The sequence below is a fragment of the Vulpes lagopus genome, chromosome 15, assembly GCF_018345385.1.
Source record: "Vulpes lagopus strain Blue_001 chromosome 15, ASM1834538v1, whole genome shotgun sequence".
Taxonomy (NCBI): domain Eukaryota; kingdom Metazoa; phylum Chordata; class Mammalia; order Carnivora; family Canidae; genus Vulpes; species Vulpes lagopus.
Window position 1 is genome coordinate 19,044,210 of NC_054838.1, and position 59,850 is coordinate 19,104,059.

General features: G+C 38.5%; 1 long non-coding RNA gene across 1 annotated transcript; it reads right to left on the reverse strand.

Moving 5' to 3' along the window:
- Positions 1 to 207: 207 nt before the first annotated feature.
- Positions 208 to 30,743, reverse strand: LOC121476598. Its single transcript, XR_005983968.1, has 3 exons — positions 30,631 to 30,743; positions 22,575 to 22,871; positions 208 to 829 (listed from the first exon to the last, which is right to left on the reverse strand). It is a non-coding gene; the product is annotated as an uncharacterized LOC121476598 (long non-coding RNA).
- Positions 30,744 to 59,850: the final 29,107 nt, after the last annotated feature.

Genomic DNA, 59,850 nt, shown 5'->3' on the forward strand with positions numbered 1-59,850 from the left:
AGATCCCACTTGGGGCTGGCAGGAATTCTGGAGGGCAGAGAGGTTGCTCTCTCCCACAAATGTAGAGGTCACAGAGGATAACCTCATGCATATAGCTCTAGAGATTGAATGCAACATTCTCCAAGATTGTGAGTAAGGACAAGGGGATATTTGAAAAGACAGAATTTGGACTACTTGGGGGTTTAATTTTTTTTTTATTCTTAAATATTAGATCCATCTAGAATTTCTTCTGAGTCTCTACTTAAAAGTCATGTAATGGGACATTCTCTGAGCACCTTACTGAAACCCCTGTGACTGCCACCATCTGCAATGCACAGGGCTTCTGCTTCCCTTTCCTGCTTTAGGCCATGTGCCTCCTCCCTTCCCCACTAAAACGTACGATCCAGGAGGAACTATATCTATTTTGTTCACTGTTATTTCTCTGGTGGTGCCTAGGACAAAGTGGTACTGGGGACATATGACAGGTGCCTGATAAATATTTGTTAAGTGGATGAATACAAGTTTGAGATCCCCTGGGACATCCAGTGGAGTGGTCCAGGAATGAGAAGTCAGGAACTCAGGGGAAAATCTAGGTAGGGACTGGGAGTTATCAGCTCTTGATGGGAACTGAAGCTGGGAGGCTGGATGATATTACCTGGTGACAGTTCTGCATTTAAGGGAAAAAGGCTTTGCTTGTTTGATTGAGGTGATGTAGGATTCCAGAAGAGAAGGTGGTGTCATCCCCAGCCAGACCTGGCCACAGAGCATAAGTGGATCATCAAGAACGCCATCAAATGCAGCTACCTCTTCCGGTTTTCCTTGGACAAAGCTAGCAACTTCTTGGAAAGTTCTGTGATGTCACAAGAGACAAAACAGCCAACAACACCATTTATCATTTATGGAAAAGCACTTTAATAATTCACTGCTTCAATTAACATTTGCTGTTAATCAAGATTTCATGTCTGAAAACATCATCCCCAAGCTCAGCAGGTCAGTTTGGAATCAAGCTCCATCTGTCTGTCATGAAGCCCAGGGGGATGGACACAAGGAGACAAATGCCAGGCCTGCTTAAAGCAGGAAGTGGGGGCCACTGGCCAAAGCAGGCTGCTCCTAGGAGTCAGGGACCCCATGGAGTTAGGGAGCAAACCTGCATCTCTAAAAGAAGCCTGAACTTTCCAAAGGAAACAGCAGAGTGTTTTTCTCTACACGAGAGGAAGAGATTACTACTTAAAGTCTCTGTCACATCCCCTCTAATACAAGATTATTTCACTCCATTTCTTCCTTTCCTGCAAACTGAAAAGACAATCTGTAACAAATTGTCCCCCTATTTGATCATTTATAATCTGATCATTTGCTAATAGCTGTTTCTGCCATAAGGTAGCACTGCCTCCAGGAACAGGGAACCAGCAAGAAAGGATACTTTTTACCATTTATTGTTACCAATGCTGCCATTATGTCTACTATTCTAAGATGTATAAAAAAATTTTTTTTCTGGAGAGAATGGAAGAGAGAGCGAGAGCGTGAGCAGGAAGGGGCAAAGGGAGAAGGAGGGAGAGAATCTCAAGCAGGCTCCACACTGAGCGTGGAGCCCAACACAGGGCTCGATATCACAACCCTGAGATCACAACCTGAGCAGAAATCAAGAGTCGGATCCTTAACTGAGTGAGCCTCTAGGAGCCTCTAGGAACCCCAGATAAAATCTTATTTAAAAATTGTGGCTGCCAAGCATGTTTTAGTGAAATGAAACCATATTTACAGATTACTAAATAGCATCAAATGACCAGATACTATTATTTGACTTACATATCAGTTACTTAATCTCTCTGAGCCTCAGTTTCTCCACCTATAGAATAGAAGTAATATACTCAGAAAGTTGTTGTAACTATTGAATGAAGCATGGAAAAAAACACTTTGCACATTACCTGTCTCCTAGGAAGCACTAAAATGCTTTAGTCATGTGTTACAGGTGAGCTGCATTTCATACCCCCCTGGAGATAAAAAGTGAGCACATGCCTTTATTTTTTCAATTATACACTTTGGCCTTTTCATTCATTCAATAAACATTTATTGAATGACTACTATGTACTGGACAATGTTCTAGGAGCTAAGAATCCATTCAAAATTCTAGCTCCTGTGAAATTTGCAGTCAAAGCCTGGAAGAGATAAGTAAAGGAATAAATTCATAGCTGGCCACTCATTCAATTATTCATTCATCTTTCACCACTCCTTTCCCACCCCCTCAAACTAGACCATAAACTAGTAGTTAGCTTGGAATTAGATGTTGATAGATGATAGATAGATAGATAGATAGATAGATAGATAGATAAAAATAACTAAGAAAATGTTAAGTGTCTATAAATATCCAAGTGATGAGTGTGGGGGCTACCCTAACTTGGGTGTCCAAGAAAGGCCCTTCTGAAGCTATGACATGGAAGCTAAGGAGTCAGGGGAAGTGCAACGCAGGCAAAGGTAACAGCTGGTGTCCAGGCCCTGAGGTGGGAATAAATATCCCATTCCAGAAACAGAAAATCATGTGGCTGGGATGCAGTGGGCAGAGGAAGAACTAGAGAGGAGGTCAGGCCTTGGAGGATCTGTGAGCCAGTACAAGGAGATGTGCATTTCTTATGAGCAGGAAGGTCAGCCCCTGGAGTGTTTTGGCAGGAAAATAGCAAGACTGATTTATATTTTCAAAAGTTTACTCTGTACAGAGAGTGAATTCTACAGGGGCAGGGGGCTGAAACAGGAGAAACCAGGAGAGCATACCAGTGGCCCAAACCAGCAGCATAGCAGCAGATGGGATTCTTTTTGATTTTGGAGGTAGAATCATCAAGGATTACCAAAAGATTAGAAATAAGGAAAGGAAAAACAGAATCTAAGATTTCTGGCAACTTTGAGAAATCCAGTCTCTCCTGGTTAAAGCTGCCACCATGTCCAGATATGCAAGAGCATTAGAAGCTTGCTTGTTTGAAGGAATCCATCTTGCTTCCAAAAATATATGAAGAAGGAAACCCGGAAAGCACATTCATCCCCTAGCCTACACAGTTCCCACGGCTGTCTTGCAGTACTTGAACACTGGTTTCAGCAGGTCAGAGGATGGTGGTGTACAGCTGCAGCAACAATCCTACAAAAATCCTTCATGGCCACAGCACTGCTTCAGCCTTGGATTTCAAACTCATAACTTGGTCAGCACAAAAATACAAATACATGTGGAGACTTTCCCCCACAGTTCCACTGGGGTGGCTGAGTCTCTGCCATTGCCAACCTCAATCACATATTGAAGCAAAGCTCCTAACCCCACTCCAGACCCTTGGCCACAGCCCAGATACACCCATGGATAGTTCCTGTTTGGAGTCCTCTGTATCATTTTCAGCACTGGGTCTCATGTTTGCCATGTAGACGGGCTCTTAAAGGTTTCCTATCATCAAATCTCCTTATGCAAATTATCTCATGTTTTCCCCTGAGCTCAGCATTTGCTTGGTTACATAAAGAGGAAAAATGCCCTTTTAAACCTAGTCCCACAGCAAAGTGGGCCTACTGGTCACACATTTAAATAACTAACCACTCAAATGTCTTGCTCACAGTGAGGGAAATCTTCCCAATTGCTATCTCCATCCAAAGAAGCAGAAGACCACCATAAAGCCACATTTTCTACCTCAAAAGTCATCTACTAATATAAACACTAATGAACATATATTTCTCCCATAAAAAAATGTGACTGTGTAAAAATATATTCTGAAAGATACAAGTGGTAGATGAGCCAAAGCAAGAACAGAGACTGACAATCCAACAGGAACATAATTTATCTTGGTGGCAGGTGGGGAGCATGCCCTTTTGAGCTGAGATGAACTGACTCTTAAATTAATTGGAGCAAGCAGCATCCATTCTGCATAGCAAGGACAGGCCTTTTAGAGCTACTGTAGTTCCTTCTGCAAAAGCAGGCCAGGCTCAGAGATTGCCAAATGCTCTTTAACACAATCATGATGAGGTTTATTGTTCCAAGATGGGCAAAGCTCAGAATCATACCGATAACAAATTACTTCTCTCTTGGCATATATTAAACCATGGTGTTTTTTTTTAACAAAGACAATGTTCACTTGAAATGTGTTTATATATGTTAGGTGAAATAATAACAAACAAATAAACAAACAAAAACCCAACTGGTATTCAGTTTTCTCTTAGGAAATGAAAGTTAAGCCTTGCCTCACCCTTCTCAACCTAGCAATGACCTGAGAAGCAAACTGCGAGGAGCCTGGTAGAGAAACTTGAGACACTGCTGGAGTCTGCGAAATGCAAAGGATGAAACTCTTAATCCTAAAGGATGAAGGGAGTCCCATGAGGGCAGAGGAAGGGTGCAAGAAGGGTCTGGAAGAATGGAGAGATGTAGAAGGGAAAGCGGGAGCTGACATAGGCAGAGAGAAGGAGGAGCCAGTGGAAGCTAGTACCCCCTGGGGCACATCTGTGCAAAGGGTCAAGTACATCTTCCGTGGCACAAACTAGACCGAGCTCTGAGCTTGTTCTCCCCACACCACGCTCCTACGCTGAGATGACCTCATCCCTCCCTTCTGTTATTATAGTTCTGCCTATTTTTCTGATGGAGAACAGCCAGGCTCTGGCAGAGTAGCCAGAGGAAGACTTTGTTGTCCCTCGTCCCATCACAGGGTCCAGGGTGAGACATTTTTGAAGGGTTATTAGCCCATGTGGATTATTCAACCACAACTGGTTTTCAGCAGTTATTATTTCAACAAAGATCACCCCTCTAAATATGGGAGACTCAATTGCCTTGCACAGAGCAGAGCCGGGAAGAAAGGACCATACCACACACAGATTACAGTGTGAGGCCAGAGACTCCACTCATGTGTGACTACAGGGAGGACTGGCAAATCTCTTCGCTCTTATATCTTGGTTTACAGAACATATGTGCTCTAGTAAAATCAGTTGTGTAGTTAATTTAAATAAACTAGATATTCCCTTTTATTTCTGTTATCAATTTAGACCTTATAAATCCAATGGGAGAAGTTCTGAAAGAAGATATTAGCAGGTGAGTATAGAAGGTTTCTATGTATCAAAAACTAACCCAATACAGAAAGACAAATGATAAACCAGAGGAAATATTTGCAAACAGACCAAGTGTTAATTATTTCAAAACATGCAAATAACAACAATGATGTGAATTTTTCACCTTTCACACTGAAGATTTTTAAATGACAATGCTCAATACTGGCAAGGGTGTAGTATAATGGTTTCTGGATAGCAATTTGGTAATAGGTTTCAAGACCTTTAAAAATGTTCATATACTCTGATCTATGAATTTTACTTCTGGAATAGATGTCAAGGAAACAATATAAAATAGGATCAAAGATTGAAGCACACAGCTGTCCTTGGAAGCATTATTTATAAGAACCAATATTTGGAAAATGATTAGGGAAGTTATGATAAATCCATACACTAGGACACGGTACTGCTATTGAAATGCTTGTGAAAGTTTTCAATGATATAGAAAAATTGTAATGCACTGTTGGTGGGAATGTGAACTGGTACAGCCACCCTGGAAAACTGTGTGGAGGTTCCTCAAAGAGTTAAAAATAGACCTGCCCTACAACCCAGCAATTGCACTACTGGGTGTTTACCCCAAAGACACAGATGCAGTGAAACGCCAGGATACCTGCACTCCAATGTTTATGGCAGCAATGTCCACAATAGCCAAACTGTGGAGGGAGCCTCGGTGTCCATCGAAAGATGAATGAATACAGAAGATGTGGTTTATGTATACAATGGAATATTACTCAGCCATTAGAAATGATGAATACCCACCATTTGCTTCGATGTAGATGGAACTGGAGGGTATTATGCTGAGTGAAGTCAGTCGGAGAAGGACAATCATTATATGGTTTCACTCATATGGGGAATATAAAAAAATAGTGAAAGGGATTATAGGGGAAAGGAGAGAAAATGAGCGGAAAAAATTAGAGAGGGTGACAAACCATGAGAGATACCTAACTCTGGGAAAAGAACAAGGGGTAGTGGAAGGGGAGGTGGGCGGGGGATGGGGTGACTGGGTGACGGACACTGAGGGGGCACTTGACAGGATGAGCACTGGGTGTTATACAATATGTTGGCAAATGGAACTTCAATAAAAAAGAAAATATATATTAAAAATAAATAAATAAAAGCTGGAGAGGCAGGGAGATTCCAACCAGGAAAAAAAAAAAGAAAAATTATGATGACAATTTTTTAATTAAAAAATTAAAAAATTCTTTTTTAAATTAAAAATGCAAGATATTAATTTACATCCACGATGTGATTTCAACTATATCAAATTTCACTGCCGAAGATCTGGGAAGGAATAGATTAAAATGCTATCACCTCCTTTAAACAGGTAGGATTGATTTTTCTGCTTCTTTACATTATTATGCTATTTCTACACTTTCTGCACAGAGAAAATGCTTTTATAATTTAAAAAATTATTAAATATAAAACACAGATACACCTTAAAAGGAACCAAGACTCTGGAGAAATGGCTGAATTCAAAGTTGTGGTATGAGATTTATAAGACGAGTCTGCTGCATTTTGTTGGTATCCAAAAACAAGGGAGCTCTTGAAGACTGTTGAAATGAGTCCTATCAAAAGAACATGGAGCCAATGTGAAGAGGCTCTCATAAGCCTAACATGAGACAACTTGAGCTCCAAGAAGAAAAATATTTGCAAGTAACTAAGACACATTAAATATGTCAAAAACAACGCCTGAATTCATAATGTTATGGAAATAAAAATCACTGGTCCTTTGGAAGCTCAAGGGACTTGAATTATCATTTAGAAAGCTAGAAGATGAAGAGAAATAATGAAGAACTTATTCTGTTGTTGTCGTTTTCTGTACAAACTACACCTTAAGGCACTGTTTCCTAAGTGTGGTCCCTGGGACAGCAGTGATCACCTGAGAACTGGTTCCCAGTGCCACACCCCAGACCTCTCTTGAGACTGAATCAAAATTCTGGGGTTGAGCATAAAAGGATTAAGAGTAGGCTCTCTGAGCATCACATTAAAGTCTGGTTCCTCTGGTTTTGTTCTGTCATTTTCTCACCAACTACAAGGCTCTGCTATGGCCTTTCCTTCTCAAAAAGACATAAAACCTGAGGTTCTTGAGTGGGCTCAAAGGGAAGAGACTAGGTGGGTCTTTCAGCCTGCTCTCCATGACATACAGATCAACCTGGCCAAGGTGAGAATTCTGGATGCAAGTGCTCACACACCTCAACTATGGATCACACTGGAGGGTGGGGCCAAAGTCCTGACTATATTGATGCTTCTGTCAGCCTTTGTCTCAGGTCATGTAATGTCCCCCAAATAGCACTAAACTACACAAGTCACAGGTCAGTTCTTTCAAACCAATAAGCAAGTAATTCCAATCTTTTGTAAACTGTTCCACAGCTTAGAGAAAGGTTATAAAGCTGTCATAACACTGGAATCAAAACTAGACATTGTTGCACTGAATAGGGGTGATAGGATGCTACCAACTAGTGCTGTGTATGAATGATGATTCAAAAACCCTACACTGATGATTCAAAAACAGCCTACCTGGCTGGCTTAGTCAGTAGAGCCTGTGGCTCTTGATCTCAAGGTTTCAAGTTCAGACCCCATGTTGGATATAGAAATTACTTAAAAATAAAATCTTAGAAAATGAATTAAAAGGGATACCTGGGTGGCTCAGTCGGTTAAGTGCCTGCCTTCAGCTTAGGTCACGATCTCTGGATTCTGGGATTGAGCTCCCATCAGGGTCCCTGCTCAGTGGGGAGTCTGCTTCTCCCTCTGCTTCTGCCCCTCTCCCTGCTGGTGCTCACTCTCTCTCTCTGTCTCTCTCACTCTCTTTCTCAAATAAATAAATAAAAATCTTTAAAAAAAAGAAACAAAAACAAACTCCTACATAAGGAAATTCAGGTAACATCCAAACAAAGAGTGGGGTTTACTTAATACCAATTTACCAATGTTAGCTCCTCCACTGTGACAAATGTAGCATGGCAATGTAAAATATTAATTACGGGGGGAAATGGGTGAGGAGTATATGGAAACTCTCTGTGGTATCTTTGTAACATTTCTGTACATCAAATATTCTTATAAAATTTAAAGTTTGTATAAAAATTTTTAAAACCTACTTAAAAGTTAATCATGCCACTCTTGCCTAGGAAGGGCTCAAGTCATGCTCAGATGCATGGGCAAATGAAACATACTCAAAGGATCCTATGACAGTGGCTCTCACTGTATCCATGAGACCTCTTTGGCTTCCTGTTTAACCACGGCTGAAACTGAAGGATGTATACCCCTCCCTGCCTGACATTTCTTTCCTGGATTTCTAACTACCACTTCCTCATATTTTAAAATAAGTACCAAAACCCAGTGTGGGTAATAACTAGTGACAGTATGCTGCTTTGGAGGCACAGAGACACTTCCTCAAAAGACCACGTATCTCTTGACAGCAAGTTCTGACTACCTATTCTTAGAGCAAAAGAGACATACCAGAAAGTTTCCCCAAAGAGGTTCAAACTCTATCTTCAAGAAAGTCAGATCCACCAAATAGATGCCAAGTCCCACAAGCCTGAAAACTGGAACAACAGTAGTTGGTTTTCACACCCAGGAAAATTTTCCCTGGCCTCATTCTTACTGACCAAAATGGTCAGGCAGGAACAAGAAGCATGAGCCTGTGCTGCGCAGCGGGGAAGGCCACTGCTTCCACTTAGACACAGTACTCTGCTACAACATCACCCCGTGGACCACTTTTGATAATATAGAATACCGGGATGCTTTGTGGCTATAAATCTGGCCTGGTGGCCCATGATTGATTTCTCACCTATGATTAATATGCTTGAGTCAAAAACAGATCTGAAAGACACCAAAAAAATTTCTGGGACAAACACCATGGATTACATAATGGACCCCACTATCAACCATAGGATTGGGGAGGAGGGGTACTGTTTCAACAGTTTCCTCTTCATTGATTATAGACAGCAAAACCAATGCCTTGATTCTCTTTCACCGCTGAATCTTCAATGCTAGGCAAGGTTCTTGACACACAATATGTGTTTAATAAATATTATTAAATATGTTTGTTTAATTTCTGGACAGAAAATGCATTGAGACCAATATGACGATAAACTTTGTATCCTTTGGACCATATAACTTATCTTGGTAAATGAATACTTTAACATATGGGTATTAACACAGTTGAATGAGTTAGTCTTCCCAAAGCCTTGATCTCCTTAAATCTGATCACAGGGCTTAAAGGCCTTTCCATCCATGGGCTCCGCTTACAGACAGGTCTAGGGGATCTTGGCCTGAAATTAATAGAATTCCAATCTGTATCATCTTTTGTTTAAAATAAATTAGAACAAGTGTGAATTTCCCCCACTCACTCACTTCTTCAGATGATTAGTGACCCTGGGAAAATACTGAACACTCAGAAAAAGATCAAACAAATTTTGGAGGGAGAAGTCTACCAATTGTGACCTAAGATCCCCAAGCTATCAAAGGAGTATGAAGTGGTTTAATTGGTTCCTCGAGAAGACAGCAGTTGGATCAGACATTGGCCCCCTAAACCACTTGCCATTGTGTTGGCTCACAGAGGCTCCAATGATCTGAACAGGGAACTTCCTTCAAACAGCCCCTGCAGTCAGTGAGAGAACGAGTCACCCTCATTGTTCTATCAGGTGCAGGCCGCATTTATTCTGGGTTTGCTCTTTTAATCCTCTGTGAGCCATCCACATGGGTAAGGCCTCTGGTCTATTATCGGAGTGTAATCTTTTCACTTTCAAAATAGCTTCTCTCTGGAGCCAGAAAGCTTAAATAGGGCACCGGAGTGCTAATCAGCTCCTGTTCGTGTGTGGGAATGGCAAGCCATCTGTGTAACAGCCAAAACAGAGAAGCTGGATTCCCTTGGTCTGACCCAGGAATGCAGGAATGCCACCATCAGCTCCTATGCCAAAGACACTTGCCTGAGTTCCAATTAGTGTAAAAGGGGAGAAAGTAGCAGTCGGGCAGAGGAGATCGATGTACTTCAGCTGTGGATAAACACAATTTCTCTGGTGCCCTTAGACTATTGCTAGAATCAGAAGTTTCTGGGCTAAATTCACTACCACAACATGAAGGAAAAGATTTCTTCTGAATCATCTATCTTTTGACTTGATACAGAAACATGAGTTTATTTTCCTAGGACATTCTCCTCCTTGGTCAGGATTTACGCACCCATTTTCATTTTATGATCATTCAAACATTGATCTTTAATCAGAAAAAAAAGAAAATAAAATGCTAAATTTTTATACATAGTTATTAATCCTATTTGTTCTTAGATTTATAACCATGTCAGGTTACACCAGAAGCCATTTTAATTAGTTTTTTTTGCTTTTGTTTTTCAATCTGAGGGAGGAAAACACCTGTCTAATCCTCCTTTGGGGGTTAGAGCAAGCCCAGTAGGAGCAATTGGCAGGAGAGCCCAATGCCAGAGCTGGGTGCTGACAGTCTCAGTGAGGGTAGAAAGAGTTGGAGACCAAAGGGCCTAGAAGTAGATAATGCCAGAAGATGAGAATATGTCATGTCTTAGAGAATAATAATGACCAAAGCCAGGAACATTGATTGCATCTCCAATATTCCACATACCCAATATCCAACCCAACAGCAAACTCTTTCAGTTATACCTTCAAAGTATGTTGAGAATTCCATTACTTCTTTCTGCCTCTACCATTGCAACCTCATCCAGGCCACTTTCACTCTTTCCTACATAGTCTGATAGACTCCCAACTGCTCTCCTTTCTTCTGATTTTACCTCCCCTACCCTAAGCCAATTCTCCATATGACAGTCCAAGTTATCTTTTCAAAACATATCAGATGATTGCACTTCCCTACTCAAAACATTTCAAAAGTAATAGTTTCAGGTTAAAGCCAAAGTCTTGACCACGGCTTGAAAGGCCCTTGTCCTCACTATTGCTATGACCCCATCTCTTATCAGTCTTCTTCCACCCACTCTGTTGCAGCCTTTACATTAGCATTTCCCTCTACTGGGATGTTCTTCCCATCAGACAAAGCACGATTCTCACTCTCAGTTCCTTCCAATCTCTGTTCAAGCATCACCTTATTTGAGAAGCCCTCCATGATCACACTACATAAAATACTAACTCCTAGTACTCCTTGTCTCTCTCTTGCTGATATATTTTTCTTCATATCTATATATCTGTGTAGATGACCATATATATATATTTATATATAGATATGTATATGTTTATATTTTGCCTCCACCCCACAACCAGTATCAGGCGGTAAGTTCCATTAGGTCAGGGACTTTGTTTTAGTCACTGATGTATCCCTACCACCTAGAACAGAGTCTAGTATATGACAGACATTCAATCAATATTTGTTGAATAAATAAATGTATGAATCCCACATTTGGCATTTTGTTCAGCAAGAAAGGACAGAATTATAACCAAGAGACAAAGGTAAGGACCAGAAGCCAGGAGGACATAACAACAGAAGCACTAGGAGCTGGAGCAGAATCAAAGACAGAAGGGTCCATGGTTCAAAAGCCTGAAAGTCACTTTTATTGCCCACCAGATGCTTGATATGGAATATGTCAACCTGATTGGAAGCCTGAGTTTCCCAGAACCAGGAAACTAGTAGTTTGAGGACTCCACTTCATATTATCCTTGGGGAAATTGGAACATTTCCTAATCTCCAGAACCTGTTCCATTTTCTGGAGTTCTCCAGGCTCTAAGGAGACTATTTTGTGTTGTCTTCATCTTTGTATTTTGACTGTCTGATCTATTGCCAAGCACACGACATGTGCTTGATAAATGAATGTTGAACTGAACTGTGAGTATATCAAGAATTCCCTTTGCAAACTTGTGGAAGATGGGATGAATCCTGGATCTGGAGATGGGCTGAACTGTCTGATATCCATCCCATTCTGTACTGTCCCTTCTCTCCAGAGTCCTTGTAACTCTTCTCATCCTAATCTTTCATCCTTGAAAGATAATATAGGACCAAATCAGGACTGAGACATCTACTTTAGAGTATGGTCTTCAAGCGGGGTCTGTTCTTTCTTAGAACAGCATCTATTCTTTCATAGCCTGTGTCTAAACATAGAGCCACCCTCTCCTTCTTTGCCCCACAGCATTTTTTGAATTCTAGCAAACTTGAATATAAATTTTTCTGGACACAAATTCTCGTATGTCTTCTCTTTGTCCTTCATTTCAGTCTTATTCATACAAATGTTTATTAAGTTATTGTCCCATGAATAGTGCACGCAAGGCAGTCTCTGGTTGAGTACTCTTCATTCCTCTTGGCATGTTTTTAGGTATCTGAGCTGATGAGACAGCTCCCTCTACAGTCTCCTCGGTATCTTCATATGGCTCTTCCTTTGTCTTTGCTAATGTATTTTATTTTTAAGTCAGAATTATCCAATTCTCTTAAAGCCAACATTCCATTTAAAGTCTTCCACTGCAGAACTACAATCTTATTTTCTTCTTGTCTTTAGAATATCTACCACTTTCAAATCTAATACCAACCTTTCTCTTTTTCTCAATTTTTCCATCACCAACAAATTCCTCCTTATTGGTTAGAATTAGGCCCTGTACTAGTCAAGATTCTCCAGAGAAACAGAATATAAATATCCTATTTATTTATCATATATATATTATATATGTATATATATAATATATATACACACATACAAGTAAATATATTTATTATTTTTAAAAGAATATTGCACCTCTAAGTTACATATATTATACAAATGATAAATATTTTTATTTTTTGAAACAAATATACATATTTGATAAAGAGAGAGGAAGAGATTGATTTACTATAAAAGAAACTGACTCACATGATTATGCATACTAAGACGTTTCAAGATCGGCCATCAGCAAGCTAGAGAGCCAGGACAGCTGATGGTATAGTTCCAGTCCAAGAGCCATAAACAGCTGAGAGTTCAGTTTGAGTCTGAAGAAAATAACAATATTCTAGTTCCAGCAGTCAGGCAGGAGGAATTCCTTTTTACTAATGGGGGCGGAAGGGTCAGGCTTTTTGGTTTATTCAGGCCATCAACTGACTGGATGAGGCCCACCCACATTATGAAAGGCCATCTGCTTTACTCAGGCTGGTGATTTGTGATTCAAATGTTAATTTCATCCAAAACAGCCTCACAGACACATCCAGAATAATGTTTGATCAAATATCTGAGCCCCCTGTGGCCCAGAGAAACTGACACATAAAATTAACCATCACAGGCCCTTAGTTGCCAGGTCTTCTACTTCTTTCTCTGCTTTCAGAAAATAATCTGAGAGGAATCAAGGCCTTTTCAGACTCTGCTTTTAGCCAGAGGTTCCCTCCAGACAACTAGTTGATTCTTACTCCCTGTCATGACAATGTCCTGCCTCTGCCAGGTTTACACTTTGTGGGAAGTGTGTATTGTTCAGTCACTTATTCCCAAGCAAACATTTTGTACTGATCACTCATTATGCATCAAGCATTGTGTCAGGAATCCTGTGCTCATTTCATCTCGCTCAATTGCCTAAAGGTGTCCATAATTATTGTACTTTTTTTTAGGTCTTCTTTCTTGCCCACATGGTCTGCAGAGAAGGTCCATGTTCAGTCTCTGTGTCTTCTGCAGGCACATAGCTTCTTCATATATAAACAGTATTTCAGTGCTCGCTTCAGCAGCACATATACATATATAAGCAGTAATTTTCTTCACTTCATGTCAGATTATTTATTTATTTATTTATTTATTTACTTATTTATTATTTTGCACATCTGAAAGGGCTTATTATTCATAGGCAAAGCTAGTGGCTAACTTACAGCAAGATAAATGTAGGTAGGAAAAGAAGTCACAACCTGGCAATAGACTGACCCACCTGGACAGAGCTGAGAGATACTAAGTGACCCTCCTGGCTGACGGTGGTTGTCAAGCCACATCCACATTTACGGGTATCTGAGCAATACTGAGTTTAGGGGCAAAAGACAGAACTGAAATAGCTGCCGGATCAGCAGGAGGTAGAGTGTAGTGATGGAGAGCCTATAGTGGACAGAACCTCAAAGACTACAGAGAGGCTGCCTACACCCAAGGTAGTCATTCATGTTGAGTTGGCTGCCCTCAAGTTCAGAGACAAGACCAAAGTTTCTGGAAACAATTGGCAAGAACAAGGCCTGGCTCTGGTGGTTCAGAGCACAGACTTCGAAGCCAGACTCATTTCACATGCACTTTGCACTTGAAAAATTTGGGGTAAATTAGTTAATCTCTCCTTACCTTGGTCCTTTCAACTGTGAAAACTGTGAAGTGGAAAAACTAACGAGACTGTTCTGAAGTTTACATGAAGATATATTTAAATTAGAATACATAAAGCTGAGCACAAAGTAAGCATTAAGCTGCTATTTTATACATTGTCTAAACAGGGACTAATGCAGAAGACTAATTATAGCAAGTAAATGGGAGTGAGAATTGAAAGCATTCTCAGATTTGAAAATTTAGTAAAAATGTTCAAGTCCAAATAGGAGATTGCCATGGTTATAAATATGAGAGTGAAGAGGTCACCCTATTATGCTTGGCCCAGGCCTGGAAGGCCTTGCTGACCTATCAGCATGGCTTTATAAATAAACCCAACTTTGTGAGCAGATGTCTCAACATCCCCGGGCAGGAAGCTGCCCCATCTTAGGGATCCACATAAGATAATCTTGAAAAATTCCTAGTAATGCCCCTTCCAGAGATAAACCATACTAAGTCCGGATCTTGTTCTATTTAATGAGGTTAAGTTTTTAAAACGTAGTTCAAACAGGAAGAAAAGCACAGCACCCATGTTTCACATGACCTGATTTGGGCATCTTCCCCAGGTGTCTAGTGAAACTGAAGTCCTTCAGTTCTCCAGTTCCTGACCTGTGACCTGCGCCACCCTCCATTCCCTTTCTGGAACTGAGGCTCTGTCACATTCTGGATAAGCTCAATACTGGAATTACTTTCCTAAATGAATCCCCATCTTGGGACCCTACCTCTGTGACTGGGCCTTCCAAATGTTGAGAACATGTCAAGATACCATTTGCATTGTATTCTTCCGCACTATACTTTGTCCACATGTGAAGATGCACCAATTTCTTGGGTTTCTCCCTGGCTGCTCACATGAAATACACAGTTTTTGGGTCAATATTGTAATAATTAAAGACACAGACTCAAACTTTTAAATTATAACACTGTTGTTTATCAATATTCTGCACGTGGAAAGAAGAATTACATATGGTTCACACGTGGACAGCATCACTATCAGAAATTCAAAATATTGGGACGCCTGGCTGGCTCAGTTGGTAGAGCATATGGCTCTTGATCCTGGGGTCCTGAATTCAAGCCTCACATTGGGTGTAGAGATTGCTTAAATAAATAGACTTTAAAAGAAGAAATTCAAAATATCAAAGTGACAGTTGTCATTTCCTAAACCTTGGTGTGAAACAAATATACAGAGCTAGTTGTGGAACTTGGACAGCTATCAGGAGTTTCAGAAATGCCTTTCTCTGTGATTTAGGGAGGCAGAAGCAGGGGGTTCTTTAATTCCAGAACTGTGTTTTCTTTTTCTATACTCCAGGGTTTATAATCATCTATGGGAAGGAGTATCCTGTGGCCCAGGAAGATTGTGGATACTTTCAGCAGAAATGTGAAGGAGTCTTTCTTCCTCATCATACTCACTTTCTCTGCTAACTTTAGCAGATAATATGCTCTCCAGCCCCATTTGGTAGCTTACTAGAGGTCTGTGTCACAAAATCATTCCTAACTAGGACTTCCCTAGTCATCTATATGACACCAGACAAGAGAGGATCATTTGTTCACAAGACTGGGATTCATAAAATACCTGTAACTGTTTGGGGTGGGGGGAGGGTGAGAGGAAATGTTGGAGAAAATGGAGATAATCTGGAGAGGAATAGTGACCCCAATGGCAGGACTAGACAAAGAGTAAATGAAGGAGGTACAATGGTCCCAGAGACCTTTGGGGGGAAAAACCCATACTAACAGTAACCTGCTTCAGATCTTTAAAAGTGAAGTGGTGTGTAATAAATGACTGGAATACAGGATTCTACACAGAGGGCTTCTGGTTCAAGAGGACAGACTGAACATACTTTGCCTTTCCCAACCCCTAAATCCCACTAAAATGATAAAACCAGAAACCAAGAGGGGCTAAATTTTTGTGAGCTCTTACATCCAGCAGTACTTAAAACCTAGAATTTTAAAAATCAGCAGGCTTGGCTCTGGGAGAGCTGGGAAGATGACAGGAAACAGTGCTCACCCTTACAGACAGCCTGAGAAACAATCCCACAGAGATACCACCTAGAAGCAGCAGTTTGAACAATGCCTGAGGCTTATGGAGAGATTTACTTACTAATATCAGAGCGTTTACTGGAGGAGTAGGAATCTTTAGGGAACTTCTTCAGGGACAGCAGAGATGGCAGGCACCAATTCCCTCACTCATACCCCAATCTAGACACATAGATACCCATAGGAACCAGGGTACCAGCTAACCCTCTCCACTTAACCTGCTAACCACATGCTCCACCTCATTGTCCTCCTATGGACACACTCCCTCCAGCCTGGCTTTGGCTCCATGTCCCCTCCCATAGAAGACCCAGGTGAATCTTGCTAATACCACATGCCTCAGCCTCCTCACCCCTTACTGCCCTCTTCTACACACCTGCCCCCTCTAATAAGCCCTTGGCTGGAGTCCGTCCAAAGTGGTACCACAGTCCGACAGGGTGCAGGCAGCCCTGACAGGGTCCAGTACCACTCCAAAGTGACTCCTGGGAAAAGATAACACGCACACACACCAATCCAACTATGGTCCCAGCAGTGGGCTGGAGTCAGACATCTGGTCTGCCTACAGGTCCTGTCCATCAACTAAAGGAGTCTGCAGTTTGGTGCTGAATCTCTGGCAAGTGCCTGCTCTGACTGATATCAAACCCAAGGTGGCCTCAGACTAGCACTAACAACGCGAGGACCAAACCCTGCCCACAAACAGGCAAAGAGAGCCATTGCAGACAACTGGATTGAAGGCAAAAGCAGCTCATCAACAAAACCAGGGTGCACACAACACACATAGGGGACACTCCAGAAATGCCAGATTCTGGTGAACAGGGGACACAGCACTGCAAGGCACTACAGAAACTCTTCTGGTTTGTTGTTGTTTTTAAGGGTTTATTTATTTATTTGATAGAGAAAGAGAGAGCAAAGCAGGGGGAGCTAGAGAGGGAGAAGAAGGCTTCCTGCTGAGCAAGGTGCCCAATGCAGGGTTCAATCCCAGGACCCTGAGATCATGACCTGAGCCAAAGGCAGATGTTTAACTGACTGAGCCACACAGGTGCCCCATGCTGTTGCTGTTGTTGTTTTTAGAGAGAGGGAGAATGTGCATGCATGTGTGTGAGAGTGAGGGGAAGAGGCCAGAGGGAGAGAGAATCTTAAGCAGGTTCCCCACCCAGCATGGAGCCCAAAGCAGGGCTCAATCCCACAACCAGGAAATCATATCTGACCTGAAGTTAGGAGTCAGACACTCAACTGACTGAGCTACCCAGGTGCCACAGAACCTCTTCTTCATAAGGCCATTACTTTGAAGAGCAGGAGATGTAGCTGACCTTCCTAAAACATAGAAACAGACACAGAGACTTAGACAAAATGAAGAGAGAGGAATATGTCTCAAATTAAAGTATAGAACAAAATAACAGTAAGAGACATGAATGAAATGGAAATAAGTAATATGCCTAATGGAGAATTTAAAGCAATGGTCATAAAGGTATTCACTGGCTTGAGAAAAGAGTGGAAGACTTCAATGAGACCCTCAATAAAGAGACAGTAAACATTAAAAAGAACCAATAAGAGATGAAGAACTCAATCACTGAAATTAAAGGTATACTGGATGGCATAAATAGTGGACTAGAAGAAGCAGAAGAGTGGATCAATAACTTGTTAAGCAATGGAGAGCAATCAAGGTGAACAGAAGAGAAAGAAAAATAATAACAAATGAAAATAGACTTAGGGAACTCAGTGATACCATCAAGTATAGTAACATTCACACTCTAGGAATCCCAGAGAAAATACAGTAAAAGGGTCAGAAAATTATTTGAAGAAACAATAGCTGCAAACATCCCAAATCTGGAGAAGAAAAATGAAATCTAAATCCAGAAGGCATAGAAAGCCCCAATAACACAACCCAAGAAGGTCCACACCGAGGCACATAGTAATTAAAATGGCAAAAAAAAAAAAAAAAATACAGGGATAGAGAGAGCATTTTAAAAGCAGCAAGAGAAAAGAAAAACGGTTACAAAAGAAACTCCATAAAGTTATGAGCTGATTTTTCAGCAAAATCTTTGTAGACCAGAAGGCAATGGCATGATTTATTTAAAGTACTGAAAGGTAAAAACCTGTAGCCAAGAACACTCTATTCAGTAAGGCTATCATTCAGAACAGAAGTGGAGATAAAAGAGTTTCCCAAACAAGTTAAAGGCATTCATTATGACCACTAAACCACCACTACAAGAAATGTTAAATGGGACTTTTTGAGTGGAAAGCAAAGACCATAAGTAGGAGTAAGAAACTTAGGAAGTACTAAAGCAGTAAAATTAAGTATGTCTACAAAAATCAGCTAAGGGATGCACAAAATAAAAGGATATAAAGTATGACACTTTATATCTAAAATGTGGAGCAGAAAAGAATAAAGAATGGGTTCGAGCTTAAGTGACCATCAACTTAATATAGACTGCTATATGCATAAGATGCTATTATATACAAACCAAATGGTGACCACAAATCAAAAACCAGTAATAGATATGCAAAGAGTAAAGAGAGTATACCACCAAAGAAAGCCAACAAACCATGAAAGAAAGCAAAAGAAAGGATCAGAGAAAAACAACAAAACAAGTAATAAAATAAAACAATAATTACTTTAAGTGGATTAAATGTTTCAATCAAAAGACATAGGGTAACAGAATGCATGGAAGAGCAGGACCTATCTATGTGCTGTCTAAAGAAACTCATTCCAAACCTAAAGACACCTATAGATTTAAATTGAGGGATGGAAAATAATTTATCATGCAAATGGAAATGAAAGGAATGCCAGAGTAGCAATATTTATATCAGAAAAAGTAGCTTTAAGACAAAGGCTATAAAAACAGACCAAAACACTATATCATCATAAAGGGAACAATACAACAAGAACATATAACAATTGAAAACATTTCTGCAAGCACATTGGGAGCACCCAAATATACAAAGCAGCTAATAACAAACATAAAAGAAGTAATCAATAATAATACAATAGTAGTGAGCAATTTTAACACACAGCTTACATCAATGGATGGATTTTCCAAACAGAAAATCAATAAGAAAACAGTGACTTTGAATGGCACATGGGACCAGATGGATCTAAGAGATAGATTCACAATATTCCATCCTAAAAGAGAATAACACACATTCTTTTCAAGTGCACAGGGAACATTCTCCAGAAGAGATCACATATTAGGCCACAAAACAAATCTCAACAAATTCAAAAACACTAAAGACATATCATGCATCTTTTCTGACCACAACACTATCAAACTAAAAATCTACCACAATAAAAGCTCTGGAAAGAACAAAAATACATGGAGGTAAAATAACATGCTACTAAATAATGAATGGGTCAACTAGGAAATCAAATAAGAAAAAAAAAATACATGGATACAAATGAAAATGAAAACACAAAGTCAAAAAGGGCTGAAGCAAAAGCTTTTTTTTTTTTTTTTAAGATTTTATTTACTTATTCATGACAGACAGAGAGAGAGGCAGAGACACAGGCAGAGGGAAAAGCAGGCTCCATGCAGGGAGCCTGACATGGGACATCCCAAGACTCCAGGATCACGCCCTAGGCTGAAGGCGGTGCTAAACCCCTGAGCCACCAGAGCTGCCCCAAAAGCTGTTTTAAGAGGGAAATTTATAGCAATGCAGGCATACCTAAAGAAGCAAGGAAAATCCCAAATAAACAACTTAACCTGACATCTAAAGGAGCTAGAAAAAAAGGACAAACAAAATCACAAACCAGTACAAGGAAAGAAATAATAAAGATTAGATCAGAAATAAATGAAATAGAAACTAAAAAAACAGAATAGATAAATGAAACCAGGAGTTGGAAAAAAAAAAAAAAAAGAAACCAGGAGTCGGTTCTTAGAAAAGATCAATAAAATTGATAAATTATTAGCCAGAATCATCAAAAAAGGGGGGGGGGAGAGGGAACTCAAACAAAATCAAAAATAAAAGAGGAGAAATAACAACCAGCAGCACAGAAATGGAAACAATTGTAAGAGAATATTATGAAAAATTATATGCAAACATACTGGACAACCTAAAAGAAATGGACAAATTCTTAGAAACATATAACCTCCCAAAACTGAATCAGGAAGAAATAGAAAATTTGAACAGACTGATTACCAGCAATGAAATTAAAACAGTAAGCAAAACAACTCCCAATAAACAAAAGTCCAGGACAGATGGCTTCATAGATCTATTCTACCAAACATTTAAAGAAGAGTTAATACCTATTCTTCTCAAACTACTACAAAAAATAAAAAAGGAAGGAATTCTTCCAAATTCAAGCTTCAGAGGCCAGAATTACCCAGATATTGAAATCAGATAAAGACATTACAGAAAAAGAGAACTACAGGCCAGTATCTCTGATGAATACAGATGCAAAAATCCTTAACAAAATATTAGCAAACTGAATCCAATGATACATTTAAAAAGCATTCACCACAATCAAGTAGGATTTATTCCTGGGGTACAAGGGTGGTTCAATATTTGCAAATTAATCAACATGCTGCATCACATCAACAAGATAAAGGATAAGCACTGTATGATCATTTCAATAGATGCAGAAAAAGCATTTCACAAAGTACAACATCCATTCAGAATAAAACCCTCAACAAAGTAGGTTTAGAGGGAGCACATCTCAACATAACTTGTTCTTGTTCTGCTAAACGAGTGAAAATATTCACAAATGACATATCTGATAAAGGGTTAGTATCCAAAATATATTTTAAAAACTTATACAATTCAACACCAAAAAAAACCCCAAACCATTTAATTAAAATATTGTCAGAAGACATGAACAGACATTTCTCTAAAGAAGACATACAGATGGCCAATAGACACATGAAAAGATGCTCAATATCACTAATCATCAGGGAAATACAAATCAAACCCACAATGAGATATCACCTCACACATGTCAGAATGGCTAAACCCCAAAACACAAGAAATAACAAGTATTGGTGAGGATGCAAAGAGGAACTCTTGTGCATTGTTGATGGGAATGCAAGCTGATATATCCACTGTGAAAGCAGTATGGATGTTCCTCAAATAATTAAAAATAGAATTACTATATGATCCAGTAAGGCCACTACTAAAACTACAAAACCACTAAAAACACTAATTCAAAAAGATATATTAATCCCTATGTTTATTGCAGCATTACTTACAATGGACAAACTATAGAAGTAGCCCCAGCGTCCATCAATAGATGAATGGATAAAGAAAAGGTAGTATATATACACAATGAAATATTAGTCAGTCATAAAAAAAAAACACAATGAAATCTTGCCAGGGCACCTAAGTGGCTCAGTTGGTTAAGCATCCAGCTTTTGATTTTGGCTCAGGTCATGATCTCAGGGTCATGAGAAGGAGCCCCATGTTAGGCTCCATGCTCAGTGGGGAGTCTGCTTGAGACTCACTCTTTCCTTGTCCCTCTGCCCCTCCCCCCAACACATTCTTTCTCTCTCTTTCTCTCTTACTCTCTCTAAAATAAACAAATGAATCTTTAAAAAATAATGAAATCTTGCCATTTGCAATGACTTGAATGGATCTAGAGGGTATAATGGAAGTAAAATAAGTCAGTCAGAGAAAGACAAATACCATATGATTTCACTCATGTGTGGAATTTATGAATCAAAACAATGAAAAAGAAAAAACAAACCAAAAAACAGACTCTTAAGAGAATGAACAAATGGTTACCAAAGGGGCAGTGGGTAGGGGAATGGGTGAAATAGATAAAGAGAAATAAGAAAAGACTTAGCATGTGAGCACTGAGTAGTGTATGGAACTGCTGAATTGCTATATCATACACCTGAAACTAATATAACACTGTATGTTGACTGTAATGGAATTATAATAAAAATAAAAAGTAATTAATTAGTTTAAAAAACAAGGTGAAGGTTAGAAGTAAGATAGAAAACAAAAAGATCAATTGAAGATCTATGTACAGAACAGACTATACCAGCCTCACTACTACAGGAAGAGCTGAAGTAGCCCAGCATTTGTCACTGGAAAAAAGTTCACTGAACTATAGGGGAGAAATAGGGTGCCTAATGAGAGTGCTGTAACACAGAAGTGAGGCCCTATTTTTCACAAAGTTTTCTAATAATTCATTTTAAGGGAAATAAGCCCACTCACATGCATAGAACTCCTACTTGACACTTTCTATTCCCTCCATTCTAAATATCAATAGTTTTTATCTACTGTTGTATTACAAGTTATTCTAGTACTTAGTAGCTTAAAATAACTAACACTTTACCTCACATAGTCTCTGAGGATCAGGAATGCAGTTGTGGCTTAGCTGAGTCATTCTGGCTCAGGGTCTCTCATGAGTTTGCAGTCCAGATTTTGGCTGGGGTTTTATTTATCTGAAGGCTTAATGGAGACTGAAGGATCCTCTCCCAAGCTCACTGGAATGGCTGTTATCAGGAAGCCTCGGTTTCTTCCTACATGGACTTCTCCTCATGTTATTGTAGTTAGCTTCCTCCAGAGAGAGTAATCCAAGAGGAAGGGCAAAGCAGGAAGCAGGAAGTCACAATGCTTTCTAAGCCCCAACCTGTAAAATTATACACCATCATGTCAACCATATTCTAATGGTCACACAGACCAATCTTGATACAGTGGGAGAGGAAACAGAAGGACAAGACTATCAGAAGGTGGTACCATTGGACACCGTCTTGGAGGCTGGCTGCCCATAGTAGGCAAAAAATGATTATCGGACATATGGATAAAACCTGCAGCATGAAAGAAAAGGACCAAAGTAATCCAAGGTAAAATGTGACTCCAGATAAGCTCATTAGGTTGTAGGAGAGAACATTTGAAAACAAAATAAAAGAAACAAGTTGTTAAAAACATGGATTGGTATCCGTAGATATATTTTACAAGCAGCAAGAAGAAATGATGGGCCAAAAGAAGGTGGAGGATGGTACAAAGGAAGAGGATTTCAAAAATAGCATTGGATTAGATGAAGACATGTACAGGTGCTCTTGTCTATTTCAAGGTAGCCTGGAGATGGGGGCACCGTTGACCCAGCTCTCAGAATTGACTAGAGCTCTGAGCATAACTGCTGGGAGGCAGTGTAAGAGATGCTGGTTTCTTGTGTCTTAGAATTAGTGTCTGTGTCTGACTTCTCTATTCTAAGCCCCTTCCTGGAGGTCCTGCAAAACTGCAATTGAAATTGCTATTTGTTTTGTTTCATTGGATGTATCACTGGAGAACAAAAGTATGCAGCTCCATTTCTGAACTTGTAAATACATATTGCATAACCAAGAGGTAAGCACTGAGGATATCTTACTGCTTTTCATATTAAAACTCCTTTTTCTGAAAAATCTGTTAACATTTGAACTCCACTTCAAAGTCCTATTTCTACTCTTTCTTTGTATAAATTCTTAAAACTAATGTGTACTAGGTGTGGTACTAGGTGCTACAGATATAATAATGAGCAAAGACATGGAGCTTACAATATACAGAGTAGGTAGGCAATTTTCACTACTTTATTAAAAACCCTTTGAAAGTGGCAAGTACAAGGAGTAATACTCCTTGGAGGAGATCCTAGCCCAATCCCGGGGAATACACAGTCAAGAAGGACTTCCTACTTCTCATCTGCCTCTCTTTTTGTTTTTTTGTGTGTGTTTTGTTTTGTTTTGTTTTGTTTTATTGACTTATTCATGAGAGACAGAGAGAGAGAGATGCACAGAGACACAGGCAGAGGGAGAGGGAGAAGCAGGCTCCACGCAGGGAGCCCCACACGGGACTCGATCCGGGGATCAGGCCCTGGGCTGAAAGCGGCGCTCAACTGCTGAGCCACCCGGGCTGCCCCTCTGCCTCTCTTTTTGATTTTGCTTTCTAAATATCTCTATGATCTATCCCAACTTCATTCCTACCACACTGTGTGGCTGGGCCATGCTACCATCACTGCAGGGGCCCAGGGAAGGCTCCCCAAAATGTATCACATGGTATACTGATTGCTTTGAATTCAAGTTACTTGGGAAACAGCCAGAGCAAGGACACTCAGACCCTCCTCTGTCCTCCTGAAAGTGGGAAATAAATGTCTCATAGGAAAGGTACCCTCCCTGCAGAAGAAGTATAAAGACATCCTTATCACCAGAGATAAAGGCTGTAAAGTGGAAAAAGTTGCAGAAACAAACCTTGTTATTTTTTTTTCTAACTTACTACCTCAGCCTAAATTCTGTTCAGAATTCCTTACTAACTAAAGCTACCAAATACTTGTTTTCTTTATCCTGTCAATTCCCCACTAATTTATTTTCCCTTTGTCTAAAATGTATAAAAATTGCCTGCCTGGGTCATTTCCTTGGGTTTCAATTTCATTATTGGCTCTTCTTGCACACATAATAAAACTTTGGTTTGTTTCTCCTATTAATCTGTTTCATAACAATTTAATTCCTAAGCCAGCTAGAAGACTTTGAGAAAAAAAGAAGGAAATCTCTCCCTCCCCTACATCATCTATTGTTTAAACTATTCCAGTAGTCTGATAAATAAATGATCTTTCTGAATCTACCTTTGTTCCGTGGCAATCCACACAGAAGCCAGGGTGTTATTGTGAAAACACATTTTATCACGTCACTTTTCTGTTTAAAATATGTCAGTGTCTTCCCATTGCTCTTTTCTTTAAATTTTAATTCCAATATAGTTAGCATACACTGTTATATTAGTTTCAAGTGTACAATATAGTGGTTCAACAATTCTGTACATTTCTCAGTGATCATCATGGTAAGTGTCCTCTTGATCCCCTTCACCTACTTCTTCCATCCCTCCACCCACTTTCCATCTGCTAACCATTTGTTTGTTATCTATAATTAAGAGCCTGTTTTTAGTTTGTCCTTTTTTTCCTTTTGTTTTGTTTTTTAAATTCCACACATCGATAAAATCCTGGGATTGATTTATTTCACTTAGCATAATATCTAGCTCTATCCACGTTGTTGCAAATGGCAAGATTTCATTCTTTTTATGAAATAAATGAGTTTATTTCATAAATATATATATATACATATATATGTAAAGATAAATTCCTTAACATGATTCATCCCATGCGTGTCTTTCTAGCAACATCTGAACTGAACATGCTCCTCCATCACTTGCTCAACTCAAGCTACAAACTTTTACAAACTACAGTTGGCATTCTGGCTGCAGGTTTTTGAATATATCATTTCCTCATGACATCAATATTTTCCCTTCCTCCTCTTGCTTTTTTAACTTCATGTCTTTCTTCAAATCTCAAGTCAAGCATCATTTCCTCAGAGAAGTCCTTCCTGACCTGCTTATGTCCTTCATAACATAAAAAATATTGTTTTATTTTCTTATAATATCACACTCTTCTCCTTCTATAACACTTGTTCCAGTTGTGTTATTTCTATTTGCATGATTGTTTGACTAATGTCTATCATTTGCACTAAACACATGCTCCATAAGGTCAGGAACTCTATGAGGATCAGGGGGGAACTGGGGGCAATGAACTTGGAAGTTAAGCGGGGACTGTATCATACTTATATGTTTTTTTTTAAATGTTTTATTTATTTATTTATTTATTTATTTATTTATTTATTTATTTATAGAGACACACAGAGAGAGAGAGAGGCAGAGACACAGGCAGAGGGAGAAGCTGGCTCCATGCAGGGAGCCTGATGTGGGACTCAATCCCAGGTCTCCGGGATCACGCCCTGGGCTGGAGGCAGCGCTAAACCCGCTGAGCCACCTGGGCTGCCCATACTAATATGTTTGAATTTGATTCTAAAATCAGCAGTTTCCTATGAGCAATGGAGTATCGTACTTGAGGTGATTGTAACATTTTACTCAAAGTCTTGCTTGCTACAACAGAAACTGACTTATCAGATTAATCATCAGCTCGACAAATGGTCATTCAATTTGTATTGAACAACTGAACAGTAGAGAATTTGAATTTCATCCCCAAACATGAGAAAAGTTTCTTTCCTTAAATGATTCCTAAATTGGAGCTAAATTATTAGATCATAAGTAATCATAATTGTTAAATTGAATCCTGAGTGTTTCATATTTTTATTGCTATTATAAATAATGATTTTCTTTACTAAAAAAAAAGGAATTAATTTCTTATATTCTAACTAAACATGATAACTATCTGACCAAAGAAACCAGTTCATCCAGCACTAAACGAAACCTTCCAGGTCTGGTAAAGGCAGCCAGCATTCTCCAAAGACAGTAACTGTGGGAGAAATTTTGTGTGGGGAACGAGGTTATACCTCACAGTCCAACGTCTGCCTTCTCCACGGTTTTCCTCCAAAGTCCTTAAAATCAGGTATACGGCACAGAACCAAATTTGCTCTGTCCCACCTTCTAAGATCTCTTATCTCTCTATTTCCTAAAGATGAAGTTATAGAGGAAACATACTCTTGCCAGCTTTTAACTCCCAGAGGATGATGAAGCTTTTTTGGGGAAAATAAAAGGAATAACTTGCACGTAGTCTTTGTTGTCAAATAATATTTTCAATTTTAGTAGAGTTCACAGGGACAGCAATTAGATTCCCTTCAAGAATGTGGAAAGAAGCTTCATCTGGAGTTTTAAACAATTTTTTTAAAAGATTTTATTTTATTTATTTATTCATGAGAGACGGGGGGGGGGGGGAGGCAGAGACACAGGCAGAGGGAGAAGTAGGCTCCATTCAGGGAGCCCGCCGTGGGACTCGATCCTGGGACTCCTCACGACCTGAGCTGAAGGCGGCGCTAAACCGCTGAGCCACTCAGGGTGCCCAATTAAATGATGGTTTTAATCAGAGATAATGTAAAGTTGCAAAACAGAGACAGAATGAGGTCTAAGACTTGAACATAACTATAACTATATATATATTTTTTTTAAGATTTTATTTATTTATTCATGAGAGACACACAGAGAGAGGCAGAGACACCGGCAGAGGAAGAAGCAGGCTCTCTGCAGGATGCAGGACTCGATCCCAAGACCCTGGGATCATGACCTGAGCTGAAGGCAGATGGTCAACTGCTGAGCCACCAGGTGTCCCTTGAACAAAACTATATTAAATGTACTAATGCAAATAACATGGCAGTCTTTAAGTGATTTAGTCAGCAACGGAAGTTTAGAAAAGGGAAAGTCAAACATTGATAGTGTCTTATTTCACGGAAGAGAATGTCCAGCCCAATATAACGACCAACCAGGCGGTGTAACAGGTATGACCTTATGGGAGAGGTACACTCAGCAACTTTGGGGGGGCTTCACGACACAGACATTAAAATCTCTAGCTACCTGCTCTTTTTCTAGTTGCAAGCTTCTTTCTAATATTTAAACTTTGTTTTCATTTTTTCCCCAGAGAAAGCATTTATTCTTAAGCCTATATAACGGTTAAGCTTCTTATTTTAAGTTAATTGGCATTGTAGGTTTCTTCAGTCATTGGCTTCCATGAGCTTATTTAATATGAGCCCACTCTGAGAAACAGATCTAGTTTGCATCACATTGATAATTAGGTTTTCAAGTTGATGGCCTGAGAGCCATACTCAGGCCTGTCATGAATTTGCCAAGGTAATGCCAACCTGAAGGATCTGTCTGGATGACCAACCTACTTACAGAGAGGATGTCAGACTTCTCTCTAAGTGACTTTGCATTAAAACCACAATAATTGACGTGGGGATCCCGGAATTCTACCCCACCTGACACTAACAGGATGCTTTTACCCCTCCCTGCTGGAGAAGACAGAGGAAAGAATTAGTAAACTTGAAGAAAGAGCAATAGTAATTACCTACTTGGAACTACCTACTAAAAATAGATTAAAACAAAAAACAAACAAACAAAATCTAGAGGGCCCGGAAGAGAAGAGGGACTGAAAAAAATACTAAAAAAATAAATAAAAAGAAAATAGTGGATGAGATCTTCCCAAATTTAGCAAAAGATATTAATCTAAAGGTTTAAGATAGACACTGAGCAAATCCAAACAGGATAAACTCAAAGAAATCCACCCAAATTTAAATTAACTACATTTCTAAATCTAAAGATAAAGGAAAATTCTTAAAAGCAGCCAATAAGGGGAATAATATTACTTTAAATGACAGATTCCTCATCAGAAACCACTGAGGCCAAAAGTAGCACATTATTGTTCAAGCGTTAAGAGAACCGCCAACCCAGAATACCTTTCAGGAATGAAAAAGAAATCAAGATATTTTCAAATGAAGGAAAATGAAGACTTTGTTGCCAACAAATATACCCTAAAACAATATCTAAAAGAAGTTCTCTAAAAAGAGAGGAAATTATTTTTTAAAAAAAGGAACATTAGGAAAGAAGAAAGCAGATGATAAGCAAAAATGTAGATAAATACAATATTTATAAATATATTCTTGGTGGTTTATATACTAGAAAAGAGGGAAAGTCTCAATTCATAATCTAAGCTGGCCTCTCAAAAACTTAAAAAAAGAAAAGCAAAATAAAACCAAAGCAAGAAGAAATAACAGAAATCAGTTAAAATAGAAACAGAAAAAAATTAAAATAATGAAAGAAAAATGAAAAAAATCAATAAAATTAACAAAAATTTAGCAATACTAAAAGAGAAAAGAGAAAAGACACAAATTACCAATATCAGGAATGAGCAAGGGATATCAATCAGATCCTGCAAACATCAAAAGGTTAATAGAAGGGATGCCCGGGTGGCTCAGCAGTTGAGTGGCTGAGCGGCTGACTGGCTCAGGGCGTGAGCCGGGAGTCCTGGAATTGAGTCTCACATCAGGCTTCCTGCATGGAACCTACTTCTCCCTTTGCTTGTGTCTATGCTTCTCTCTCCCTGTGTCTCATGAATAAATAAACTCTTTAAAAATAAATAAATAAGCCTTTTTTTAAAAAAAAAAAAAAGGTTAAGAGAATAACCTTTTGAAAATTATGAATAATTCTGCACTCATAAATTTATCAACTTTGATTCCTCAAAGAATATACACTACTACAGCTCACCTAATATGAAAGATAATTTTAATAACTCTGTGACTATTAAGGAAATTGAATTCATAATTTTCAAAACTCCCCAAAAAAGAAATCTCCAGGCTCAGATGGTTTAACCAGAGAATTCTACCAAATATTTAAAGAATAATTAGCATCAATTACACATAACCTCTTCTAGAAAACAGAAGATGAGGGATGCCTGGGTGGCCTAAGTGGTTGAGCATCTGCCTTCGGCTCAGGGTGTGATCCTGGGGTCCTTGGACCAAGTCCCGCATCACGCTCCCTGCAGGCTGCTTCTCCCTCTGCCTATGTCTCTGCCTCTTTGTGTCTCTCATGAATAAATAAATAAAATCCTTAAAAAATAAAAAAAGAATTAAAAAAGAAAATAGAAGATGAATCACTTCCCAATTAATACCATCCCTGACCAAAACAAAACAGAAAGTGTATTTAAATATAAAGCCAAAGACCAACATTCCTGTACCAAAACAAAACAGAAAGCATATTTAAATATAAAGCCAAAGACCAACATTCCTCATGAATACCCATAAAAAATCCTTAATGAAATATTTACAAATACAATTAACAATCTATAGAAAGAATTATATATACCATAACCATGTTAGGATTATTCCAGAGATGCAAGGCTGATTCAGTATTCAAAAATCAATCAAGGTGGAACACCTGGGTGGCTCAGTTGGTTAAGCCTTTGACTCTTGATTTCAGCTTAGAACGATGAAAAACAATAGGGAATGCAGAAATGCCTGGGCTCCAAGGCACTGAAACCCAAACAGATATGCCTGATAGACTGTGGACAAAGGTTCAAAGGTAATATAAATAATTCAATACAGGAAAGACAACCTTTTCAACAAATGATGCTGAAGCAATTGGATATCTATAGGCAAAAACCTTAACCTAAGTTTCATACATTAAACAAAATTAACTTAAATGGATCACAGACTTAAATGTAAAATGTAAGATTACAGTATTTTATTAAAAACCTAAAAATCTTAGGGAACTATATCTAGGTGAGGATTATTACAACCCCATCACCATGATCCATAAAAGGAAAAACTGATAAGCTGGACCTTCAACAAAACTAAATCTTTTTCTCTATAAAAGCTAAGAGGATAAAAGGCAAGTTACAAAGTAGTAGAAAATATTTGCAAACCATCTATTTGACAAAGTACTCACATTTAGAATGTATAAAGAGTTCTCAAAACCCATCAGTAATAAAACCAACAATCCAAATTTTTAAAGAAAGGGAAAAGGTCATATAAAGGATAAGTCAACGAGGATAAGCAGATGGCAAATAAGCAGACGAAAAGATGTTCAACATCATTAGTCATTTTGGAAACACAAATTAAAACAACAAAAGAGATGTCATTACTCACCTATCAGAATGGCTAAAATTAAAAATAGACATCAGAGTCGCAGAGAAACCAAATCACTCATACATTGCTGGTGTAAATGTAAAACCGTATAGCCCCTATGGAAAACAATTGGGCAGTATTTTTAAAAACTGACGTGTAACTACCATATGACCTAGCAACTGCACTCCTGGGCATTTATCCCAGATTCACACCTATAAACAATTCTCAAATCCTTCAATGGGTGAACACTTAAACTAACTGTGGCACATTCATATCTTGAACTACTAATCAGCAATAAAAAGGAATGAACTATTGACACACGCAAAAATTTAAATGTCCATAAAATTATGATGTGCAAATTAAAAAAGCTAATAACAAAAGGTTACATGCTATATGAGCCCATTTAAATATCATTCCTAAAATTACCAAACCATAGAAGTGGTAAAATGTCTAGTAGTTACCAGACATCAAGGAACGTGTACTCAAAACTGAGTAAAATGAGTTATGGTACTGTAGACTGGGATCTCTCTGTATTAATTCTTACAAATCCAAATGAATCTATGCTTATCTCAAAATAAAAAGTTAAAAAAATGAAAAAAATGAACTTTATTTTCAAAGATGAGTCAAAATGTTTCTTCCAAATTTTGCTTTATGCTTCCTATCAGAATAGGAGAAATATTTATTGAACACATTATGTGACAGACATTCTAATAGCACTTCATTTAATGCTTACATAACACTGTGAAGTAAGCAATATTATCTCTGTTTTATATTTGCAGTATCTAAGGCTGAGAGAAGTTCAATAACTTATAAAGATCGCACTGTTGAGTTATTAAATAACAGAGTCAAGATTCACCTGCAGACTTGCCTGGCTCTAAAACTGGTGCTCTTAACCACCATCATGTCCTTCAAAGACAATCTATGTTGAGTATCACTTGGGCAGGACTTTATTTTGGACTGAGAGTGAGGAGCATGGGATTTTAATTGTTTTTCCCTCATCCAGTTGTTTTTTCTTATCATCTCCTTTCCTGCACTGCTCCTCTAAGCTCTGGTACAGATGCATTTCTTGTATTCCAGAAGCATCACAAGCAAGCTGAGCTTTTTCTGCCTCACTGACTGACCTGATAAAATCCAATATTTCTTAAAATAAGCTTCTAAATAGCTCATGGAATCATTCTCAGGCATTGCCTGCAGCACCGATTTTGTTCTGTTCTTCTGAATCTCTCACTGAAAGTAGCTGCCTCATCCTTCTCTCCATCCTCCCTATCCTCTGATGATTCTGGACAGTGGTAGCAAGTGGTTTTTAAGTTACACTAACAACAACAACAACAACAACAACAACAACAACAAAAAACAAAACCCCACCCAAACCCCACTCACTATAATTAATAAAAAATCTCACATGGGGAGGGGGAGAATTCCTCAGCCTGTGATACCAAACACCTTGCATTTTCATGGAGCTTGGAGAAATTGAATTAATTCAATATTGTGTGGGTAGGACTGTCACCCACACAAGGGTTCTATATAGATCCGATAAACAAAATGCCACAGAAACCAGCTATTCTTCAGCAATAATCTCTCTCAATAAGTCCTTTGGAAAAAAAAAAAAACCTGAAGACACATTAATTCAGTTTTTTACCATATGGTGGGCACTGTGCTAAGTATTTTAAATGATTTAATCCTCTCCAAACCATCACGAGGTAAGCATTCTTATCATTCTCATTCTATACATGAGAAAAGAGACATAGGGATCCCTGGGTGGTGCAGCGGTTTGGCGCCTGCCTTTGGCCCAGGGCGCGATCCTGGAGACCCGGGATCGAATCCCACATCAGGCTCCCGGTGCATGGAGCCTGCTTCTCCCTCTGCCTGTGTCTCTGCCTCTCTCTCTCTCTCTGTGACTATCATAAATAAATAAAAAAAAGAAAAGAAAAGAGACATGGAGGGATTAAGTGGCTTGTCTGAAAAGTCAGTGAAGGTATGGGATTTGAACTCAGGCTGTCTGATGAAGAGCCCAGAAAGCTTAACCATCATGTTTTACTACTACTGCATCTAATGAATTTATTTCTATGGTTTACTAATTTGCTTCCATCGGCTCTGGGGAATCATTAGAAGGAACCTATAGTTAGGAAATAAAATGAAGTAAAGAAAGTGTCAGAGAAGTAGTGATTTTTTTTCACAACTTTTTGTTTTGTTTTTCAGTAATTACGAAAGCTACAAAAGGCTTCAAGAATAACATAAAGAATTCCTGCATGCCTTCAACCAGGTTTCCCAATTGTTAATATTTGATACATTTTTCTTAATCATTCTTTCCCTCTCTCTCTTATTTCCCCTCCCCCCCACCATCCCACCACCCTGCAACCACACACATTCTTTTCCAAATTAGTGGAGAATAGGTTGCAGGCATGATGACCCATTACTGCTGTTCCCTAGAGGAAAGGACACTCTCTTACACAACCACGAAACAGAAAATTAACACTGAGCCCATATAACCCACAAATGCGATTCAAATGTCACAAATCTCCCCAGTAATGTATTTCATAGCAAAGAAAAGTATAAGGATCTTCTGGTTCAACATCCATCTGGGGTTCAAGTATTACATTTCATTGTCATGCCTTTTAACTTTTTTTTCAGCCTGGAACAGTTCCTCAGTCTTTCCTGGTTCCTGATCTTGACATTTTTGAACAGTACAATGTAGTTATTTTGTAGAGTTCCTCTCAATTTGGTTTCACTCATGTCTCCCCAATATTAGATTCAGGTTATACAGTTTTGGCAGGAATGTCACAGAAGTGATGCTATATTCTTCTCAGGGTATCTTATCAAGAACATAATATTGATTTGTACCATTCCTAGTGAGGCTAACTTTCATCACTGGGTTAGGTAGTGCCTATCAAAATTCTGTATAAAGTTACAGTTCTCCCTTTGTAATTAAGAAGTACTTGTAGGGTGATCCTTTGAAATTACATTGTTATCCTATTCATCATCAAACTTTTCCTCAACAGTTTTTTGATACTCTATTGATGATTCTTGACTAAATAATTACTGTGATGTTTATTAATAATGACTTTGTAGCTCTACCATTTCTTCTATGTTTGTTAATATTTTACTGTAAGAAAGAGTTTTCCCTTTTCCTATATTCATTTATTTATTCATTCATTTGTAGACTCATTAATTCTTATTTCAACCCATAGGTTATAATATGTTACAGTCATTATTTATTTTGATGCTCAAATTGTCCCAGCTGTTCTTCATGCTGGCTACTGTGTCTTTTTGACAAGTCCTCATCAATTTTTATCAAATTCTTGCTTCAAATCAAAGTATTTTGGGCTCATCTTATACTTTTCCTGCCCCAACATCAGGCTCACATGAGTTCATGTTGGTGACATTCCCCGAGAATAAAGAAAGCATTTTAAAGAAAAGATGAACTCAGTTTGTGATCTGTTGAATCTGAGTTGCCTACAGAATATTCAGTAAGATACTGAGCAGTAGTTCTAGAGCTCTGAAGACTGAATAAGACTGAAGATAAATTTCAAGTGGCAATTTGCTGGGGAGAGTAGAATTCACAATAATAAGTGATACAATCTATAGAAGTTTATTCTGTGAAGAAAGAGAAGAGATGACCAATGACACAGCCCAGAAACAAAAACATCCAGGAGATGCTCAAAAGTAAGACTTGTAAAAGGCCCTTTGAAGGAATGGTTTGAGAATGAGGCTGTGTCTGGAAACAAGAATGGAAGCCAAGTGATGGGAATGACTTCCTGCCTAAAATTACCTCTGCATCACTCCCCAAAATACAGCCTCCCCAACTAAATAACTCAACCAAAAAGAACAAAAATGTATGTTTAACGCCAAATGCTGAAAATTAAAACCAATACCCAATGATATCAGAATATTTTAGGAATCTCCAGTAACTTTAATCCTTAAAAACTCTCTTTGTCTCATACCACTGAAGCTCTGATAGCCAGAGTGGAGACTAAAATATAATTCACTGTCAGCTTAACTACTCACAAACTACTCTATAACCACTTTTCTCTGGAAGATTTTGGGTCCATCTATGCATCTCCATCTTATCCATTAGGCTGTTCCCTTCCACTATACACCTGCATGTTTCTCTCATCACCACGAGACTGTGGGGACTTGTATCTTTTATGCTCCCTTCTCAAAGTTGAATGTACCTTCAAGTCACTTGAGGATAAAGTGCAGATTTTATTTGTGGGTGGAGTCTGAGATGCTGTGTTTCTAATAAGCTCCCAGGTGACATGCTGCGACTGATTGATTGGAGAACCACACTTTTGAGTAGCAAGGTTTAGAGTACTCCATGCTTTCTCTCCTATCTCCATCTGTAATATTACACACCTCCCTATACACCCTTCTCAATCTCTATACCTTTTATTTCCCTATTGCTGCCTCTTTCAACCCATATTCTCTCCTCCTCTCCTCTTACCCACTATGCATCATTACTTTTGTGCTGGCATTCAGCAATGCCATTGTCTTCCTCACTTTATTCTTATCACAACAAAACATCTATTTGTTTCTTCAACTAGGCTCAGTTTAGTATTAGGAAAGTAAGCTGATTAAATCAAACCATAAAAGGGTGTTAGTTTCTGAGAGCCAATTTATGTCTCTCTGGGGTGTCTGTTCATCCAATCTCTAAAGAAAGAAGTTTAGTGCAAGGAGATTTTCCCTAAATCACACCAACTGACATCACTATGCAAGACCAGGCCTGTGGGCTGAAAGAAAGATACAAGCAGAATATGGTCTTCCAAAACCCCAGAACTTTCTCCAAAATAGGAAGGCATTGGGGCACCTGGGTGGCTCAGATGAGTAATTGTCTAGCCCTTGACCTCAGCTCAAGTCTTGTTCTCAGGGTCATGAGTTCAAGCCCCACATTGGGCTCCACTCTGGATGTAGAGTCTTTAAAAAAAAAATAGGGGCATCTGGGGGGCTCAGTTGCTTATACATCTGCCTTCAGCTCAGATCATGATCACAGGGTCCTAGGATGGAGTCCCTCATCAAGCTCCCTGCTCCATGGGGAGCTGGCCTCTCCCTCTCCCTCTGCCTGCCACTCCCCCTGCTTGTGCTTTCTCTGTCAAATAAATAAATAAAATATTTTTAAAAAATAGGAAGGTATTGCTCTTTTTTTTCAAACTTCCCCTTTTCTAAACACTTTTTGGAGCTTGAGACTTAAAAATCCCAGTCATTCATAAAGAGGCAGTGAGGATTATAGAGATTATAGTTCAGAGACTATTATTCCAGGACACAGCTCCCTAAAACTTTATGAATAGTATTGCATTAAATCTTCATACAATCTATGTGGTACCATTTTTTACTATAACTTTACAATTGAGAAAAACAAAGATACAGAAAGGTTTAGTAATTTATCCAAGGTCGCATAGCTATTAAATTGTGGAGTTGATTTGAATTCAGGCAGTCTGACTCCAGAGCCTGCAGTTTTAAACCACTACATTATTCTATTTCTGGCAAAGTATAATATGGCATTCTTTTTGGACCCAATGCAAATGACCAACTATTTTCAGCATGGTGAGCCTGACTATCTTGAGGGCAGAGCTTATATCTGATTTATCTTTGTATCCCTCCCCCACCACACCCCAGCATTATGCTTTGGTAGTTGCTCAGTATATTTTAGTTAAAAAGAGAATAAGAACTCTATAGTAAGTGGCAAGTACCTTTGAATGGAGAAATGTAGACTGCAGTCACTAACAGAATCACTAAAAGGCACCAAATTTTATTTAAGAGATAAATGGCAAAGATATTCAAATAAATTATTCTATTCAACTCTTCCATTAAAAGCTCAGAATTCACCAATCTTAAAGCACAAATCCCTGGTAAGACTGGAATTCAAACTAAGGAAGTCTGTAATTTGCTCTAATTATTCCTTAAAAGCATACAGCCTAATATACTAAAATATTTGCTCTTGGCCTTATTCTGTCTTATTACTCTAGAAAAAAAATGGAAGAAGATATAAAGGAATTGACACTTTCTTTTTACATAGTTCTAAAAATATCCTAGAATAACATAATGCAAAAGCCACAAAGAAAGTCCTGTCATCAAATCCCGTCCTAGGCCTGTGGAGCCTGATGCGTCTCAAGAACGATGCATGGCACTGCCATGGTAGTGTTTCTCACACGAATTAAATTTGTCATTATTCTGTCAGCAACCTGAGCACTCTGTGGTAGTGTAATGACATTTCTCTTATTCTGCAAATAGTGTGGAGAAAGAGCCAGAGGTGACCAATCTCACAACACAGTAGGATTTTGCAATACGGATTACATTCTACAATAGGTATCGAATTCCCCATAAGTACCACAAGCCAATAAGGACACTAATTTCTGACCCTCTAGAACTTACAGTTCAAAAATATTTATTGGATTTATGAGGGAGATTACCATGTGTGATGCAGTTTAACTTGTCTTCTGTTTCCAGAATTATCTCTGTTTCCCAAGGGATCAGTTTTCAGTACGTCTACCTTGGTTATGCTGCAGGCATTCTTTAAATATCTGATGACTCATAGTGGTCTGTTCATATTTAATAATAAGGGAATAAGACTGACTGGAAGCTCTACATTGGGTAGAAATGAGCTACTGGTAGGCTTTACATCTGTTCAGATGTATTAAGTCATTGGTCTATGAGCCAAATAAGGACTCACATAATAATTTTAACTTTACAAATTAAATTGTAAATAATTTAAATTCGGTAGATTCACATAACAGTTGTATTTTTGCCTTCTTTTTGAAAAATAGAGACTATCTAGAAACACTAGGCTGATATTCACAAATGCCAGTTGGCCAAGAGTCAGTGGCTATTCTTTTAGAGATACTGATCCCTTGCCAATTAGGTCTACAACTTTACCATTTACATGTTAGCCTTAAGTCTATCCATGTTTAGGATATAAGGCAGTGATTTCATTCTATTTTTCTCAATAGAATGAATCCATTTCCAGCAACATCTACTAAGCAATCCTTCTTTTCCTCACTGCTACCTCCACTATATATGGAGTCATATATACACAAACCTATAACTAGTTCTGGCCTTTCTATCTTGTTGTTTCATTGTTCTTTTGCCATTCCCACTTTAGTTGACTACATAGTAAGTCTTAAATTCTGGTAGGGTATGTCTCTTCTTTTGTTCATTTTCAAAAATTTCTTAGCTGGTTGTGAATTTTCATTATCTCATTTATTTTATGATCCAATATTTTATTTTCTAATAGAAAAAGATGTAGAAGAGATGTGTTTATAGGGCAGAACAAATGCCTCTTTCTCTAGGAAAAAAGAAACAATGAAAAAGATATAGGATAATATCTTGTAACTTTGAGGTAGAAAAATACTTTTTTAAGATATATTTTTAAAGATTTTATTTATTATTTGACAAAGAAAGAGCGCACCAGCAGGCGGAGCAGCAGGCAAAGGAAGAAGCAGGCCAGGAGAAGCTCTCTCTCCCCAGTGAGCAGAGAGCCTGACATGGGGCTGGATCCCAGAACCCCAGGATCATGACCTGAGCCAAAGGCAGATGCTTAATTGATTGAGCCACCCAGGCACCTCTGGAAAAATACTTTTTTTAGACAAAAAGAGACAAAAAAAGACAAAGCATGGCTTTGTCTACATCAAAAATAAGGATTCTCTTCTGGGGAAGACTGCCAAAAGCAGAGATACAGATGAATTATCATCTGGAAGAAGATATTTACACCTAAAATTGAGAAAAGGGGTGCTTGGGTGGCTCAGTCAATTGGGTATCTGGCTTCGGCTAAGGTCATGATTCTGGGACCATGGGATTGGGCCCTGATTCCAGCTTCCTGCTTGGTGGGAAGCCCGTTTCTCCCTCTGCTTCTGCCCCTCCTCTCCCCTCCACTCCTGGTCTCTCTCAAATAAATAAATAAGATACTTTATTTAAAAAATAAAATTGAAAAAAATAAAATTGAGAAAAGATTTATATAATATATGCATACTATATATGCCGAGTTTCTCAAAAAATCTATTAAAATATTTGTTCAAATCTTGTTTTATTTATATGTTAACATGTAAAGAATTTTAACCTCCACAATGTTAAGTCAATCTGCCTTAAAACATGGCACATGAAGTTTTCTTTATGTTCTCATACAGCTTTTAATATTTTTCTACTTAAAGATCTTGTGAAGACTTTGTTAAGTTAGTTTCCATGTAATTTATATTTTTTGCTATTACTGTACTGTTATCTCATTTTCTGTTTTCTAGAAATAATAACTGTCCATGTAGAGGAATGGTACCTATTTTTGTAAGTTGACACCTAGCAATCGTGTTTACTCACTTCAATGTTCTAATAATTTATCTATTGATTCTTTCCATTCTCTGTATGGAAACCATCATGTTGTCTGCAAGTAATACACAGACTTACAGTAGAATTGTAAAATTCTCTGAGGTCAACCTAACCCTAATACCTAAACTAAAAAGGAAAAACAAACAAACACAAACTACAGGCTAGACTCACTTATGAATATAGATGAGAAAATTATAAATCAATATTAGAAAACTGAATCCATCGGTGCATTAAAAAATGAGACAACATGCTACATAGGGTTTATCTGAAGTACTACCAGTTTAAAGGAAAACATGTGACCTGATTGATGGATATTGCATAAATAATTATTAATGTTAAACAACTATTCTTAGTTTAAAACAAATAAACCAAAACCTTGCTACTTGGAGTAAACTAGGAAAAAAATAAAGGTCTTCTAACAAACTCCACAGCAAATAACATGCCTCATGGTAAATACCAGAAGGAATCCCACAAAACACAGTTAATGAGGATTCTCATTATCCCTGCTACTAATAAGTTTATTGAGAATTGTACCCATTTCACTAAGACAAAAAAACACAGAGATATAAAGATTAGGAAAAAAAAGAAAGTGCTACCTTGCAAATTACCTCCTCTGAATATACAATAAAATCAATTACATAACTCTCTGAACTTAGGAGTATTGAGTAAGTTGGCTCTATATGAGAGACGTCTACAAAGATCAACAGCCTCTTATATCAACCAGCAGTAATAATTACAACTGACTGAGAAGGAAAAGCACTCCCTGTACGAAAAAAAAATTGCTAAATATGTTGCAATGAACCTAATGAAATCTATATAAAAAATATGGCTCCATTTTATCCAAGGGTATGAAAGAAATTTTATTAAATAGAAAAGCAAACTATTCTTCACTGAGAAAACTCAGTATTTTAAAAATACTAATTCACACTATATTTATCTATAACTTTGGTGTAGTCCCAATTAAAATATAAAATGAAATTTTAAGGAACTTAACATGTTGATTTCCAATTTTCTCAGTCAGGGAAGAATCCCACAGGACTGAGGATAAGGAAACAGGGACAAATGTGGAGCTGCAAAGGAAAGGAGAGTCAAAGGGTAACAGCTAGAGAGGGTTTGGTGATTAAGAAAGTTTTTTCAGAGGCTTTAAATGCTGATGGAGAAAAGTCAGTAGAGGGGGAGGAGCTGAAATTGAAAAAAATAGTAGCATAAGTTTCCTAAATAGCTGAGGAGTATGATACATTCCCCAAATTCATAACAGAATGAACGTTCAGACCCTTAGTAGCACTGTTTCAGAATATACAAAACAGAATTCTTGCTTAGGGTGGCAACATGAACATATTAACTAAAATCCTACCTCCAATCCCTTCCAAATTTTCACTGAAAGGACTAAGAGGATATAATGAAGGGGGGGGGGTAATCAATCAGTGAAGGGACCCTAGAAGGTTTGTGTTTTACCTGTCAATTACATCAAAATGATATTTAAAGATATAATGGATATAAGATAGGAAAAAGGAATACCAAACTATAATTTCCTGCAAGAGGCTGAAAAGCCTATCTGGGAGTAAGTGGAGAGTAATGCCAAGTCAATCCCTAATTAATCAGAGCTAGTTTCTCAGTCACCTTCACTGCACCTTCATTTGGTGCTTAAAGGAGGGCAAACTTATTTCCTACTGGCACCTAAGGGAAAATGACATTGTCCAAAGAAAGAATCCAGCCCCACAGCACAGATTACCAGCTAATGAAGGTGAGGGGCCTGCTGTGGTGATATCTAAAATAGGCGATCATGCCAGTTATAAAAGAGTATAGACTTAAGGCTATTTGAGCCACTTGATCTGGAGAGATGAAAAAAAAGAAACTTAAAAACTAAACTTTTGAATGAAATATATAAAACAAAAATAAATCCTGCCCATCAAAGATCTGCCCAAATAGTATAAGAAATTATCAGACCAGAATGTAAGTGAAAAAACTTCTGCTAGGAGAACATTTGCCAAAGCCTCTGAACGTTCATGGTAGTTTCTAAGGCTGGCTTCGGCCTGGGAGATAAACCAAATCCAGGATGCATTGAGGTGACGATTCTGGAAGGAGAGCCTCCCTCCAAAGAGCTGTACCCTCAGAGACAGGGCAAGACAGACATCAATCAGCCTCCCCTACTGCACATACCCGGAGATTGCTTCCCTACTACTTCCCTATCAATTTACATTGACTGGTAAATGAATGTGTTCTGACATTACAAACATGACTAAGTATACTATACGTTGAGGCCACGACACTTGAAAAAGCAGATTATTTGCTAAATATTCTAGACCCAGAGATACAACAAAGATGTTGAGATGGGCAATGTTCCAAATGATCCCAAGCTGGAAAAGATGCAGATAATTACAATCACAAAATGGGCAAATAAATTACGGTAGACTCACACAATGTAATGAAAATTAACACAGCTATGAAAATTAACAGACTATACTACTTCGTTCAAGAACATGGATAAAACTCACAAATAAAATATTGAGTGAAAGAAGAAAGTCAAAAGAAAACATACAGTGTAATACACTTTATAATCTTTCTCTAAACTGTAAGTGGAAATTTCCGTTCTCTTCTGCACATATGGTATATTTTGCAATTAACATTAAAAAGAAGGGCACCTTTTGGCTCAGTGGTTGAGGGTCTGCCTTCAGGTCAGGGCATGATCCTGGGGTCCCAGGATCAAGTCCCACATCAGGCTCTCCTGTAAGGAGCCTGCTTCTCTCCCTGCCTGTGTCTCTGCCCCCACTCTGTGTGTCTCTCATGAATAAACAAATAAAATCTTTAAAAAAATTAAAAAGGAAACTAGGACAAAAATAAACAAAACTGAGAAGAGGAGGATGAGAGCAGAGGAGGAGGAAGAAAAGGAGGAAAACTGAAGGCAAGGCACACAACTCTCTAACTTTGATTGTCACGACAAACACACAGAAACCTATCTTCTAGGCACCAAGACAATGCTTCTTGCTTTGGCCACTCCTAGCTCTACAGTTTTAATTTTCCTGACAGGTTTCTGGATCTTTTCAATGGCAAAGTAAAACCTGAGAAAATTGAGACTGTCTCCTTGTATGTGTTGGTCCTTCAAGTATCTGAAAATTGAGACTGTCTCCTTGTATGTGTTGGTGCTTCAAGTACCCACATGGTCTCTGACTAAGGCCACCTTGCTTCCCCTCCATTAAAAAAGAGACACCCCTCCGCAGATAAAATGAAAAACAACAACAACAACAACAACAACAAAAAACAAAGATAATTAGACTATGGAAATAGTCAGCAGTGAAAAAGAGGAACCAAGCTGACAAGTCTGAGCATGTCTCACACCTTGGCCACCCCAAGTAAACGGACTTCTTGCCCTAAAGAGAAAAATCATTACAAAACCTCCAATTTACCTACTTAACAAGATTTAGGAGTACATTATGATTTATTAAAATAGAACATAAAATTACAAGAAAAGCATAATATGAGATTAGGAGATATTTTTCAGGGCTTGAAAAAGCATGATTGCTAATTTTTTTAAATGGGGGAGATTTGCCATGAGAAAAACACTGGCACAACAACGTCATACATGTTCAGGAAAAACTCTTGAACCTCAAAACAAATGACTCTGAACGGACAGAACTGATAGGAGAAAATATTAGAGACACAGAGGATAAATCAAGCACGTGAAATACACATATAAGAAGCATCCTTAAAAGAGAAATAGAAACACATTCTATTTTTGGTTTACTAAGAGCTTGTAGCAAAATGGATATTGAATTTTCATTAATGCTTCATTGGGACCTATGGGTATGATCGTGTGATCTTTTTTTCTTCTAGTCTACTGATATAAAAGTAGTTCATGGCATATTATTCTTTAAATATCTTGTGTGGTTTCAACTCAATTAAGTAAAAGAAAAACCTGCTTTGAACTAAAGAACTGGCTGAAGTTTTAGGTTGAAATGTTTCACTTCACTCACAACAAATGTAATGGGGGGGAAAGGTATAATCTCATAAAACCTATAATTCTACGGATGAAAAAATAAATTCAATCCAGCATCAAGTATAAAGAAAAAATGAACCACAAAGGAAAAATAGAATCCTGTTGTCCCCAGATGTCTACTCTATAATAATAAATGCCAGAAAACAGTTTAGCATTAACTACAGAATCTTGAAAACAATCAACACACCAACATTTTCTATTTGGTCTTGCAAGCATTCATTTGAGAAGCCACTGAAAAACATTTCCAACCATATAAGAACTTAAAACCTGACAATCACATTTTTTTCCTTGAAAGGTATTCCAGATTCTACTTTCCCAGACTATAAAATAACTTTAAAATTGTCTTAAACTTAATAAAACGGAAGATAGTATAAAAATTGGCAGTAAGTATTGAAAACAAACAAAATTCCATAATCTAAAAATATCCAAATGGAATTAAGTACCACTGTCACTAATTTTTTCTTTTATTGAAGTATAATTAACATATAGTGTTTTAGTTTAGGGTCACTAATTATTTTTGCCAAGGAAGTTACAGAAACTATATCTAAAAACCCAATGATTCAAAACTGTAAAGGGCGATGGGAGACAACTAGGGTGTAGAAACATTCTCATCTTCTCTTTTTGAAAAATGAGGGGGTGTGGAAAATACTTTTGTTCTTGACATTGAAAGCATAGCTCTTTCCTCATTTATAAGCAGCTAAATGTAAATAATCATGTTATCATCACATCATTATATTTCATCTCATTTAATTGCTTTTGCCTTTTTTCATATGCTGACACCATAGACCAATACTGAATAATTATGAGGGCAATATCTTTGTCTTATTTCTTCTTTCAGTCAGATTCCTTCTGCTTTAAGTATTAAGAATGCTGTCAGTTGAGGGGTGCCTGGGTGGCTCAGTCGGTTAAGCCTCCAACTCTTGATTTGGCTCAGGTCATGATCTCAGGGTCTCCAGACCAAGACCAAGCTGCGTTGGGCTCCCCACTCAGAGGGGAGTCTGTTTTTCTCCCTCTGCCTCTGCCCATCCCCTACACGCACATGCTCGCTCTCTCCTGCTCTTTCTCTCTAAAATAAATGAACACATCTTTAAAAAAAAAAAAAAAAGAAAAAGAAAGCTGTCAATGGATACCTTAAATTAGGTACATTTATCATGTGCTTGGTTTCCCAAGAGCCTGTATCAAAAATGGATATTAAATTTTTATTAACGCTTCATTGGAAACTATGGAGACAGTTGTGACTTTTCTTTAGGTCTACTGTATAAAATATTATATTAGTAGATTTTATAAAACTACATTCCTATTTATTCATAGCATATCACTCTTTTAATGTTATGTGAATCATTATTATATTACTGAAAATATAGTTTTACCTATATTTACAGGTGAAAGTGCCTATAATTTTCATGTTTTTATATTTTTGTCAGGTTTTGGTAGCAAGTTTATACTGCCTTGTAAAATGAACTTAGACATGGTCTTTTAAAATACTCTTCAAAAATTTATATAACATGGGAGTTACTTCTTTAAAATCTGAACAAGTATGGCTTTAGAGAATTCTTCCACATTTTAGATTACTTCCATGATTATTATCCTACTTACATATTCTGTGTATTCTTGGATCTCTTTCTACAATTCCTATTTTTCTATGAAATGCCTATTTTTTTTCTGAGAGCAGGGAGGAAACCCAGGTAGAGCCTGGCCTAAGGAAGAGGCCCTTAGTTGAGGATCCAGAGACAGGAGTCCAGAGGGGAACAAGGCCTCCGCCACCCACAGGCCCGAGGACCAGAGTCAGGCAGCACAAAGACCAAGAACTCCGGACATCTGCGGGGGGTCCCACCTGGGGATTCAGGCAAGCCCTGATGGGTGCATGTGCCTGAAACAATCTGAGGCTGAGAAAGCACCATCCAAAAGGATTAAGAACAGCACCTGGCCCACACACCAGGCTGGGAATCCTGTGTTTTGCCGCAGCAGTGGATTAGCCCTAGCCTGAACACTACTCCACAGCTACCCCTAATTATGTAGCCTTCTGGGTCAACCAGCACTTGCACCCTTACAGAGCGGAGGCCTGCTTAATCTCATCTCTCCTGGGCACCCTTTGAGGCCTGTGAACACGGCTGTTTAGAAACACGTATAAAATCAGATGAGGAGTTCCACAAAGTACATCCCTCCCCCCAAGGCTCATAAATCTAGCTTTGTTGTTAATCCTTCCCAGAAAAAAAAAAAAAAAAAAAGCAGCACAGAGGAGTTAATCCAAATATATTGGTTACATGTGGAGTGTTTACTCCACTGGAAATAATGAAAATAAATGAAGCAGTGTTATTATTGAGGCCATAAAGTCCATTTGGCAAAAACTAATCTTCTTAGTTTGCTATTTTAGTATATCAAAATGTTCATAATTTTTATGACTCCCTTATATCAGAGTATTGATGGTTCCTCAAAGTTTTGAGAAAGCGATTTTCCAATGTGTTATATAGTATTTTTGGAGTTCTAGTGTCAAAAATCTTTCACTGGACTTAAAAGAGGAAGCACACAACAGCTTCCTCCAGACCCTGCTTCATTTCTGATCTTCCATTTTCCTTCTGTTCTAAAGTGCCAAAATCTGTTTTCTGCTACTGAGGTGAAATGTTTTCATTTGTACTCTTATACAGGAGTTGGGTTACAATTGCTAGTTTGTTCTTCTTCCCCCTCCCCTGGACCGAGAGATAAATATTCAAAGGAAGAGATCATCACTGGTGTCATTATCTGCATGTCCACCTTTCAGAATCTCATTTGCCCAGCCTGAAGTGTTGAATTATCTTTACTAAATGAACGAATGGAAGGCTGAGGACAGCTGCAAGCATGAAGAGGTTGCTTTTCACATGCTCTGTGCCCCTAATTCCTCACCAGCAGGTTGGACATTTTCTTGGAAGCCACTGAGCCTATGAAAAGTGGAATTGCATGTCCAGCCTGTCTAAATGCCCAGACCGATTACTACCCCAGGAACATTTCCCCCATAATTAAATATACAAATGGTTAGTTTTTCCAGGTCTGTAATTTTGGTAGAAACACCCAACATAGTATCTACTTTAGAAGGTTTAGAATCTCACCCAAAACCAGAATGAGGTCTGCAGAAAAAAGCTTATAACAATTAAATTTCCAGGCGGAAATGAAGGCTAAAACCATACTCTGCTGCATGTGGCCTCGATAATGAAATAAAACACAAATGAAAATAAGAATGTTGTAATGATTGAGTTCTCTGGCACAAATTCAAGTCTGGAGACAGAATCCTATTATGTATCTTGATGTTATTGGAAAAATAAAAGCAAATGGTATCATAATGTAATAGGGAAAGTAGGGGAAAGTAGGACATCTGTGAGTTTACAATCTCAAACCAAACAAGAATCAATGAGTTACTGCCTGAGAAGGAACTGGAGGACTCATGTGAGGGCATGATTGAACTTACACATGATAGGGACTCGAATACTACGAAGGATTTATTTCAAGTTATATCCAGACAACTGCCACCTAAAAGTGGTCAGTTTGAACGTAGTGTGTGCCCCATGATTCTGACAGAGCCGAGCTTCTCTAGATTTGATACCAAAGATCACTATAGGATCTTTAAAAATATATACTTTATCAATTATAATTCAAGATTCATTGTAAGATTTCTCACTTCAAAAGAGCTATGATGATTGAGGGATACAATGCTAATTTATAGGGGCACCTGGGTGGCTCAGTGGTTGAGCATCTTCCTTTGACTCAGGTCGTGATCCCAAGGTCCTGGGATCGAGTTCCACATCAAGTTCCCTGCAGGGAGCCTGTTTCTTCCTCTGCTTACGTCTCTGCCTCTCTCTCTCTGTGTCTCTCAAGAGTAAATAAATAAAACTTTTAAGAAAAAAAGATGCCAATTGTAAAGAACTTAACAATCAAAATAATTAAGAATAGGTAGTAAGTAGCCAGCAGAATGCCACAACAGCCACCCAAGGTGTCCTCCTGCTTTATCCTTATTATCTTACCCTTGGAGAAGTATGAAGCATGAGTTTTAAAAAAGTACTAATATATTCGGTGAAACGAGGGATTGGTGGAGCTTTATCTCTGTTAAGTAATCTACATGCTAATTTTTAATATATTTCTTCTCATTAAATATTTTCTGCAATTTTGAAATGTGAATGCTTATTAGATGGGAAAAGAACATTCCCCATTTAGTAACTTTTCCTAGAAATTCAAGCTGAGAAACGAGCCACTTGGATTGACATCATAGGAACCTACCATCGTCCCTAGGCCTCACTTTCCTCATCTGTAAAATGGGTATAAAAAAAGTATCTACTTCCTAGGGTCACCGTGAAGAGTATATGAAGTAAATTATCTCAGTGCCTGTTCAGAGGAATCACTCAAAAAATATTAGTTATTTCAGTTATTATCATTGCAGCCAGCAAGAAAACTTAGAGATCGTATAGATCAAAATTATCTTAACCTCTATTTCTTTTTTCTTTAATTTGAAGAATATTAGGCTAATGGACTAAGTGACTGCATAATTTCCATTAATATTCTGATATTTATCCCAAGTATGTAAACCTCTTTTCTTTAATTGTATAGTTTCTTTACAGCAATAAGTTCCAATATGAATTTAGACTTGAACTTTATTAAAAATAAAATAGAATTGTAATCCACACATTCCTCAAAGCCCCACAAAAAAAATTTTAGTATATTCTTAAAACTCATATTTCATGTTTCCTCAATGTGATAAACATATATGGGGGGGTGACTCCCTTGATTAGGTTATATGTCAAAGGTGATAGGCTGTCACCACTCTGATTATGGAGATGTCATACAGATGTTATTAAGACTAACGTTCTCGGGTTTACAACCCTCTAACCACTTGAAGATGAATTCTGTGAACATAATAAGTATATATGATAAATTCATAAATTTTTAAGGTTATTTATATGGAAACAAAATTTTAATCTTTATGCAATCAAATGTATCAACATATAACTTTTGATACTTCTGCTATTGGGCATAGAAAAATCTTCCCAAACTCAAGATTATATAAAACACACCTATACCTTCTAAGCTTTCTAAAGCTTCTGATTTTTATTTTTTTTATAAAGTTTTGTTTGTTTTGTTTTGTTTAGATTTATTCATGAGAGACACAGAGAGAGGGGAAGAGACATAGGCAGAGGGAGAAACAGGCTTCCTGTGGGGAACCTGATGTGGAACTCGATCCCAGGACCTCGGGATCAAGATCTGAGCCAAAGGCAGACACTCAACGATTGAGCCACCCACGTTCCCCAGTTTCTGCTTTTTAGACTCGAAAAGTTAATTTACCATTTCACAAGATGAAAAGAGTCCTGTGGCTGGGCAGTGATGACGGTAGCACAAGAGTGTGAATGTACTTCATGCCACTGAGCTAAACACTTAAAAATGGCTAAGACGGTAACTTATATGTATATTTTACCACATTTAAAATTATTTTAAACCCGTGGCAAAAGATACCAGGTTTGCAGTTACCAGAGGTGGGGGAATTGAAGGAAAGTGGTCAAACGGTATAAATATCCAGTTATGAGCAAGTTACTAGGGACATGAAGCACCTGATGACCACAGCTAACACTGCTCTGTGACATACAGGAAAGTTGCTAAGAGAGTACATCCTGAGAGTCCTCATCACAAGGACAAAAAAGGTTTCTCTTTCTTTGCTTTTTCTTTTTATTGCATCTATATAAGATGATGGATGCTAATTAAACTTATTTCGGTGAACATTTCTCAACATGTAAGTCAGACCATCATGCTGTATACCTTAAATTTACAATGATACAGGTCAATTATTACAGAAGAAAACTGGAAATAATTTTTTTAGAAAAAAACCTTACCTAAAATAAAAAGCTAATCCACCTGGAAATTATTTTGGAGTATAAACGTATGCGTTTTTATCCCCAAAGTACTAGCCAATTAAATCAGCATTATTCACTGCATTGTCATTCCCTACCAGTTTGAATACTTGGATACTCGTGGATGTATTTCTGGTCTTTCCAACTGTAGCCGATGCTCAGTATCTGAGTCAATAAAGAGTTCCAATTGGCCCTATTTCATTTTCATCATGCCCGGAAGGAAGGTTCAGGCACCACTCAGCCACATAGCAGCTGGCCCTGAGGCCCCGGGTTCTGGGTGGCAGGAGCCAGGAAGGAACCATGGAGCCACAATCCTTAAGCTTTTGGTGCCATCTAGTGGACTGTTTATGGGTTAACCTCTGTTCAAAGACCAGAAACCCTTGCCACCCCCGTTTCTTAATCCACTAGGGCAATTTTAATATAAAAGATGTAAGTCTTATCATGTAAAGGATGCCCCTCTGCCGCCAACCTTTCTCTTCAATCCATCTTTTAGATGCCAGGGACAGAACAGTCAACTGCCGCTCAGATCACCACTCCTGTCTTCAGAAGTTTCAATGGCTTCCAATTGGCAATGGAATAAAGTAGACGGAAATCAACAGAAAGGGAGATAAAAAATGGTAACAATCCTAAAATGAGGTACAAATAGGAAAAAAATGGACCCAGCGGTCTCTAAAATGTACAATATACAAGCACTGAAGAGGAGTTTCTCTGTTTCAGGGAAAAATCTTGAAATTCACATTCTCTGGAAAGCCCTCCCCTACTCAGAACTCCTTTGCTCCCTTAGCACATTGCCCTTACCTATCTCACAGCATTTAATATTCCTCTACTTTGCACTAAAGGTAATTTAACACAGAACAATCTGCCCACCACACTAGACTGTGAGTGCCTTAAGGATAAAGACAGGAGGGGATCCCCTGGGTGGCTCAGTGGTTTAGCGCCGCCGCCTTCAGCCCAGGGCATGATCCCGGAGTCCAGGGATAGAGTCCCGGGATGGAGTCCCACATCAGGCTCCCTGCATGGACCCTGCTTCTCCCTCTGCCTGTGTCTCTGCCTCTGTGTGTGTGTGTGTATGTGTGTCTCATGAATAAATAAATAAAATCTTTAAAAATAAAATTTAAAATAAAAGGATAAAGACAGGAGCTGGTTCATCCCAGATCAAAAAAGCCCTGATACCTTAAGAAGAGTGACTTTCATTAAAAAAAAAAAAAGGGATCCCTGGGTGGCGCAGCTGTTTAGTGCCTGCCTTTGGCCCAGGGTGCAATCCTGGAGACCTGGGATCGAGTCCCACGTCAGGCTCCCGGTGCATGGAGTCTGCTTCTCCCTCTGCTTACGTCTCTGCCTCTGTGTGTGTGTGTGTGTGTGTGTGTGTGTGTGTGTGTGTGTGTGACTATCATAAATAAATAAAAATTAAAAAAAAAAAGAAGAGTGACTTTCTCCAGGAATGTGATATAGACTTTGAAGGGCAGCTAATACAAATGCACTACGTTCCAGGGCATCAATCCCAAAAGTTAGTCCATGCCTGCTTCCCAGTTTCCACATTTTCCCTGTTAAGTTTTTCTTCTCAGTTTGACCTCTAACTGAATCTCCTACTTTCTGCCTTGGTTGATCCACATTTTGGCATTCTTCTTTTGTGCGCTCCTGGCAATCAACCTCAAGGTATGCCTTCTTAAATTAATATGTTAGTGATTTGTTCCTTTACCCTTACCCATATAGCTTAAACTTCCAGCAAAAACTACCTCAATGTCAAAAAAGAATAGCCATAAGAAAACCACAGTTTCTATTTAAGAAGAACTTATGTGCTACATGCTTTAACATATTGTCTCATTTAATTTTCCCAGCAATGTAGCTCTTATTCATCTTTCACATCTGAATTCAATCATCATTCCCTTAAGGATGCATTCTCCAACATCTTGTACTACACCAAACCTTTATTACTATAGTATCTCATAGCACTAGGCAGCTCTCTCACAATGCTTATCACAGTTAAAATTTTGCATTTTTCAACCCAAATCTATCTCTTTTGAACATTAATCTCCTGAGGATTAATGATGTCTACTTTTGTTCACCACCGTGTCTCTCCATTGGTTAGCTAAGAGATAAGGATTAATTTGTCCAAAACTAATCCCCAGCAGATTGGCCTCCCAGAGATTGGCCTTATGCAGAGTATCAGTGGAAACTGGGTAAGACTTAGTTTTGAAAGCAATCAATCATGGTCAGCTGCACAGCTTGGACCGCAGTGGCCCCTACAGCTATGATGTTAAGAAAGGGCTAATCCTTTCCCAATCATGAATGCTGATGTAGCAAATCCTACTGCTAGTTGGCTATATCATACAGCTTCAATTGTAAGACTTTGGTCCCATTCCCCCAATATCTAAGAGGTGTTATGCAGAGTAATATCTTCACAGCCATAATATTATACCACCATTTATACTCTACTGCCCCTCCTTTCTCCAGTTCTTGATATCTGGGCTGGTCAAAAACCCTTACCAGGAATCTCAGTGTCCCATTTTTTAATCAGTCTGAAGTAGGCAGATAGGTTTTATTATTAAGATCTTGACTCCTTCAAATCCCATCCATGAGTAATGAGTAATGGCAGGGTTAGAGCTAAAGTTCTGTCATGACATATTACTACTACACCTTAATCCTAGATTATTCCAGCTGGTACTTTTCTCTATTATGCAACTCAAATGTCCCAGAGCCCAAACGCAGAAGTTCCTCTCTCAAAGCTGATGTTTAATTAGAGGAATTAATATTGTTAAAATGTCCATATTACCCAAAGCAATCTATATATTCAATTCATTCCCTATGAAAATATTAAATGCATTTTTCACAAAACTAGAACAAAAAATACCAAAATTTGTATGGAGCCAGAGAAGACCCTGAATAGCCAAAGCAATCCTAAGAATAAAATGGTAGGTACCACAATCCTGGATTTCTAGATATACTGCAAAGCTGTGTAATCGAAACAGTATGGTTCTGACACAGGAACAGACATTAGACTGATGGAACAGAATAGAGACTCCAAAAATAAACCCACAATTTATGGTCAATTAATTTTTATACAATGGGGGAAAGACAATTTCTTAATAAATGGTGTTGAGGGGACACCTAGGTGGCTCAGCGGTAGAATGTCTGCCTTTGGCTTGGGTCATGATCCCAGGGTCCCAGGATCAGGTCCCGCGTTAGGTTCCCTCGGAGAGCTTCCTTCTCCCTCTGCCTGTATCTCTGCCTCTCTCTCCGTGTCTCTCATGAATAAATAAAATTTTTAAAAATGGTGTGGGAAAATGACAACTACATGCAAAAGAATAAAACTGGACTACTTTATTATACTATACACAAAAATAAACTCAAAATGGACTAAAGACCAAATGTGAGACCTGAAACCATAAAAATCCTAGAAGAGAGCACAGGCAGTAATTTCTCCATCAGCCATAGCCACCCTTTTCTAGATATGTCTCATAAGGCAAAGGAAACAAAAGCAAAACAAAAGTATCAGAACTACATCAAAATAAGAAGCTTTTGCACAGCAAAGGAAACCATTAACAAAATTAAAAGACAGCATACTGAATGGGATATGTTATTTGCAAATAATATATTCAATAAGGGGTTCATATCCAAAATATACAGAGAACTTATATAACTTGATACCAAAAAACCAAAAAGTTTGATTAAAAAATAGCAAAGGACTTAAATAGGCATTTTTTTTTTCCAAAGAAGACATCCAGATGGCAAACAGACCCAGGAAAAGATGTTCAACATCATAATCATCAGGGAAATGCATATCAAAGCCACAATGAAATATCACCTTATACCAGTTAGAATGGCTAAAATCAAAATGACAAGAAATAACAAGTGTTGGAGATGATGTGAAGAAAAAGGAACCTCTGTGTACTGTTGGTGGGAATGTAAACTGGTGTAGCCACTGTGGAAAACAGTATTAAGATTCCTGAAAAAGGGGCACCTGGGTGGTTCAGTGGTTGAGTATCTGCTTTCGGCTCAAGGTGAGGTCCCAGGGTCCTGGGATTGAGTCCCATATCAGGCTCCCTGCAGGGAGTCTGTTTTTCCCTCTGCCTATGTCTCTGCCTCTCCGTGTCTCTCATGAATAAATAAATATTTTTTTTTAATTCCTGAAAAAAAGAAATATCATATGATCCAAAAAAATCCACTATTGGGTATTTACCACCCAAAGAAAATGAAAACAATAATTTGATAAGATATACACATCTCTATGTGTTTTTTCTAAGATTTTATTTATTTATTCATGAGAGACAGAGAGAGAGAGAGAGAGAGAGAGGCAGAGACATAGGCAGAGGGAGAAGCAGGCTCCTGGCTGGGGAACCCTATGCAAGACCTGATCCCAGGACCCCTAGGATTACGCTTTGAGCTGACAGCAGTCCTTCAACCACTGAGCCACCCAGGTGGCCCCCCAGGCCTGTATGTTTAAAGCCAAGATATGGAAACAACCTAAGTGTTCATCAACAGACAGATAAGATATACATGCAATGCACACAAAAATGCACATGAGCACAAAGGAACAATGCACAGCCATTAAAAAAAGGTAAGACCAATGGACCTAAAGGATATTATGTTAACTAAAATAAGTCAGACTGAGAAAGACAACTGCCAGATGACTCCATTCATAAGTGGAATCTTAAAAAGCAAACAAACAAAAACCACAAATGAATAAACAAAAAATAGAATCAGGCCTATAAATAAAGAACTGATGGTTGCTAGAGGGGTGGGAGGCTGTTGGGCAAATAGGTGAAGGGGAGGGGGAGATACAGACTTTCAATTATGGGATGAACAAGGCACAGCATAAGGAATATAGTCAATGATACTGCAAGAGCATTGTATGGTGATAGATGATACCTACACTTGTGGTGAACAAAACATAATGTATAAATTTGTCAAATCATTAAGTTGTACACCTAAAATTAATGTAACATTATATGTCAACTATACTAAAAAAGGGGGGGCAAAAAAGTAAAAGAAAACTAGAGTCCCAAGTAGGATGGGGGTGGGAGGAAACCAATGACTAATCCTGTTAGATACATGTACATTCCCCTAGTCTGCATCTGGGCAACCACCACTGTGATTCTTCCTTAATGAACACGACTTCGGCAGCCAAGTATATGTGCCACTGTGTTGTTTGCCTTGGTCCCAGATTAACACGGTGCTTGACATATGGTGGGTATTACATAAGTATCTGCTCATCATTGGATTTAATGAGTAAGTAGATGGACAAACTACCTCATGAGTGAGCACTCTCATCTCTGTTTCATAGGTAAGGGAAGCAAAGCAGAGAGCTGTAAAGTAGCCTGACCAAGATCACATGTTTAGTAAGTGGTGGATACAGGATTTGAATTCAGGTCTGCCAGATTCTGTGCCTATTCTAGATCAATACACACTACTGGAACTCAGGGACTTCCTGAGGTGGACTAGACCCTGGGTCAATTGTAAATAACAATAATAGCCACACGCTTTAAAATTCAGGCACTGCATTAGCTATATTATTTATGACATAAAGTGAAGTCTAAGCTAATTATACCAGAGAGTAAGAATTCTAAATCCTACTAGATTTGAAGGAAAAAAGGTCTTGATAAATTTATCACTTCGGTTTGGTTAGGAATGGGACACTGAGCCTACCAGTCAAAGTCACCCTCTCTGTCAAGAAGTACACAGGGGATCCCTGGGTGGCTCAGCTGTTTGGCACCTGCCTTCGGCCCAGGGCGTGATCCTGGGCCGAAGGGGATCGAGTCCCACATCAGCCTCCCTGCATGGAGGCTGCTTCTCCCTCTGCCTGTGTCTCTGCCTCTCTCTCTCTCTCTCTCACTCTCTCTCTCTCTCTGTCTCTCATTAATAAATAAATAAAATCTTTTTTGAAGAAGAAGAAGTACAGAAGGCAGAGGCAAAGTGGGAACTGTAAAAAGTCAAATATGTCTCCAAGACTTCAAGCTGAGTGAATACATCTTGAAGATAAATACATTAACACTTTCAAATTGAACTCTCTGAAGATTTCTAGTACATAAGTAATTTTACTGGTTAATGGCAATGATAAATTGCAAAAGAAAGTCTGTGCTACTGCTATATGCAGAGCACTGTGGTACTACTATTGAATGAGCCCCCCTACAAGTCCAGTCACTGTGCTGCATACTTTACATGAATTATCTTATTTTAAACTTTCAAAATAGTTATATCATCTCCATTTCCACATGAAAAAAACTGAAGGTCAAAAATTTTAGAAAGCTTGCCCAGGACCACCTGGGTGGCTCAGTCAGTTAAGCATCTGACTTTGGCTCAGGTCACAATCTAGGGGTCCTGGGATGGAGGCCCACGTGGGGGCTCCCTGCTGAGCAGGGAGTCTGCTTGTACCTCCCCCTCTCCCCTGTCCCTTCCCCCACTTGTGCTGTCTCTCAAATAAAATCTTTCTAAAAAATTGTCCAAGTCACCTAAATAACAGAATGAAGACTCATACATATGACCAAGATTACCTTTTTACTATAACAAGCAGCCTCCAAATATTACAAGGAAGCTTATTCTTTCCTAATTCTTTCCCTAAGAATTTCATAATACATCCCCACATTTTTTTCATTCTCCTGGAACATTTTAGTAAATAGGATAGTGGAATGCCTTCCACAGAGTCATCACTGCTTTGTAGTTGCTATAGTTTATTTTTTGTACTTGATTCCCATATTAAATGTCACCCTCAAAATATTTATACTCAGAATAATTTTTAAAGAGTTCTTAGATGTGCCATACTGTAAGAGAAGTTAGCTTCAGACATCACCACAAACATACGAATTCTGAAAGAATTCCCACTACCACTAGATTCCACAGCACAGCAAAAGCAATACCATCTGATTCTGCTTGGTGAGTTCTTAAATATGCTTGAGTCCAGAACAGAGTAACTGTCCCCCAAAAGGAAATTTCTGTACAAGAAGGCAAATCACACAACCTTTTTAAGGTAAAGGCTAAAAGGGTGGCAGCATGAACTCCAATGATCTAAAGGCTGAGAGATGTTAGGGGTCCCAGGTAGAAGAAATATAAGCAGGAAATACTTCCCCATCTTATCTGGCCTGCAGCAAGGGAAAAAGGGGAGCTACTGCCCTCTAGGAAAGAGGTCTACCTCCAGCCCTCCATAGAGTCCCAGGACCCACAACAGGATGCAGGATGCAATCAGAGATGGAAGACATTCAGGCCTCACCTGGTGGGGGACAGTCAGTAATGCTGTCAGTAGCCACATGGATACTTTCGATGCTCCTGGAACCCTGTTTTGGACAGAAGGAATGTGGAGAGAGGGTCTCAGGAGTAGACTGAGCCAAACTCAAGATAGAAAACACAAAGGCTTGGGTTATGAGATGCACATTCTTTAAACTGCCCCCAGTGGGTAGGTCCTGTGAAATACCTGGCATGATCTTTTTCTCATCATTATGAAAGCAATTATAAACAAGAATTATCAATTGCTAGATCTCTTACATGTTTTCCTACAAAAATAGCTTTATGCATTAATTTCCAGTAAAGCAGCACTGGGGCTGCTCTACTGTGTATGTGCATGAGAAAGCCAAAACCTTTGTATGCTATGATCTCTTGAACTCATCTAAGCTCTGCAGGAGACTTTATTTCTAAATGTTTTCTTTTTAAAAAGTTATTAAGGGGCAGCCCGTTGGCTCAGTGGTTTAGCGCCGCCTTCAGCCCAGGGCCTGATCCTGAAGACCCGGGATCCAGATCGAGTCCCACACTGGGCTCCCTGTGTGGGGTCTGCTTCTCTCTCTGCCTGTGTCTCTGCCTCTCTCTCTCTCTCTCTCTCTCGTGAATGAATGAATAAATAAAATCTTTTAAAAGATAAAATAAAAGTTATTAATAGTTCAATATTCAGGAGGTTATTCTCCAGAAATTGGCATTTTTGTTAATTGGAAAAAAATTTTCATCGCTATTATGCTTCTGAAAGAATGTTAAAGGGAAAAACTACACTTTCCTCTAAGATTTGGTCCTCAGATATGCAAATTCCATTCTTGAGGTTATGGTGAGCCAGCTGTGAGCAGTTTATGACAGGAGGTTCTATAAACTAAGTCAAATAGAATAAGGCATCACCCATAAACAAAGCCAAGAGGGACAGTTATTGTCAAAAGAGTATTACATCTGAAAGACAGTTTCAGTATAATAACATTTTTGAATAGCCATTATATGCTGGCTCTGTGCTAAGCTCTACTTTTCATGTTAAAGATTATAGTATGAAATATATCAAAATTATAGAATACTGGAGATGCTAATGTACAGACACAAATTTAAGATGCTAACATTGTCATTTTTGCTTAAAATCCATCTGTTAAACAGAATACTGCAGATTCAGCTAAAGCCCACTCATCCCACCTTCCTTTCCTCACGCAAAACTTACCAACTTTACGGTGTATCACTCCGATCATGTATTTTTTTATTACACCTATATTTATGCAACTTGCCTTTTTCACCCAACAAATACTGTGATATTTACCTAGATTGCATGTGGATATGGTCGATTCTCATTAGCTTCTACATTGAACTTCATTATAAGAATAAACCTCATGTTGATCCACTCCAGGTAGACCTTCTACTTTTTAACATTCCAGGAGTGCAGTTAAGACCCAGACTCGTGCAAATCTCCTGTGTACATGTGCAAGTTTCTCTAGGTCCTCTCCTTGAAATGGAATTTCTGGGTCATAAGGTATGCACCCTCCAACTTTGCTAGGCATTGCCAAAATTATTTCCAGTGGTTATGTCAATTTATACCTCTATCAGAAAGGTATCAGTCGTTTGGGCTCCCCCCCTTTTTTTCTTGGGTGTTTTCTTTCTTACTGGTTCCTAAGCATTCTGTTGGAAGTTATTTCAATGCAAATAAATTCTTCCAATGTATGGTTAGATATTTCACTGTTAAGTATCCTATCATAAAAAAATCTTAATAACGTGGAAAATTCTATTAACATTTTCCTCCTAGGATTGTGTTTTATGTCTTAAAAAGTTCTCTACCTCAGTGTGATACATTTCTTCTTTATTTTCTTCTAAGTATTTAAAAAAATCTCCTCTTCAGATTTATATCTTCAAACCATCTAGAATGTATTTTTGTGTATGCTGAGTTAGGGAATCTCATTTCTCTTTTTGCAAAGAGATAGCCATCAAAAACAAAAAAAAGTCCATCCTGTCACCAGTGACTTTCAAAGTTACCTCTGTCATATATCATGTTTTCATATGCAAGTGGGCCTGTTCCTAGGCTCACTATTTTGGCTCTGTTGGTCTGTCTATCCTTGTCTGTCGATATCACACAGCTTAAATTACTCTAACTTTGTAAAAAATTTTGGTATCTGGTGGAGTGAGTCCTTTCTAATTATTGCTTTTTTCAGAATTGCTTTGGCTCTTCTTGCTCTTTATTTCACTATATAAGCTTTAGGATTTTAGACTAAAACTCCCATTAGTGTTTTTTTCTTACCTGTTTCTTCATCATTTGTTTGTAGTGAATTGAAGCTTTTGTTTTGTTATGTGGCTGGTTGGCCAAATCTTTTATTTAGTATTCCATCGTTGATCACACAAATAAATGGGTATTATTGAGAAAGAGAAGAGAGCTGTGTGGAAAAATCATGTTGTAACTTCATTTGAAGTTGTATTGATTTCCAAATTAATTTGGTGAGGTTGAGAAGAGTTATAATAAAAGGTGTTTCCCAACCATGACATGATACAAACCTCCCATTTATTTAGTTCTTCTTGTAGGTCCTTTAATAAACATTAACAATTTTTCCATAAAGCTATAACACATTTTTGCCAGATTGAGTCCTGGACTTTTTTTTTTTTTAAGCTATTTCTTGCATTTGATCTTCTTGGCCACTAATGCAGCCTCTCCTGTAAATCCCCTACTTTATTATTTTGTCAAAAAACTGTATTTTTAGAGTTGTGTATGTGAGTGTGGTATATTCAGATCTCTAGTACTTTGTTGTTGTAGTTCAAGTGCTCATCTGTTTTCCTCCAGCAATTATTATGCAGAACATGAATCCTACTATTTTAACCTGATCCTTTTTTCTCTGGCGGCTAGAGCTCCTTGCACCTTGAGGTGCAATTACCTCTCTCTCTCTCTCTCTCTCTCTCTGATAAACCAGGAAATTCCACAGGTGCTAACTGGAAAAGGTGTTTCATGCCCTGAGCTTGGGGTGGAAAGAAGAGACTGTTCACTTTCCCTCCTGAGGCACTCTAGAGGGAGCCTCTCTGATCTCTGTTCAAGTCCTTCTCCCCACCTTAATAGAACTGAACCCTCAACCCATCCCCTGGCCTCTTGTGAACAGACCCAGGTCCCTCACACCAGGATGAAATCCTCAGATGTTGAAATGCCAAGCTCTCTCAAGAATTCTCTGAGCTTCTGAGCTCTGATGCTTCTCAATTTGATTCCTCCACCCCTAGGGGTAGAAGTCTAATTCTCTCCAAAGGAGCCAGCAGCCAGCCCTAGAGCCAAGGGCAAGTAGCTTGGAGTTAGGAATGAAAGCCCTATGATCCCCAAATCCACTACCGTATTTTCTACTTGTTTCTTAGTAATTTGTTGTTGGTGAAAATAAATTTTATTAATTGATGTTTGGGATTTTTGCAGCTCTGTGGTTGGTTGGCCACATCTTTAACTTAGGATTCCATTCTTGTTCAACACATATGAACAGTATTTTGGGGAGAAAGGGAACATGAGGTCCTGCAGATTCCCAAAGTAAAAGCAAAAACAAAATAAAAAACAAAATATGGCCAGCATTGTTGACTTGCTTTTTTTTTAGACTTATAGAGTGAACAGAACTTTCTTTACGCATCTAAGTGATTTTTGCTGTTGCTGCTGGTCACTTTTTTTTTTTTTAAATACTGGGAGCACTGAGCCCGGATTTGAAAGACACCCTGCAATCTTAAGAGTGGCATACACCAATTCCCTCCCACTGGTCCCCCCCCCCAAAAAAATCTAGTTGGTCTGTATTAATAGAAATGATCCTTCTTTCCGTTTTTGGCGGGCAGATGTTTGTAAACGGTTTGAGAACTGTCTGTCTCATTTATCAGGAAAATTGAGGAGGGAGGAAGCCTTTGGAA